The sequence below is a fragment of the Rhinoraja longicauda genome, chromosome 11 (assembly GCF_053455715.1).
Source record: "Rhinoraja longicauda isolate Sanriku21f chromosome 11, sRhiLon1.1, whole genome shotgun sequence".
Taxonomy (NCBI): Eukaryota; Metazoa; Chordata; class Chondrichthyes; order Rajiformes; family Arhynchobatidae; genus Rhinoraja; species Rhinoraja longicauda.
Genome location: NC_135963.1, coordinates 55,811,480 through 55,883,568, shown reverse-complemented (window position 1 = coordinate 55,883,568; position 72,089 = coordinate 55,811,480). Strand labels below are relative to the sequence as shown.

Genomic DNA, 72,089 nt, shown 5'->3' with positions numbered 1-72,089 from the left:
ACAAAGGAAGGATATAGGTGGAGACAGGAAGATAGAGGGAGATCTGGGAAGGAGGAGGGGACGGGAGGGACAGAGGAACTATCTAAAGTTGGAGAAGTCGATGTTCATACCACTGGGCTGCAAGCTGCCCAGGCGAAATATGAGGTGCTGTTCCTCCAATTTCCGGTGGGCCTCACTATGGCACTGGAGGAGGCCCATGACATAAAGGTCAGACTGGGAATGGGAGGGGGAGTTGAAGTGCTCGGCCACCGGGAGATCAGTTTGATTAATGCGGACCGAGCGCAGGTGTTGAGCAACGCGATCGCCGAGCCTGCGCTTGGTTTTGCCGATGTAAATAAGTTGACATCTAGAGCAGCGGATGCAATAGATGAGGTTGGAGGAGGTGCAGGTGAACCTCTGTCTCACCTGGAAAGACTGTTTGGGTCCTTGGATGGAGTTAAGGGGGGAGGTAAAGGGGCAGGTGTTGCATCTCGTGCGGTTGCAGGAGAAAGTGCCTGTGGATGGGGTGGTTTGGGTAGGAAGGGACGAGTGGACCAGGGAGTTACGGTGGGAGCGGTCTCTGCGGAACGCAGAGAGGGGAGGGGATGGGAAGATATGACCAGTGGCGGGGTCCCGTTGTAGGTGACGGAAATGTTGGTGGATGATATGTTGGATCCGCTGGCTGGTGGGGTGGAAGGTGAGAACGAGGGGGATTCTGTCCTTGTTGCGAGTGGGGGGAGGGGGAGCAAGAGCGGAGCTGCGGGATGTAGAAGAGACCCTTGTGAGAGCCTCATCTATAATGGAGGAGGGGAAGCCCCGTTTCCTGAAGAACGAGGACATCTCTGATGCCCTAGTGTGAAACACCTCATCCCGGGCGCAGATGCGGCGTAGACGGAGGAATTGGGAATAGGGGATAGACTTTTTGCAAATCTGAATGTTGTCAGATTAGGAAAAGTGGTGGTGCAACGAGACCTTGGTGTCCTTGTACATCAGTCATTGAAAGTAAGCGTGCAGGTACAGCAGGCAGTGAAGAAAGCTAATGGCATGTTGGCCTTCACAGCGAGAGGATTTGAGTAAAGGACCAAGGAGGTCCTACTGCAGTTGTACGGGGCCCTGGTGAAACCACACCTGGAGTATTGTGTGCTGTTTTGGTCTCCTCATTTGGGGAAGGACATTATTGTTATTGAGGGAGTGCAGCGTAGGTTCACCAGGATAATTCCCGGGATGGCGGGACTGACATACGATGAAAGAATGGATCGACTGGATTTATATTCATTGGAATTTAGGATGAGAGGGGATCTTATAGAAACATATAAAATTCTTAAGGGATTGGACAGGCTGGATGCAGGGAAATGTTCCTGATGTTGGGGGAGTCCAGAACCAGGGGTCGCAGTTTAAGAATAAGGGGTAGGCCATTTAAGACTGAGATGAGGAAAACCTTTTTCACCCAGAGAGTTGTGATTCTGTGAAATTCTCTGCCACAGAAGGCAGCGGCGCCAATGGACTGAATGTTTTCAAGAGAGAGTTAGATTTAGCTCTTAGGGCTAATGGAATCAAGGGATATGGGGAAAAAGCAGGAAAGGGGTACTGATTTTGGATGATCAGCCATGATTATATTGAATGGTGGTGCTGGCTCGAAGGGCCGAATGGCCTACTCCTGCACCTATTTACTATGTTTCTAAGCATGGCTGACCTATCTCTCCTTCCTAACCCCATTCTCCTGTCTTCTCCCCATAACCCCTGACACCTATACTAATCAAGAATCCATCTATCTTTGCTGTAAAAATATTCATTGATGGCCTCCGCAGCCATCTCTGGCAAGAAATTCCACAGATTCACCACCCTCTGACTGAAGAAGATTATTATCTGAATTGTGGCGGATTAGGAAAAGGGGAGATGCAACGAGACCTGGGTGTCGTGGTACACCAGTCATTGAAAGTAGGCATGCAGGTGCAGCAGGCAGTGAAGAAAGCGAATGGTATGCTGGCATTCATAGCGAGGGGATTTGAGTATAGGAGCAGGGAGGTTCTGCTGCAGTTGTACAGGGCATTGGTGAGACCACACCTGGAGTATTTCATACAGTTTTGGTCTCCTAATCTGAGGAAAGACATTCTTGCCATAGAGGGAGTACAGAGAAGGTTCACCAGATTGATTCCTGGGATGGCTGGACTTTCATATGAAGAAAGACTGGATAGACTCGGCTTGTACTCGCTGGAATTTAGAAGATTGAGGGGGGATCTTATAGAAACTTACAAAATTCTTAAGGGGTTGGACAGGCTAGATGCAGGAAGATTGTTCCCGATGTTGGGGAAGTCCAGAACAAGGGGTCACAGTTTAAGGATAAGGGGACGTCTTTTAGGACCGAGATGAGAACGTTTTTTTTCATACAGAGAGTGGTGCATCTGTGGAATTCTCTGCCACAGAAGGTAGTTGAGGCCAGTTCATTGGCTATATTTAAGAGGGAGTTAGATACGGCCCTTGTGGCTAAAGGGATCAGGGGGTATGGAGAGAAGGCAGGTACAGGATACTGAGTTGGATGATCAGCCATGATCATATTGAATGGCGGTGCAGGCTCGAAGGGCCGAAAGGCCTACTCCTGCACCTATTTTCTATGTTTTCTATGTTTCTATGAAATACCTCCTCATCTCCTTCCTAAAGGAAGGTCCTTTTATTCTGAGGCTGTGACCTCTGGTCCTAGACTCTCCCACCAGTGGAAACGTCCTCTCCACATCCACTCTATCCAAGCCATTCATTGGAGATGAGTGTGCTGTAATTAACAATTTCGACAGCAGGGGCATCACGTTGGTTTAGCTGAAATTTAGTTTCGTTTAGATTTCGAGATACAGCCCTTCGGCCCACCAAGTCCGTGCCGACCAGAGATCCCCGTACACTAACATTATCCCACACACACTAGGGACAATTTACAATTTTTACCAAAGCCTATTAACCTACAAACCTGCACGTCTTTGGAGTCTGGGAGGAAACCGGAGCACCCGGAGAAAACCCACATGGTCACAGGGAGAACGTACAAACTCTCTACAGACAACACCTGTAGTCAGAATCGAACCCGGGTCTGTGGCACTATGAGGCAACAACTCAACCAGCTGTGCCACCTCTAAATTATGAGGTTGTTTCTACAGAATTCTTTATTAATCCTGCTGGTCTTTTACATCTACAGAAATAATTTGAAAATTGCCTTATGAAAATAGTCTTTCCTCAAATAAAGTAGACAAATTGCAAATTGCTTGTCGAGATGCAGGTTCAATCATTCAACCGATGAGGAGATAACGTTTTCAGTCAGAGAGTTGTGAATCTGTGGAATTCTCTGCCTCAGAAGGCAGTGGAGGCCAATTCTCTGAATGCATTCAAGAGAGAGCTAGATAGAGCTCTTAAGGATAGCAGAGTCAGGGGGTATGGGGAGAAGGCAGGAACGGGGTACTGATTGAGAATGATCAGCCATGATCACATTGAATGGCGGTGCTGGCTCGAAGGGCCGAATGGCCTCCTCCTGCACCTATTGTCTATTGTCTATTCAGGAGCCTGATGGTTGTTGGGATAACAGTGGTGCTGGCTCAAAGGGCCGAATGGCCTACTCCTGCACCTATTGTCTATTGTCTAAAGCTGTTCTTGAATCTGGATGTCATGGTTTTCAGGCTCCTGTTCCTTCTTCCTGATGGTAGGAGTGAAATGAGAGCGTGGTCTTGATGGTGTTGGCACTCAGCCCTGAGGTGCACCTGTGATGATGGTTATCGAGGGGATAAGGGGGATTGATGGCGCCAATTCACACTGATTGGGATCTGTTGATGATGAGGAAGTTGAGGATCCATTTGTAAAAGGATGAGCAGAGACCCAGTTCCCTGAGTTTGATATGCTGTTAGATTTAGATTTAGAGATACAGCGCGGAAACAGGCCCTTCGGCCCACTGAGTCCGCGCCGCCCAGCGATCCCCACACATTGACACTATCCTACACCCACTAGGGACAATTTTTACATTTACCCAGTCAATTAACCTACATACCTGTACGTCTTTGGAGTGTGGGAGGAACCCGACGATCTCGCAGAAAACCCACGCAGGTCACGGGGAGAACGTACAAACTCCGTACAGACAGCGTCCGTAGTCAGGATCGAACCTGAGTCTCCGGCGCTGCATTCGCTGTGAGGCAGCAACTCTACCGCTGCGCCACCGTGCCGCCCCTTAGGAGGGAGTGATGGTGTTAAACTGAGCTGTAGTCAATACACAAGAGCCTGATATAGGGGATTCAAGGAACTGCAGAAGCTAGTTTACAAAAAAAGACTCAAAGTTCTGGTTTACGGCAGTGCAGTGGCACAGTGGTAGATTTGCTGCCTCACAGTGCCAGAGACTTGGGTTCGATCCTGACTACGGGTGCTGTCTGCACAGAGTTTGTACGTTCTCCATGTGGGTTTTCCCCGGGTACTCTGGTTTGCTTACACACTCCAAAGATGTACAGGTTTGCAGGTTAATCGGCTTCTGTAAATTGCAACTCGACTTTAGGATAGAACTACACACACACTGGGCAGCACGGTGGTGCAGCGGTAGAGTTGCCGCCTTGCAACGCTTACAGCGCCGGAGACCCGGGTTCGATCCCGACTACGGGCGCTGTCTGTACGGAGTTTATACGTTCTCCCTGTGACCTGTGTGGGTTTTCTCCGAGATTTTCAGTTTCCTCCCACACTCCAAAGACATACAGGTTTTGTAGGTTAATTGGCTTGGTATAAATGTAAAATTGTCCATAGTGTGTATAGGATAGTGTTAATGAAAGGTGATCACTAGTCGATGTGGACTCAATGGGCAGAAGGGCCTGTGTCCACAGGGTATCTCTAAAGTCTAAAGTGCTGGAGTAACTCAGTGGGTCAGACAGCATTTCCAAAGAACATGGGTAGGTGACATTTCAGGTCGGATCCCTCTTCAGACATTGTAGTGGAGAAGAGGGGTGGGGTGTGATGCATTTTCCTATTGAATGCTCACTGATATTTTTCACATTGTTCGCTTGAGTAGCAATTGTACAGTACGAGTTAACAACCAATTTAGATTCATGTTTCCTAACTAACAAAGAAAATAACTTAAAGGCTTAACTATCTATTGATCATGATCACATATGGGCCACGACTTCATTACAAAGAGCTATTTGCATTTGATTGGTACTTTTAACTTGGTAAAATGCCCGAAGAAGCATTATCAAGCCTAATTTAACGCTGCAAAATTAAGGAGGAGTGAGGGCAAATGAGCAAGAGGTTAATCAGAATGGGAAGACGAAAAGAGGAAGGAAAGGTCAAAATGTGCAGAGGATTACGGAGAGAAACCCAGAATATAGGAACACAGAATATTGCTTAACTTGCAGTTCAAGAGGTGACAAGTAAAAGGAACTGAGAATAGAGATATAGAGTTTTGGTTAATACAAGTTTCTGGAGTATAGAAAATGGAAGGTCAGACAGCCGTGTGTTGGAGTAGCAACATCTGAAAGTTACAGAGGTTTGGATGGAAGCTTAAGCAGTAGATAAAGTCATAGCGTCATACAGCATGGAAACAGGCCCTTCAGCCCAACTTGCCCACGCCGACTAACATGGCCCATCTACACTAGTCCCACCTGTCTGTGTTTGCCCTATATCCCTCTAAATCTGTCCTATCCACGTACCTGTCCAAATGTTTCTTAACCGTTGCGATAGTCCCTGCCTCAACTACCTTCTCTGGCAGCTTGTTCCATACACTCATCATCCAGAGTTTGAGAGAAAATGCATCTCCGATACTTTACTAGAGAAACCTGGTCCCTTCTCCAAAGCCAACTCGTGAAGCAGGCAGGTTTTTTTATGACAAGCTGTTAGGGCGGCACGGTGGCGCAGCGGTAGAGTTGCTGCCTTACAGCGCCAGAGACCCGGGTTCGATCCTGACCACTGGTGGTGTCTGTACCGAGTCTGTACGTTCTCTCTGTGACCACGTGGATCTTCTCCGGGTGCTCTGATTTCCCCCCACATCCTAAAGGAGTGCAGGTTTGTAGGTTAATTGGCTTTGACAAAATTGTAAATTGTCCCTCGTGTATCGGATAGTGCTGGTGTACGGGGTGATCGCCGGTCGGCGCGGACACGGTGGGCCTCAACTACTTCTTCCGGCAGCTTGTTCCATACACCCACCACGACCCTTTGTGTAAAAAGGTCACCCCTCAGGTTCCTATTAAAACATACCCACCTCACATTAAACCCGTGTCCTCTGGTTCTCGATTCCCCTACTCTGGGCAAAATACTGTGCATTTACCCAAACTATCCCTGATCTATGATTTTCTACACCTCCATTAGATCACCCCTCATCCTCCTGTGCTCCAAGGAATAAAGTCCCAGCCTGCACAACCTCTCCCTGTAGTGCAAGCCCTCGAGTCCTGGCAACATCCTCATAAATCACCACTGCACTCTTTCCAGCTTGAAAATGGAGCAGGTCACAGGAGGATGTGGAGCTCTGAGGGATGTATAGGCAGGCCAGTTTTATTGATCTCTGCAATTCCTCCCTATTATTTTACCAAGATGTCCCAAATGGTATGGCACATCTTTTCATTTCAACCTTCTTGGGTATTATCAAATTCCCAACCAACCGTGTCAGTGATTTTCAATTTTCTTATTTTGTGGCTTTCCGCACAATGGTCACAGGGTGGCACGATGGCACAGCGGTAGAGTTGCTGCCTTACAGCGCCAGAGACCCGGGTTCCATCCTGACCACGGGTGCTGTCTGTATGGAGTTTGTATGCTCTCCCCGTGACTTGCTTGGGCTTTCTCTGGGAGTTCCAGTTTCCTCCCACACTCCAGAAAACGTACAGGTTTGTAGGCTAATTGGCTTGGTAAAATTGTAAACTGTCCCTCGTCTGTGTAGGCTAGTCTTAGTGTGCGGGGATCGCTGGTCGGCGTGGACTCGGTGGGCCGAAGGACCCGTTTCCACGCTGCATCTCCAAACTAAACAAAACCATAACTTGATCCCTCTTAAACTTCTAACTGCTTCACGTTTCCCTCAAAGTGCCCATGGAGGCACTTGTCCTTGCACTTTTTGAGCAACATCTCCCACACCCTCATCTTACTTCCAGTCCAGCCTACCTGAGAGGACCCAACATTGCAAGTCTCCTTACCGTCTAACTCATCTTACCCAAGTGCTCTGACCACACTCCCTGTCTTTGACCATGTCACCTTGGTTCCATGCCTCTCGCCTTGCAGATCGCCATTCTCTACTCCCCATCGTGAATGACACATTACTCTGCGCCAAAATAATGATACTGCTTTCCTCCCTCAGTTCTTACACTGACAGCTTCACATCCTTAGTTTCAATTCATCATGTTCCGCTCTAACGCCTTAATGTCCACTCCTCATAAATTCTCCAAATTTAATGCAAAATTATCCCATTGGTGACTTTACTATCTATGTATTTATTCACAAAATGCTGGAGTAACTCAGCAGGTCAGGCAGCAACTCGGGAGAGAAGGAATGGGTGACGTTTCGGGTCGAGACCCTTCTTCATAACCCAAGTTATGGTTTCGTTTAGTTTAGTTTGGAGATGCAGCGTGGAAACAGGTCCTTCGGCCCACCGAGTCCACGCCGACCAGCGATCCCCGCACACTAACACTAGCCTTACTATCTATGTAGCTTCATTACTCCCAATCTCTGCCTTATAGGAAGTCTGAGTCTGAACAGAGGGTCCCGACCATAAATATTATCCACCGATGCCGCCTGACCCGCTGAGTTCCTCTAGCAGTTTGTGTTTTGCTCCAAGATTCCAGCTTGTGTCTCCACTTTCAACCCTGGCAGCTCGTTCCAGGCACTCATCATTCTCTTTGTAAAAAAACCCTGCTTCTCGCACTTTAAAGCTGTGCCCTCAACAACTTGACAACGACACCCTGGGAAGAAAGATTCTGACCATCTACCCTATCCATGGCTCTCATAACTTTATAATCTTTAATAGCCTCCCCTGAGCCTCCGACACTCCAGAAAAAAACGATCCAAGTTGATCCAACTTCTCCATACAGCTCATACCCTCTAATCCAGGCAACTGCTAGGGGTGGTGGTAGAAGCAGATAAGGTACTGCCATTTAAAAGGCTTTAAATGGATATGCAGGAAATAAAGGAATCACATGCAGACAGAGGGGTAGTACGGCAGCACAGTGCTGGAGTTGCTGCCTTACAGCTCCAGAGACCAGGGTTCGATCCTGACTACGAGTGCTGTCTCTACGGAGTTTGGACGTTCTCCCTGTGACCGCGTGGGTTTTCTCCCGGTGCTCCGGTTTCCTCCCACACTCCAAAGGCGTGCAGGTTTGTAGGTTAATTGGCTTTGGTACAGATTGTAAATTGTTCCTCATGTGTAGAATAGTGTTAGTGTACGGGGATCGCTGGTTGGCATAGACTCGGTGGGCCAAAGGGCTCGTTTCCGTGCTATATCTCTAAACTAAACTAAATTAGTTCAACTTGGCATCATGTTCGGTACAGACATTGGAGGCTGAAGAGTCTTCTCCTGTAGGAACAGGACATGTCTGAAACTAATTTTGCAGATTGGTTGTGTTGGATAGAGGTGTGAACGTAGTAAAATTTCACTTAAATTAAAATATATATATATTTTATCCTTAAATTCAACCCCTTAATGGGTTTGCTTTTCCTTATCTCATATGTTCATAAGTGGGAACAGAATTAGGCTATTCTTCCCATCAAGTCCATTCTGCCCATTCAATCGTGGCTGATCTAACTTTCCCTCTCAGCCCCGTTCTCCTGCCTTTGGCCCACAACCCCTGACACCCGTACTAATCAAGAAAATTGCAATCTCTTACAATCCCTAATTTCTCGAGATAATGACTCTCTCCTATTTCTTTGGCGCCCCAGGTTTTATCATCTCTGCAATAAGTGCAGCGTAGGTTTACTAGATTAATTCCCGGAATGGCGGGACTATCATATGTTGAAAGACTGGAGCGACTAGGCTTGTATACACTGGAATTTAGAAGGATGAGAGGGGATCTTATCGAAACGTATAAGATTATTAAGGGGTTGGACACGTTAGAGGCAGGAAACATGTTCCCAATGTTGGGGGAGTCCAGAACAAGGGACCACAGTTTAAGAATAAGGGGTCGGCCATTTAGAACTGAGATGAGGAAAAACTTTTTCAGTCAGAGAGTTGTGAATCTGTGGAATTCTCTGCCTCAGAAGGCAGTGGAGGCCAATTTTCTGAATGCATTCAAGAGAGAGCTAGATAGAGCTCTTAAGGATAGTGGAGTCAGGGGGTATGGGGCGAAAGCAGGAACGGGGCACTGATTGAGAATGATCAGCCATGATCACATCGAATGGCGGTGCTGGCTCGAAGGGCCGAATGGCCTCCTCCTGCACGTATTGTCTATTGTCTATAAGAGGCATATCACCAAGTGAGTTGCTAAGACCTTAAATTCCTTCCACTAACCGCCCCTACCCCATTTTTCTTTCATTCTTTCAAGTACAGGTCCACCATCGATTTTCAAGCACCTTTGGTTCCAGACCAGAGCTTTGCTGGATTACCCATTTTGCTGGACCGACAGAGTTCATGTAATAACCATCCAACAATACACCTCTGACCCACAAATTATACCCCTCCCGTCGTGCCTCCAAAGCACTATGGATTGCTAGAGATGTAAATAAAGAATTAACAAAAGAAACAATTAACCTTTCAGGACTCGACCCAAGAGTGCGTATCACTTGCAATGCTCTTGTTATTTTGTTCGGATTAAAGGAGGTGCCCGGCCATCAGTTGCCAGAAAACCAATCAGTGGTGGACCTGTACTTCTTAAAGCTACCTCTGAGTGAGATTCTGGCCCATCCTAATCACTCTTTTTATTTTGTGTGTGTGAAGCACCCGAGGATGTTTTAGCTACATTCAGGAACAAGCTTTAAAAAAAAATACAGTATGTCCTGGTTGGAATTTTATTAAGTACTGGATTTTGTGTTGGATACCACTCAGGTGATGGTGACCTTGGAGGTTGCAGCATTGATTTATTTAATAGTATGGCACTGGACTAAAAAAAGATTAAGAGATCAGGTTGCGAAGAGATGACCTGCATTCCCTTGAGTCTTAAAGCCACAGTTCCATTGTCTCCAATTGAACCACTGTACAGATCTGAATGGACTACATTAGCTCCAGTTCTACATCTTTAGCGGCAGCACTGTAAAGACCACAAAGACGTTCATACATATTGGTTAGTTCTGATATCAATGGAAAGTCATGTGCCTGTGCCTGATACTGAAAGAGTATATTCAAATATGATCTGTTATAGAATTACTGGTTAATAGAAACATGGAAAATATTTGTGCAGGAGGAGGCCATTTGGCCCTTCGAGCCAGCACTGCCATTCATTGTGATTGTGGCTGATCATCCACAATCAGTAACCAGTGCCTGCCTTCTCCCCATATCCCTTGATTCCACTAGCCCCTGGAGCTCTATCTAACTAGACAGCTAGTCAAACTAGGGTACTGTCTGGTTCACCACTACCCCATTGCGGACATTTATATATATTTTTTTTTTTTTTAACTCAAAAATATTTATTCAAATATTAAAATAATATATACAATGCAATAAAACCAAAACAGAACCCACCACCAGAATACTATACAAACAAATATACCAATTGAAACTATTATACAATTATGTTACAATCCCCATCCAGGATACATCCAATCCCCCGCGGTGCCCAGCGGTCCCGGAAATCCCCCAGGGTGCGCGTGGACAGCGCGTAGTCCCTCTCCAACACCACCCTGGCACGGATGTAACCCCGGAAAATGGGCAGGCAGCCGGCTCTGGCAGAGCTCTCTTCCGCCTGGCGCCATGAGTCGCGGATGGCCAGTTTGGCCAGGCCCAGGAGCAACCCAACCAGGACATCTTCGGCCACTACCCTCTCCCCTACGCACAGGGGTGTCCAAAGATGAGGATGGTGGGTGAAAAGTGCAGCCAAAAAGCAAGGAGCAGCCCCTTTAGATATTGGAACAGGGGCTGCAACCTCACACACTCCATGTACACGTGGTACACAGAATCTTCCAACCCGCAAAAGTGGCGGGCGGCTGGCGAGTCTGTGAACCACGCGAGGAACAGGTTGCAGGGGACTCCTCGGTCCCCGATGGAGAGGGGCAGAATCCCTGCGTAGAGGGATCCCCACCGCGGGGCCCCCTCGCGACCGGAAGGCAACACCGATCGCCACTCCCATTGCGGACATTGGACTTTGTCTCCAGAACTGTTGCGCTACAATGCTGAGAAAAATATTTTCTGCACTCCGTAATGGCTCAGTGCATAAAGACACAGAGTAGAACCTCTGTATGCTCTTGTTTGCACTGACAGGGTAAATTAAAGAAAGGAAGAGATTGCAAACCTTGAAGAGCAGAGCAACTCCCTTAAATGCCAAATGTTTTAAAGGCAAAGATTACTCGCAAGAAATTTTATAAAATGTCTTTTAGAAATTCCTCAATTGCCTTTCGTAGTTCCCTTCGATAGTAACGTTCCAAAGCCTGCTGTGAGGATAATGAACAAGCTTACAAAATGGTGTTGAGCATTGCATGGGCAACATTTGAAGCAATTTAAAATTTCCAAAAGACCATGAAATATTTAAAATGTTTCATGCTTAAAGACATCTTGCGCACATTGGTTGCTTCAGATGTTCAGGGCTGAAGGAATCAGCTGTGGAACTATGTATGCAGTGTGAAGTGACAGAGTAGATTTTAGAGATACAGTGTAGAAACAGGCCCTTGGTCCAATGAGTGATCACCCCGTACACTAGCACTATCCAACACACTTGACATAGTTTACAATTTTACCAAAGCAATTAACCTAAAAACCTGTTCGTCTTTGGAGTGTGGGAGGAAACCGGAGCACCCGGAGAAAACCCACATGGTCACAGGGGGGACGTGCAAACCCCAGTCAGAATCGAACCTCTGATGCTGTAAGGCAGCAACTCTATTGCCGCACCATAGTTCAGATTTGATGTAGACTGATGTAGACACAAGAGAGATTTTAAACTTGTAAATCTTTCCACTTGCTTACTGAAGTTCCCATGGGAACAAGACCTCTGACCACAATGTTGTTTAGATTTATAATTGTCACGTGAACTGAGGTACAGACAAAAACTTTGCTTTGCATGTTATCAAATTAAAACTAGATAATACTATACACAACTACAATCAGATCAAACTCACACACAATTGGTAAAGCAAAGGGGAAGATAGAGTGCAGATTATAGTTGTCAGCATTCTAGCGCACCAGTTCCAGAGACAAAGTCTAATGTTCGCAATGGGGTAGAGATGAATCAGACAGTACTCTAGCTGATGGAAGAACCATTTGGAAGCCAGAGAGGAAGAGGGGAAAAAGCTGTTCCAGAGTCTGGTGGGACATGCATTCAAGCTTCTGTATCGTTTGCCTGCCGGGAGGGAGAAGGAGGAATGACCAGGGTGGGACAAGCCTTGGATTATCTTGGCTGCTTTCCCGAGGCAGCGTGAAGTGTAGGTTTGTCAATGGTGGGGAGTCTTATGTCCTGAGACACATCCACAGCATTCTAAAATTTCTTGCGGTCTTGGGCAGAGCTGTTCCCAAACCAAGCTATGATTGCATGTCCCTTGCTTCATAGCAGTTAGAACAGTACAATAGTGCAGAGAGGAAAGAAAAATCAATTATAATCATCTTGAAATAATAAAAATGGCTTGAACCCACCTCGCGAATGATAGACTACAAAGAGCTAGATTAACTCAGTGGGTCAGGCAGCATCTCAGAGTCTGAAGGGTTTCAACCCAAAACCTCACCTATTCCTTTTCTGCAGAGATGCTGCCTGACCCAGTTACTCCTGCATTCTGTGTCCATCTCGAGAACATGGCATTTCGGATCAAGACCCTTATTCAGTGATTTTATTTAAGCCGTGGGGGAGGGGGGGGGGGGGGGGGGGGGAGAAGAAGAAAAGGGGAGAGATGGAAGGGAGGTGGGACAGAACAGAGTCTGGCAAGTGATGGATGGATAGGAGTGAAGGGAATTTTTGATTGGCAGATGGTTTAATAAAGGCTAGAGGTGAAAAGCAGGCAAAAAAGGTGACAAAAGGAGACCAAAGTAGACAAATGGATGCTGATAAGGAGAGAAGTGAAAGGCAAAGCCCAAGGGAGGGGTGGGATTAACTGGGTGGCGCCAGCAATGGCGGCCTCACCAAGTCTGTCTGTTCCTTGCTTCTCTGTTGTTTTTTTAGTATGTGTTAAATGTATGTTTTTAGTGTTCTTTAGATTGTTTTATGTGAGGGGTTGGGGGAGGGGGTTGGGGGAAACCTTTTCTAATCTCTTACCTCGATGGAGATGTGCTTTTTTCCCCGTATTGTATCTCCGTCCGCACTGCGGCCCAACATCGTGGAGTTGGCGGCCTTTGCTGGAGGCAGGTTTCGTGAGCTCCACCGCGGGTGCCTGCGGGACTTTAACATCGCAGGGCCCGCGATCCCTTTGCCAGGGATCGACCTCTGAGCTCTACCGTGAGAGCCTGCGGACTTTAACATCGCAGAGCCCGCCGTCTCTGGTCAGAGACAGAATTCAGGAACTCCAAACCGCAGGAGCTTCGATCGTTCCGACGCGGGGGCTTCGACTGCCGGCTGCGGGAGCTTCGATCGCCCCGACGGATGGTTCGACTGCCCCGGCCGCGAGAGAAAAATGAGGGAAGAAGATTGGACTTTATTGCTTTCCATCACAGTGAGGAATCCGCAGCGGTGGCTGTTTATGTTAACTTTTGTGTAGTTGTGTGTCCTGTCGCTTTTTTTGGTATGGCTGTATGGTAATTTGCATATCACTGTGCCTTAATTGGTACACATGACAATAAAAGACCTTTGAAACCTTTGGATAGTGGGGAAAATGAGTGCACATCAGGGTCAGGAAAGAGGGAGGGTGGGGGTATGGAAGAGGAGAAACAAACGGCATACAGGTGCTGCCACCTAATGATATAGGCTGAATATTTCCTCATTTTTCTTTAAAATTACCTGATGGTTTTCTTTGAAACAAGCTTCTTATTGACACTATGAAGTTAATTTGTTCAAATTGAAAATAACATTCATACTTCATTCTCCATAGAAAATTCATATTTTATTAGCGAGTTATCCCTTTAGTTCATGACTTTGTATGGTCATAGACTAACATACGATACATGGAAAACAGTGTGTGGGTGTGAACAAACAAAATTCCATCTTTCTATCCCCAGTTACCTGCACCATTATAAAAAGCAAGAAAGGACTACTTTGGTCAGACAGAACCAGGGGTCAATTAAATTTCCTCTTCAAGTTCAACTCCCCTTGTCTGGAGTAGCCCGTATAAACAAGAAGATGAACGACACTTAGCAAATTGGCCCAAAACAATCTCGCACGTGTCCATCAAGCAACAAAAGTTAAATTTGAGAGAAAATATAAATGGCCTGGCAGGTTGAGGAAGGAGAAAATGAAGGAATTCAAGGGCATTCCCCAGAAGGGCTGCTCTTGTCATCATTTAAATATAAATAGAGTCTAGTTTCATCTAAACTCGCCAGAGGAATTCCAATATTCTCCCTGCTTTCAATTTGCATTCATGCAAGGTTTACAAGTGTGAGGAGCATTGGGGATGGGGTGATTATGCTGCCCAAGCCCCCATCACAAGCATCTATAATTTATATATTTTTTTTAAATCACCCCACTGGCACATCAGGTTCAAAGTTAAAGCCATTCAGTGCAATGAAATACAGAGTGTCTCTTAAATATTGCTGAACAGGCAGATACCGAGCATTATTGGCCTGGATAGAGTGAATGTGGGGAGGATGTTTCCACTGGTGGGAGAGTCTAACACCAGAGGCCATAGTGTCAAGAGTAAAAGGACGTACCTTTAGAAAGGAGAGAAGTAATTTCTTGTCAGAGGGTGGTGAATCTGTGGAATTCATTGCCACAGATGACTGTAGAGGTCGTCAATGGATATTAAGGCGGAAATTGACAGATTCCTGATCATTAAGGGTGTCAGAGCTTATAGAGCAAAGGCAGGGGTTGAGATGGAAAGATCGATCAGCCATGATTAAATGGCAGAGTAGACTTGAAGGGCCGAATGGCCTAATTCTGCTCCTGGAACTTATTTGCAACATTGAAAGTTGTTCCCTATACATTTTGTCAAATCAAAGCCAACATACAAAAGGACAGGATTTGTCACATTTTGTACATTTCCAACTTCACACACAAATGTATTTCTTTTATTGGACTGCATTTTTTTTTTTAATAAGAGACAATTGCTGGAGCACAGACATTTAACATAAAAGGCAAGATGCCATTTTTAAATTACGCAACAAACAAACAAAATAAAAACTTAATTGGCAAAATTAAATACTTTGTGAAGAAATCGGTTTTGGTGCCAAAAGTTAATTTAGCTTTGAATGATGTTAAAGACCGAGGCAGCTTTCCCTTTCCCAACGAGAGTAAATGGTAAAGTCAATGGTAAACTTCACTGCAGGGTTTCCTCTCGTCAGCCTTCAGTCAGTGCGGTCTGCTGTTGGAATCCAAAGTCTCTCTCTTGTATGAAGTACTGTAGCCATTCAAACAGCCATTTTGGCGCTTGCTCAGTCCACCACTGAGAAGGTCTTGGATGTGCTGCACGATCAGATTTATGGCAACTGGCAGGAAGGACAAGAATTTATTATTTAAAAAAAAGAAAAGATATAGCGTGGAAACAGGCCCTTTGACCCACCTGGTCCACATCGACCATCAATCACCTGTTCACCACTAGTTCTATGTTAACCCACTTTCTCGTCCACCCCCGACACACTAGGGTCAATTTACAGCAGTCAATTAACTGACAAACCTACTCGTCTTTGGGATGTGGGAGGAAACGGGAGCACCCGGGAGGAAATCCATGTGAAAACGCCACACAGATAGCACCTGAGGTCAGGATCGAATGAGAACATGAAAATGTATGCAGAATAATATTGTGCAGTTTTCAAAGCTTTGTGGAGGAAGGAACTGCAGATGCTGGTTTATACCAAAGGTAGACACAAAATGCTGGAGTAACTCAGCATCACTTTGTGTCTATCTATTCAAAGGTTTGTAATAATTTCGATAGCAAAAGTAGAAAAGCAGGAAATAAATCTGCAGGGGACCACTGAAAATGCATTAGGCATGATGTTGCAAGTAGATTTGAATTTTGAATTCAAGAACAGTATTATGACTGCTTTCTGAATTGTAATCATTAGAAACCCATTTCTTCAATAACTTTTCTAAACTTGATTTGATTTGATTTAGAGATACAGCGCGGAAACAGGCCCTTCGGCCCACCGAGTCCGCGCTGCCCAGCGATCCCCGCACATTAACACTATCTACACACACTAGGGACAATTTTTACATTTACCCAGTCAATTAACCTACATACCTGTACGTCTTTGGAGTGTGGGAGGAAACCGAAGATCTCGGAGAAAACCCACGCAGGTCACGGAGAGAACGTACAAACTCCGTACAGCCGGCGCCCGTAGCCAGGATCGAACCTGAGTCTCCGGCGCTGCATTCGCTGTAGGGCAGCAACTCTACCGCTGCGCCACCGTGCCACTTATTCCTCTTGTGGAACATTACAATTCTATCTGCAGAACAACTCTATAACAGTCTGTGTATAAAGTGAATGATATTCCCCAGTGGGAGGATAACTAGGTCTCATGTTTAAAATGACACTGGATCCAATGAAATGCATTCAGACGGGAGATGCATGCCAATTCTTTAAGATGTTGAATTTTGCATTTTTATTATCTTGTTACGAGGTACTTTTATTCAATGACACTGCTTCTAAAATAAACTAATTGAAAATCAAACCCAATTTTTTTGCCAGAGGCAGTTGCAAACTGTTACTGCATTCAGCTCTCGAAAATACAGCAAAATGAAGCAAGCTAGCAATTAAACCCTTTCCCAAACACTAGCATGTCAGTCTACCATCTGGAGTTCAGAGGTCTTTCTTCTCAAACTTGTTAATTAAATCTGCATTGTGCAAGAACTCTCTTGATGGATTGTTGATGCAACAGAATCCATTGCTCTCTGTACATATGTTGCCAGCCCTCAAATGCACATGCCATTTGACGGTGGTTTTCAGGATTCCGAACGGTTGACTATTTAGCAATGGTGATGACAAGGACTCGAACAAAGATGGTGTGTTGATTGAAAATAGATGGCCTATGAAGAGTTCAGATAGAACCAATGGAAGAGAGACGAGAGATGCACGAAATGCTGGAGTAACTCAGCGGGTCAGGCAGCAACACGGATGGGTGACGTTTCGGGTCGGGACCCTTCTTCACATTAGATGTGACACATTCTGGTGAGATGTTTAAATTTAATTAAATTAAATTAACATGAAACCAAAGTTATCTTCGTAACAGAGTTCACACGAGAACAAAAGAATGTTTCCCAAGCACATATACCAGCTTCAGAACATGAATTCTAATAATTTTATTTGAGATATGGGCCTTGAGGGTACATTCAATTCTATAAATTTGTAAAAACAGCCTTCATTTAACACTGCAAAAACCTGTCATCATTTCAGGTTTCTGATAATAGATCACACATTGGAGATACTGTAGAGGGGAAATGGGGCGTAAAATAGTTCTCCAATGTAAACTAAAATCAATGTATTTGACCACCTGTGTACTAATTCGGAGAATCAGTTGAATATATAATAGGAATTTGGGGGAGAGAGAGAGATTTTCCAATCATCTTGGCATTCGTCTATTAACCTTGTTATTAATAGTCTAAGGTTTTGTCGAGAGTTCTCTTCTGATGCAGTTGTGAATTGAGACAGGAAACCACTGTGGCCCAGATGGTAAACTAATGCACGTTTGCTTCCATGGCATTATAGCCAATCTCTTCCAGCAGTTACTCATAAATCATAGCAGGATGTTAGTGGGGAGGATAGGAAATATTGAAAAGCTTTAGAGATAAAGTTCATACCCAAGTTTTCTGCTCCTCTTGGAATGATGACATCTGCATACTTTTTGGTCTATTTTGAAGAAAAGCACATGTTTATTTGGTGCCTCAGATAAAAGATGACTCCTGTTTAACATGTGATATACATGCACAGTAACAGATGAAGCAAACAGGAGATTAGCCAAAGCCATTTGTTAAGCTAAGTCTACACATGGAACTGGCAAACTGGACATGAAGCTTTGAATGTACAATCTCACATGACTTTTTACTCTCTAATAAAGCAAATGTATTGAATGATACAATGTACTGTTTGCCATTCTATTTGCTCAATGCATTCAAAATTAAGGTTTACTGAACTAAACGCAAGCACAATGTAAAGTCACTTTCACAGTTGTTTTGACATAAAATCATAAAAAAAATTTGAAGTACTGCATAAATCACATTTACGGTTTGTATTTATAGTCATGTTTGGAAACAAAACACCTTGGAATACAATTGGCAGCACAATGGTGCAGCTGGTAGAGCCGTTGCCTCACAGTGCCAGAGACCCAGCTTCTTCCTGTGAGGAAACACGATCTCCCTGTGACTGAGAGGGTCTCCTCCTGGTGCTCCGGTTTCCTCCCACATCCCAAAGACACACACATAAGGGGTTGTAGGTTAATTGGACTGTGAAATGTCCCTTATGTGTAGTAAGAAGATGGGAAAATGGGATAACATCGAACTAGTGTGAAAGGATGATGGATGGTCAGCGTGGACTCAGTGGGCTGAAGGACATATTTCCAAGCTGTATCTCAAAACTGAACAAAATAAAGTTTGTACGTAATTTTCTATTTCAGTTACATAGAATTTAGCATTTTGTTTCAATCAGGTCTTTTTTCCCTTCTGTATATGCTAACCCCAACAGCAAATCTCTCATGCGACGATTGTGCCCGAAATGCCAGTTCAGCCCCTCGTATGTGCTTCGTCATTCAATGCGATCACGGTGATCCTTGCCTCTGCATCACATTGTTACACACACCCCAACCCTAGATTCCCAAAATATATGAAAATCTATTGACCTCCGCCCCAGTCTGAGGTCCAGAACGCTCTGGAGCAGGTTTTCATCAAGGATCTCTTTGTACTTTGCTCCGTTCATCTTTCCCTCGATCCTGACGAGTCTCCCAGTTCCAGCCACTGAAAAACATTCCTACAACATGATGCTGCCACCACCATGCTTCACCGAAGGTATGGTGTTAGCCAGGTGATGAGCAGAAATTTTAGCCTCCAATGCCTTCTGTGGCAGAGAGTTCCACAAATTCACAACTCTCTGGGTGAAAAAGTTTCTTCTCACCTCAGTTTTAAATGGCCTCCCCTTTATTCTTAGACTGTGTCTCCTGGTTCTGGACTCCCCAACATTGGGAACATTTTTCCTGCATCTAGCTTGTCTAGTCCTTTTATAATTTTATACGTCTCTATAAGATTCCCTCTCATCCTTCTAAACTCCAGTGAATACTAGCCTAGTCTTTCCAATCTTTCCTCATACGACAGTCCCTCCATCCCAAGGATTAACCTCGTGAACCTACGCTGCACTGCCTCAATAGCAAGAACATCCTTCCTCAAATTAGGAGACCAAAACTGCCCACAATACTCCAGATGTGGTCTCACCAAAGCCCTATGCAACTGCAGAAGGTTAGCGATTCATTGGCAGTGTAATATAGACCCATTATAATAGCATTGCAATGTTGTCTGCACGTACATATTCCCATCAAGTCCGTGCCAACCAGAAGGACCATCAACACGAGTTTGCAGGAAACACTGCATGCCAATATAACTGTAGGTACGTAACTAAATCTGTAGGTACGTAACTAAACCAGAGTAACCAAATCTGATGGCAATTCCCCCACACAAAAAAAAGGTGTCTTGCTTTTTACCAAATACTTTATTTTTCTTAATACAATTAGGCAGAATCAATACAATTTTGATAGAATTCTACCAAAACCCCTCTTAAAATAGATTCCACCAACAACTCCTTAAGACACTTATTTTTCTTGGTCATGGAGTTTCGGTGACAAGAATCTAGTTGCCAATGTCAATAGTTGGGATCCTGCTTGCTGCAATATGGTAGAATTTATTGTTCTCAAGAGTTGACATTCGGGACTCCATCCCAAACTATTTCCCCCCTCAACATTATAATTAATGATCCCATTATACTTACAGGGAGGCAGAATTCTTCAAAAGCTGGCTTCACAAATGTTATGTACTGTGTTAAAACTTGCTCTAGATCCCGTTGCCTTTCACTGATGTCTCTTAATACTGAAACAAAACAGGCAGTAGGGGGTACAAAGTGAACATTCAGAGGCATAATGCAAGAGATACATGTTTTCATTATTTCAGTACTGGATACAATTTTATTATCTTATTTCTAAAACTGCAAACGTCGCCAAATGTTTCAATAATTGCCATCTAAAATCAAAAATTCTTCCTTTGAAAATACACTCCAGTGAAGTGCTGTGGCATAAACAGGTTACGAATTTTAAGGAGTGAAGTTTCCAGTCTTAGTCTGTTTACTACAGACACAGCTGTAGAGAGCAAGAGGGGTGGAGAAATACACTTTCCAGTCATAGATACTTGGGTGTTTAGAATGCCACTATCATATAACATTTAAGAGACATTTGGACAGGTACATGGATAGAATAGGTTTAGAGGTTTATGGGCCAAGCACGGGCAGGCGGGACTAGTGTAGATGGGGCACGTTGGTTGGCATGGGCAAGTTGGGCCGGAGGGCATATTTGCACACTGTATGATTCTAAGCATGCAATTAAAAGGCAGGCTGTTACCAGAAGGAACATGGGGGAAAACATGCTCCATTTCTGCCCTGTTGCTTCTCACCTTTCGGCTTCGTGTGTTGTCAAGCCACATGTGGAAATCTAAGTTGTATTTAATCTTTTTTGCAGCTTATGCGGGTGCCAGTGGAGTGGCAAGAACAAAAAAAAAATGCTAGCACTTCACTTTGTGAATGACAATGATGTAATATCACTTAAAAACACTTCTTAGATCAGAAAATGTTTTCATGCTTCCAGAAATAAGCCAAATGAAAACAAGTGCTGCTCAAAGATGAGGCTGTTAAATCTTCACAGGGAAAGTCTTCAAAACATTAGAAAATACGGATCAGTTCAGTGTCAACAACTCTCAAGTAATCTCTGAAAAAGTGAGAGTTCTTGCTTATAAATTGATACCACTTTCACATAAGTTGAACTTACATGTGCAACTAAAAAGTTGGATTTCAATGTCCTTTGCAACTTCTTAAGCCAAGGTATCATTTTGCATGCTTTTCCATGAAGCTTTTCTCTCCTGCACCGCTTTATTGCGCTCATGGTAGTTCAGTCTGCAGTAATCCCCCTTTCTCATCTTTACAAATAAACCCGATCTCAAGCACACCAACACAAACGTACTCTTACAAGCTTTGTAAAGGGATGATGTTTCATAGCTGCCAAACCCAGTGATAGCCAACAGTGTGCGGAGATATGTGAAAGGTTGGGTCCTGCAGCTCACTTCTTTGAGAGAATGCATTGGAAGTTGCTGATACTCGGTGCGCACAGTGCAGGTCCTTTCACAGAGTAATAGCAATGATCATTCATCCGATGAAAGACATAAAGTGCTGGAGGAACTCAGCGGGTCAGGCAGCACCTGTGGAGGGGATGGACAAACGACGTCTTGTGCCGGGACCCATCTTCACACAGATTTTTGCTCAAGCTTTCAGCATCTGCAGTTTCTTGCGCCATCATTCACCCAATGTGCTTTAATGTACAATCCTGAACCCACTCACAGTGCTAAAGACCCGGGTTCTACCTTGACCTCGGGTGCTGTCTGTGTGAAATGTTCACGTTCACCCCATGACTGCGCGGGTTTCCTCCCACATCTCAATGACGGTGGGTTGTAGGTTAATGGTCCTCTGTAAATTGTTCCTAGTGTGCAGGGAGTGGATGAGAAAGTGGGATAACATAGAACTAATGTGAACAGGCGATAGATTGGCGTGGACTCGGTGGGCCAAAGGATCTGTTTCCAAACTGTCTCTCCAATCTAAACTGGCAATAACATCAGGTAGTGCCGTTGACAAAAACTGGCAAGATCTAGTCACCCATATATTTGCAAAACCCTTTCACCCCATCTATTTTGATGAGCCTCCGGCCCAATATCGATCATTTATCCAGCAGTGGTAAACTATTCAGCAAGTTCAGTTGGAGGCGTGACAGATTAACGTTTACAACAGACTTTTGATCATGTCAAACCAGTTCCTTCAAAATACAAAATTTGGTCCATCCTGTTATGGTCCAGGTTGAATTGAATATCTGCTGAGGAACCTTTGTATGCCAGCTAGTCTGCGACCAAATTTATTTTTAAAATGGCATCTTAATTTATCCCTCATATCAACAAGTATTTTGAGAAAATAACTGCAGATGCTGGTACAAATCGAAGGTATTTATTCACAAAATGCTGGAGTAACTCAGCAGGTCAGGCAGCATCTCGGGAGAGAAGGAATGGGTGACGTTTCGGGTCGAGACCCTTCTTCAGACAAGTATAATAACAAGTATTTTGAAATAGTTCATGAGGGGACCTCAGCAAGTCTTGAAATAAACACAAATCAGAGAGAGAAAGCAAACTTGCTTTCTGAAGATAGACCCAAAATGTTGGAGTAACTCAATGGGACAAACAGCATCTCTTGAGAAAAGGAATACGTGACGTTTCAGGTCGGAACCCTCTTCATTCCTGGATTTCTGGAGAAATCCAAATCAAGACTCATGACTTTAAACTGAGAATAATGGACACACTGCTGGACCTCATGAAAGATGGCATAAGCATTCATTGAACGCTGATATGAAATACCCAGCGAGTGCAACAGTTGAATGAAAAAACTGAATTTTTCTCAAAGTGGGTATTATATGAGAACGAATAGCAAGGGCTAATGTGGACTGTGCGAATGTGGTGACAGGGATGAGATGGCAGGCAAAGCCTAAACCTAGAGACATGGAATCCAGCAGTGACGACACCCAGGTTTCAAGAACTTCATTGATGTTATACGTGCACCCATCATTGTAACAAAAAATTGGATCTACTTTCATTGAAGTTAGACTTGTGGATAATCATTTTATTCTGTTTGTTCCCTAATTAAGTATTTCAGTAAGCTCCATTCGGTAATCAAGACCTAGTTTTAGTCAATCAAGTTTCTGTGTAATCTTGTCGTCGGAGAATATAAAAACCGTACCAAAGTCGCACTCGGTAGATCAGCTTTGACCAGTCTCCTGGTGCGCACCAGCTTTAATAAATCGCCTGTAACTTCGAACACTAACTCCGCATGGCCTTTCCATTTTGCTCCAAAAGTGGGCAATACAAATTTTAGTAGCAAACGTTATATGAAAGCAATTTATCAATTATGCCCTCCAAAAACTTTTGATGTTTCTGTAAGACAAGTCACATTTATACAGACAGCTTAATAGCAAAGCACCACACCATATTAGTTTCTATCTGCCCTGTACCTCTGCGTGATAGTCGTGTGTCTGCGTCAGTGTCCACAAAGAGTTTCATCTGAAACATGTCCCGGATATCTTGCACGTAAAAGGCCAAGATGCCTTCAAATAGCACCACGTCTGCTGGATAGACTGTTACAGTCTCAGATTTTCTGGAAAGATAGCAGAAATAAATATCAGGAACATATTATTCATTTGGAATGGAAATTGACTATGCCATCTTTACCAAGGAGACAATCTCAGACAATCGGGTACAAAATAATCTGCCGGAAATAGCAGGGGACCGGGGGTCAAATGAGATGGAGGAACTGAGTGAAATCCAGGTTAGTCAGGAAGTGGTGTTAGGTAAATTGAATGGATTAAAGGCCGATAAATCCCTAGGGCCAGTACATAACATCCCAGAGTGCTTAAGGAAGTAGCCTCAGAAATAGTGGATGCATTAGTGATAATTTTTCAAAACTCTTTAGATTCTGGAGTAGTTCCTGAGGACTGGAGGGTAGCTAATGTAACCCCACTTTTTCAAAAGGGAGGGAGAGAGAAAACAGGGAATTATAGACCAGTTAGCCTAACATCGGTAGTGGGGAAAATGCTAGAGTCAGTTATTAAAGATGGGATAGCAGCACATTTGGAAAGTGGTGAAATCATTGGACAAAGTCAGCATGGATTTATGAAAGGTAAATCATGTTTGACGAATCTTATAGAATTTTTCGAGGATGTAACTAACTAGTAGAGTGGATAAAGGAAAACCAGTGGATGTGTTATATCTGGACTTCCAGAAGGCTTTCGACAAGGTCACACATAAGAGATTAGTATGCAAACTTAAAGCACACGGTATTGTGGGTTCAGTGTTGATGTGGATAGAGATCTGGTTGGCAGACAGGAAGCAAAGAGTAGGAATAAACGGGTCCTTTTCAGAATGGCAGGCAGCGACTAATGGGGTACCGCAAGGCTCAGTGCTGGGACCCCAGCTATTTACAATATATATTAATGATTTGGACGAGGGAATTGAATGCAACATCTCCAAGTTTACCGATGACAGGAAGCTGGGGGGCAGTGTTAGACAATAGACAATAGGTGCAGGAGTAGGCCATTCAGCCCTGTTAGCTGTGAGGAGGATGCTAGGAGGCTGCAAGGTGACTTGGATAGGTTAGGTGAGTGGGCAAATGCATGGCAGGTGCAGTATAATGTGGATAAATGTGAGGTTATCCACTTTGGTGGCAAGAACAGGAAAGCAGACTATTATCTGAATGGTGGCCGATTAGGAAAAGGGGAGATGCAACGAGACGTGGTACACCAGTCATTGAAAGTAGGCATGCAGGTGCAGCAGGCAGTGAAGAAAGCGAATGGTATGTTGGCATTCATAGCGAGGGGATTTGAGCATAGGAGCAGGGAGGTTCTGCTGCAGTTGTACAGGGCATTGGTGAGACCACACCTGGAGTATTGCGTACAGTTTTGGTCTCCTAATCTGAGGAAAGACATTCTTGCCATAGAGGGAGTACAGAGAAGGTTCACCAGATTGATTCCTGGGATGGCAGAACTTTCATATGAAGAAAGACTGGATAGACTCGGCTTGTACTCGCTGGAATTTAGAAGATTGAGGGGGGATCTTATAGAAACGTACAAAATTCTTAAGGGGTTGGACAGGCTAGATGCAGGAAGATTGATCCCGATGTTGGGGAAGTCCAGAACAAGGGGTCACAGTTTAAGGATAAGGGGGAAGTCTTTTAGGACCGAGATGAGAACGGTTTTTTTCCACACAGAGTGGTGAATCTGTGGAATTCTCTGCCAGAGGGTAGTTGAGGCCAGTTCATTGGCTATATTTAAGAGGGAGTTAGATGTGGCCCTTGTGGCTAAAGGGATCGGGGGTGTGGAGAGAAGGCAGGTACAGGATACTGAGTTAGATGATCAGCCATGATCATATTGAATGGCGGTGCAGGCTCGAAGGGCCGAATGGCCTACTCCTGCACCTATTTTCTATGTTTCTATGTCTATTCCATGGACTGAGGCTCTATAAGGCGCTGGTCAGGCCACATTTGCAATATTGTAAGCAATTTTGGGCAGCATATCTGAGGAAGGATGTGCTGGCTCTGGAGAGGGTCCAGAGGAGGTTTACAACATTGATTCCAGAAATGATTCGGTTAACCTATGATGAGCGTTTGTCGGCACTGGGGCTGTACCCGCTGGAGTTTAGAAGAATGAGGGGGGACCTCTGAAACATGCAGAATAATGAAAGGCTTGGATAGAGTGGTTCTGGAGAGGATGTTTCCACTATTGGGAGAGGCTAGGACTAGAGGTCGTATCTTCAGAATTAAAGGACGTTCTTTTAGGAAGACGAGGGGCAATTTCTGTAGTCAGAGGGTGGTGAATCTGTGGAATTCTTTGCCACAGAGGGCTGTGGAGGCCGTCAGTGGATGTTTTTAAGGCAGAGATAGATAGATTCTTGATTAGTACAGGCGTAAGAGGCTATGGGAAGAAGGCAGGGGAATGGGGTTAGGAGGGAGAGATAGATCAGCCATGATTGAATGGCGGAGTAGACTTGATGGACCGAATCGCCTAATTCTACTCCTATCACATGACTGATTGAACGTGCAGTTTAAGCTTTTCCCTGACCTCACCCTCCCCTGCATTCCTGGCTGTAAACTCCTTTCATAGTATCTACGTCACCTTCGTCATCGGTTGCATGTCAGGCCATAAACTGTGCCAATTTATAAATCACTATATCGAAACAATGGAGGCAGATGCTGGTTTACTAAAAAAAAAAAGTGCTGGAGTAACTTAGTGGGTCAGGCATCATCTCTGCAGAACATGGATAGATGACGTTTCTGGTCGGGACCTTTTTTCAGACTGATTTTGGGGGGGGGGGGGGGGGGAGAGGGGGAAAGAGGCCAAAGCCTGGCAAATGATAGGAAGACACTGGCGATGGAGGAGGTTTATGGGCGGATGGTTGGACAAAGGCCAGAGATGAAAAGATAAGGAATAAAAAGTTGCAAATTGTGAAGATGGAGAAAGGAACGGAGGTTGAAAGGTGCGGGGGGGGGGGGGGGGGGAGGGAGGCATCGGTGTGCGTCCAAGTGGCACACAGGGTTTTGATTAAATTCTCCAAAATTGGAGAATTTAATGTTCATACCACTGAATTGTGAGCTACACAAGCAGAATATGAGCTGCTGTCGAGGACTACGAAATGGTTGGATTTGTAACTGATGAACAGGCTCAGAAATGAAAGAAATGTTCTTGCTTTGTCCAGGATGCTGAAATACTCATAGTCACTCAACCTTGATAATGACTGCTTTATGATAGTTAGTTCCATTTATTAAAATTCGACTTGAAATTTATCAAGTGGCATTATTGGCCACTTCCATTTCAATGGGGTAAGCCTACCGCCAAGTAAACTTTCATTTGACCTGCATAGAATACAGCAGATGGACACAGTAGGAACAGGGGGAAAATTCATGTCTACTCATGCCCAGCATTCAAGGCCATGACAATTTAGAAGAAAAAATGTTAAGCCAAAATTGTGGTTCTTATCCAAATGTTGCACTCCCACACGATCTTTTAATCTAGCAAACACCAAGTGGATGACACAAAGCTGGGTGGCAGTGTGAGCTGCGAGGAGGATGCTATGAGGCTGCAGGGTGTTTTGGATAGTTTGGGCGAGTGGGCAGATGCATGGCAGATGCAGTATAATGTGGATAAATGTTAGGTTATCCACTTTGGTGGCAAGAACAAGAAGGCACATTATTATCTGAACGGTGTCAGATTAAGAAAAGGGGAGGTGCAACATGAACTGGGTGTCCTTGTATAGGAAAAAAATCAGACTGAACGGTATCAGATTACGAAAAGTGTGGGGAGGGGGAGGGTTCTACGTGACCTGGGGGTCCTTATACAGTCACTGAAAATAAGCTTGCAGGTACAGCAGGCAGTGAAGAAAGCAAATGGCATGTTGGCCTTCATAGCGAGGGGATTTGAGTATAGGAGCAAGGAGGTCCTACTGTAGTTGTACAGGGCCCTTGGGAGACCGCACCTGGAATATTGTGTGCAGTTTTGGTCTCCTAATTTGAGGAAGGACATTTGTTGCTATTGAGGGAATGCAGCGTAGGTTCACCAGGTTAATTCCCGGGATTGCGGGACAGACAAATGATGAAAGAATGGATCGACTGGGTTTATATTCACTTGAATTTAGAAGGATGAGAGGGGACACATATAGATTTCTTAAGGGACTGGACAGGCTAAATGCAGGAAAAATGTTCCCGTTGTTGGGGGAGGCCTGAACCAGGAGTAACAGTTTAAGAATAAGGGGTAGTCCATTTAGGACTGACAGGAGAAAAAAACGTTTTCACCCAGAGAGTTGTGAATCTGTGGAAATCTCTGCCACAGAAGGCAGTGGAGGCCAATTCACTGGATGTATTCAAGAGAGAGTTGGATGTACCTCTTAAGGCTAACGGAATCAAGGGATTTGGGGAAAAAGCAGGAACAGGGTACTGATTCGGGATGATCAGCCACGATCATATTGTATGGCGATGCTGGCTCGAAGGGCCGAATGGCCTACTTTCTATGTTTAATGTATGGGTGATCGTTAGTGGACATGGAATCCATGGGCCATAGGGCCTGTTTCCATGTGGTTTCTTTAAATTTACCTATGTCTGCTGTGGTCCAGGGATGGAAGGGAGAAAGGTGATGTTGGGACCCACATTTGCAAGAGATAATTGTTCACTGCCTTATCCACCCATATTTCTAATGTCAGGCTGAGCTTTGCATATTCTTTTGCATTAATAAAATAAAACAAATGTGCTGTCTATAAAGTGTGAATTACCTGGAATGGGAAACAAAGTCATACACAGGAATCTCAACTATTTTTCCTTCAACGATATCCCTGAGCGTATTGAATATTAATTCATTATCAAAGGCATCTGCAAGAAAAAAAAGTTGGGAGGAAATAAGGTGTCCCAATAGTTGCGCTACCAGTAAGCTTCAATTGAAAGCTTATTTACGATTTACATACCTGGGTGATCAAAGTTAAATTGGCCCTTCATTGCTTTTCCTTTCTGTTCGGGTGTCAAGACTCTATAAAAGCTATCTTGGCTCACAATAACCACTTGTCGTTTGCGATGGTCGATCTCATTTTGACCAAGTAGCTGGACTATTTTCGTACAAACTGAGGACTACCTCAGAGAGAGAAAATGTGATAAGTGAGGCGGAGATAACAATATTGGGCCTTTCCCTAACCCCTGTAAAAAGCGTACATCTCCAGTCCAAAATCCATGGAATTAAACAGCATTTAGATTACATAAAATTTGGAAATAAGTCAATGGTTATGCATATGACGTGATTTTTGAATGTAATTTATTAGTCGAGTAAAAATACTAGGAAACTGCAATATTTTAAAAGGTGCAAGATTGTTTTGACTTGTCAGATTTGTTAACATTTGCAAATATTTCATGGAGCCAATTGCTTCATAAAATTAGGATTTCAGAAATTTCAGAATGGAGATTTTCTGTTGCATTTCCCAGACATATAATTAAACTTTGGTGATGCCAAATGAAAACAATTCTTCGCATTTTCCACTACATGAAATTGAAACCAACTATACACAGACAAAAACCACAGCCCTAAACTAGAACTGCTCTTCGCTGGTTCTGTACATTCGGTTACCATCCAAGGCAGTGTGGAGCTGTTATCAGCTGTAGGCATAATAATACAAGGCCAATCTCTGCCACCACTAAGTTATGTCTATTAGAAAGTTAAGCAAAGTTTTGTTTTAAGAAATGCAATTGAACAATTTCCAGTCACCAGGATTTTAAGAAAGCACGGTGATCGCGTAATATTTTCCCAGCCATGAATGGCAACCATTGTTAGGTCAACTTTCCATGCTGGAGACTGCACCAAGATAAAATATTTGCGAGTGCAGTTCAGCTGTAAGCACTGAAGTCTTTCCTACAAATCTGAGGACAAGGAAAACGGTGCAATACACTTCATAGATGAATGGCTGGGCAAGGAAATAATACCGCAGCTGACTTCCACGAACACTTCTAACATAAATTATTGGATAGTGATATGCAAGAACCCTGCTACCCTGAGTGACCATCCTGCTACGAAGCCTCGGGCACAATGTCTAAACATTCATCCCAAGTTTTACTTGGATCCAGGGAAACACAACAGGATAAAATGTTCTCTATTTTGAGGTACACCAGTTTCCTCAGTGATTGTGGTTTTAAGCAAGGCAATATTCAAAAGAATTATCCAACATTAGGTCAAGTGTAAGTGATTCTGTACCCATCCCCTGCCTCCACCGTCTACTAGTTATAGAGATACACAAGGAAAACAGGCCCTCAATGCCGCACTGACCACCTGGCACCCATTTTGAACACTCGTACTTTAGTCCCCATTTTATTATTTGCCTTAACTTCCTCGATTCTACCACTCCCTAAAACCAGAGTTATTTACAATGGCCAATTAACCCATCAACCTACATGTCTTTGGAATGCGAGAGGAAACTCAAGTGGTCACAAGGAGGGCATGCAAATGCCTCCAACAGCACTGGAGGTCAGGATTGAACCCAGGCCCCTGGCGCTGTGAGGCAGAGGCATGGTTTAGATTTATTATTATCACATTTACAGAAAAACATTGCTTTCCATGCAATCCAAACAGATCAGATATACCATATATGGACAATCAGCAAAGGGAAAAATACAGAGTGCAGAATAAAATTCTCAGCATGGTAGCACATCAGTTCCATAGACCAAGTCCAATGTCCTTAATAGAGGCAAATTGAACAGTACCCTAGTTTATGGAAGGATTGTTCAAAAGCCTGATAACAGAGGGGAAGAGGCTGTTCGAGTCTGATGGGGCATGCTTTCAAGCTTCTATACCTTCTGCAGTATGATAGCAGGAGGAATGACTGGGGTAGGACAAATCTTTGAATATGTTGGCTGCTTTTCTTAGGCAGTGTTAAGCGTAGATGGGATCAATGGTGGGGAGTCTGGTCTGTATGATGCACTGGGCTACATCGACAACTCTGCAATTTATTGCAGTCTTGGACAGAGCTGTTCCCAAACCAAGTCATGATGCCACCTACATGGTGCGTCTGTAGATGTTTGGAAGCATCACTGGAGACATGCGGAATTTAGGCATTGGTGTGCCTTCTTGGCTGCCGCATCAATATACAGGCTACACCACTGTTACTAGGCCAGATCACTCTCACAAAATGGGACTGACCAAAATGGGCTTTGCATTTCACATCAAACTGGCTGCATTATTTACAATGCAAAATTGTGATTTCTGCAAATACTCAGTGTTAAAGGGAAGCTGTAGAACACAGTGGGTTTTAAAACACTGCAATTAGAAGCTGGCTTTACAGAGCAAATCAAAATGATTACAGATGTATTTCTGGAGGAAAGTACTAATGACATGCTTTATCACCACTGCATTGATTTGTCCGACAACTACCGCAATGTCCTTTCTCTTTCCTATAGGACTTTCCCCATGCAGCCGCACTGCTTTAATAAATCACAAGCTGCTGACACGCCAAACTCTTATTGCATTTCATACTGGGCCCTTTCACAAAGAAAAATCATGAAATTGGTCAATGATGTTTTGAAAGAGGGTTAAGGTGAGTTACATGCAGAGAAATTGCACTAAAACAGCTCCTGATGACTTCATCGTTTCTCTTCAGTCGGGCATCAGTCCTTACAGGAATGCTTAGGAAGGAACTGCAGATGCTGATTTACACAAAATGCTGGAGTGACTCAGCGGGACAGGCAGCATCTCTGGAGAAAAGGGGTGCCATTTCGGGTTGAGATCCTTCTTCAGACAGTCTGAAAAAGGGTCTCAAACCTAAACATTACCCATTCCTTTTCTCCAGAGACGCTACCTGTCCCGTTGAGTTACTCCAGCATTTTGTGTCCATCTTACAGGAACGTTCCTCATTGTAGTCAGTACCAGCAGCACAGAGGTCCCTAGAGCAGAGGGACAAAGCAGGGGTGTGGAGAATGTGGTACTCACACAAAAAAACACTCTTCTGGTACAGAAGATGGGGGTCTGGAGGGACATATTGTGCAAATGGGGGCAGAGGGTGCTGGATGGTGAAGAGGGAATAATAAGGGGGTGGTGCAGGGCAGTAGATTTGGCAGGGATACCATTAGAAGTAGCTGGCAAGACATGATTGGGATAGTGACAGCTTTGGGTTAAACATCCAAGGAAGGATGTGTTGGCATTGGAGAGGATCCAGAGGATGTTTATGAGAATTATCCCAGTGATGTTTGGGTTAACGTATGATGAGCGTTTGACGGCACTGGGCCTGTACTCGCTGGCTTTTAGGATGAGGGGGGACCTCATTGAAACTTACCGAATAGTGAAAGGCCTGGAAAGAATGGATGTGGAGACGATGTTTCCATGAGTGGGAGAGTCTAGGACCAGAGGGGATAGCCTCAGAATAAAATGACGCACCTTTAGAAAGATGAGGAGGAATTTCTCTCATCAGAGGGTGATGAATCTGTGGAATTCATTGCCACTGATACTGTGAGGCCAAGTCATTGGGTATTGTAAGTGGAGATTGACAGAGTTTTGATTAGGAAGGGTGTCAAGGGTTGTGGGAAGAAGGCAGGAGAATGGGGTTGAGAGGGAAAGTTAGATCAGCCACGATTGCATGGCAGAGTAGACACGATGGGCCGAATGGCGTACTTAGACAATAGACAATAGGTGTAGGAGTAGGCCATTCAGCCCTTCGAGCCAGCACCGCCATTCAATGCGATCATGGCTGATCACTCTCAATCAGTACCCCGTTCCTGCCTTCTCCCCATACCCCCTCACTCCGCTATCCTTAAGAGCTCTATCCAGCTCTCTCTTGAAAGCATCCAACGAACTGGCCTCCACTGCCTTCTGAGGCAGAGAATTCCACACCTTCACCACTCTCTGACTGAAAAAGTTCTTCCTCATCTCCGTTCTAAATGGCCTACCCCTGATTCTTAAACTGTGGCCCCTTGTTCTGGACTCCCCCAACATTGGGAACATGTTTCCTGCCTCTAATGTGTCCAATCCCCTAATTATCTTATATGTTTCAATAAGATCCCCCCTCATCCTTCTAAATTCCAGTGTATACAAGCCTAATTGCTCCAGCCTTTCAACATACGACAGTCCCGCCATTCCGGGAATTAACCTAGTGAACCTACGCTGCACGCCCTCAATAGCAAGAATATCCTTCCTCTGCTCCTTTGACTTATGGTTAGGCCACAATAGAGTTAAATGTGAAGCCACAACCATGTGCTAGCTCCTTGCACTTAACTGGTCTTCCATACAAACTCTAGAACTCTATACAAATAGGGAGGCTGGATTTAGCAGACCATATGCAAAGATTTATAACCTCGGTAGGAAAGAATGAGAAAAAAAGTGAATAGAAACTTTGTTTCCCAGAGAAAACTGATCCATCAGATAAATTGGGACAAATGATCTGGCTCTGTTCTGCAAATCCAGTTTAATGTAAAGATGCAAAGGTATGAGGCTGTGATATAAAAGCATTGTTATAGACATCTACAGAGGCTGCAAATGGACCAGATTACGGCAATTTAAGATATTGGGTTTGTCACTGGAGCAGTCAACTGTCAGTGTTTTCGAGAAGTCAGCAATAGCCATCTTACTCTCATTAGCGAGAGGAATTCAACCTGTTCAATGAAGCCAACAACCATTTTCCTCTTCAGCACAAATGTCACTATTTAGCACAGATGCTCCTGCTGCAACTGGAAACCACCATTCTCTACAAGAAAGGCAATGTTTCTAAAGAACCAAGAACACACCAGCATATAGATGAATAATATATACTCAATATTAAATCTGTAGATAAACAAACCAGCTGCTGTTTCAAACTGTCTGAAGAGTACCTTGGAAGCCAGCGAACATGCCATGCCAGGTATTCACCTCATTTACAGCCATACACGTGATGCAAACTTTCCCTTGAAAGTAACTTGCATGCATTGTTAAAATTATATTCCACGATCCAACAATTTAGGGTGTTTCACTTTTTCATCAGTGGGTGGCATGGTGGCGCAGTGGTCGAGTTGCTGCCTTACATCGCCAAAGACCAGAGTTCAATCCTGACTACGGATGCTGTCTGTACAGAGTTTATACGTTCTCCCTTTGACGCGTGGGTTTTCTCTGGGTGCTCGTTTCCAAAGACGTGCAGGTTTGTAGGTTAATTGGCTTCTATAAATTGTCCCTAGTCTGTAGAATAGAACTAGTGTATGGGGTCGGCGTGGACTCGGTGGCCTGTTCACATGGGAAACCTATAGATATTTCCCACATTCCCAATTCTCATAAGCAAAAAAACTATTATGCAGAGAAAAGAAACATGCGCATTTAAGTTGCAGAATATAGAAAAATGCAGAATTACTGGCAAAACGACAGAAGGCATGTTTCAAAAGTGGAAGTCCACTGATCTTATAATCTTTTGTAAAACTCCTTAGAGACCATGGATACAAATTGAAAACAAACGTCAGTGACAGCATAATACTTGCATCCTACAATTAGCCAATCTGTTCCAGTAAAGTTACAACACTGATATCTAACCAAAAATGTGGAAAATTGCTCATCTTCGTAATGTTCGCAAGTAAAAAGCAAATCCAATTTGGCTAACTGCCATCCAGTCCACTCTCGATCATCACCAAAATGACAGAAGATGCAATCAACAATATTATCAATTGGCATATATTCATGGATGACCAATTTGGGGTTAGCCAAAACTGTTCAACTTCAGGCCTCAATACAGCCTTGATCCAAACATGGATCAGAGCCGGAAATGACAAGGGGAGGGAGGAAAGCAGCCATGCTGCCTTGACACAAATACTCCAAAGGCAACCTAACCCCAAAGTCTTATAAAACTGCAACATCGCTTCCTGACTCATACTCAATGCCCCGACTGGCGAAGGAAAGTATACCACATGCCCTCTTTACCATTCTATCTACTTGTGTTGCCACTTTAAGGGAACTATAGACTTGGACCCCAAGATCCCTCTGTACATCAATGCTGTTAGGGGTCTTGCCATTAAGTGTATACTTTCCACTTAAATTCGACACCAAACTGCAACATGTTACATTTGCTCGGATGAAACTCCAATGATGGCATTGTAAGATGTCGATAGGCTGTTGCTTTAGGCTACCATGTACGGGTTTGGTTCCTAGTACTTTGCTGGACAATTGATTCAGATATCCAGAAACAACTCATTCCTGGAACTTCCTGTAACACTGCTTTACATTGTGCTCACCTCTCATGTCAACGTTTAGACCAAAAATCAACAGCAATCTAAACACCTTTTCAAGGTAGAGAAAGATTTATTATTTAAAAAACAGAAAGTCAGTATCTAAGTCAAATTAACTCATCCAGAAACACTACAAATACATACAACAGCAACATTGATGTTAATCAAGGCAACAGTGCACCGAACCAAGTAAATTGTTAAGAGATTCAAAATCTGGGTCAGAAAAGAATTGCAAAGATCAGGCTGCAGCTACAGAAGGTAAAGACAAAGTTTAATTAAAAATTCAACAAACATGGATCCTTTGTTTAATGTAGTTTACAACTGAAACATTACCTGGGAGCTTTCTCCTGACTCTGGCTCACCTGCAAGGTATTTTCAGCATTTTCCACTATTCTTTCTCAAGTGGTGCTATTTTAGCTTCAAAGTTTCAAAACCAAACTAGACTTCATAAATTCCAATACTTCACTGATAACTCTTGGAATTACATGGAGAATATTTTAATCTCAGACATTAAGGTAGACGCAAAGTGCTGGAGCATCTCAGGGGGTCAGGCAGCATCTCTGGAGAAAAGAAACAGGTGATGTTTTGGGTCAGAACCTTTCTTCAGGCACAGATGGAACCCTTCGGCCTGAAGAAAGCTTCTGACCCAAAACATCACCTAATCCTTTTCTCCAGAGATGCAGCCTGAACCACTCTAGTACTTTGTGTCTATCTTCGGTATAAACGAGCAAAAAGCAGTTCCTTCCTAGACATTAATGTCATTAGTCAACTGTCTCCTTAAAAAGTCTACCTTTCTGCATGAAAATTGGAAATGTTGTCGAGTTTATTTTAACAATTATAAGTTTAACTTGGAATAATCCTAATTGCAATTGCAAAAGCAATTTATAAGATTTACATTTATCACCAACAAACATCAATGCGAGTCAAAATGGCAAACCAGTACTTCCACTTTCAAGGAGTCCTGTCATTTACCATAACCACTTCCAGAGATACAAACCATAGTAGTTATTGATTAGCAAGGACATTTCTTGATTAGTAAGGGTGTCAGCGGTTATGGGGCAAAGGCAGGAGAATGAAGATGAGAAGGAAAGATCGATCAGCCATGATTGAATGGCAGAGTAGACTTGTTTGACCGAATGGCCTAATTCTGCTCCTAGAACCTATGAGTACACGACAAAAGGGCAAAATCTGAATTTTCTTTTGAGTGGCAGAGAAAAAAACCCTCCTCCCACTTGTTTTTGGAACAAGGTGACATTAAAAATCAAAAACATGCACCCACATAAAGCAGCTGAAGCGTGGCCAGCTGAAACAAAAATTCATGTATTTATTTATGAAAGAATTGCTTCAAGGATTACAGACTGGCAAATGGATTTAAGATGCACATTAGACAAAAACTAACTGAAGCAAAACGCAGGGTGCTGGAATAACTCGGCAAGTCAGGCAGCCTCTGTGGAGGGAATGAATAGACAACGTTTCGGGTTTGAGGAAGGGTCCCAACCTGAAATGTCGCCTTTCCATTCCCTCCATAGATGCTGCCTAACCCATTGGGTTCCTCTAGCACTCTGTGCTTTGCTTAAGATTCCAGCAGTTACAGTTCCTTGTATCTCTAAAAACAAACCGAATATTGCACCTTGTCTTCATCTTCTCTTTTTGTACTGGGAAAAATAAATACACACCTACGCAAGTCACATTTTACAGCAACATTTGCTGAGTTGAAATCAGTTTCTGCTGATCTGGCACTTGCATAATTTAGTCTAAAATCGATTGAACTAACAGTTCCAACTTGAAACACAAAAGTCATAGAAAAGCCTCACAGACCATTAAGATGAATGGACAACATGGATGCTAATGAGAGAGTTAATTCTAGACAAGATTCAGCTATATATTTTTTTGTAACTGGAATCTCCAATGGTTCAAACTGCCAAACAGAACATTCAGCAGATCAATGAAGTACAAGATGCTGAACAGACTGAATTACCTATTGCAGTCAATATATCCTGGCGATTAGACTGCATCCCTCAGCACAATGCAGTCTGGCATTAAGCAGAGACACAATTATGCATGAGTGGCAGGGTTGTGCGGCAAGAGTATTTTATGCTAATCCTACATTTGAACATCCAATCTCAACCTCAAGAAACAAATGAAGTGCAGACAGGTACAAAAATTAAGTTAGACACAAAGTGCTGGAGTAACACAGCAGGTCGGGCAGCAACTGCAGTGAAAAAAGATGGGTGATATTTCAGGTCGGGATCCTTCTTCATACTGCCCGACCCAACCCGAAAGGTCACCCATTCTTTTTCTCCAGAGATGCTGCCTGATGCGCTGAGTTATTCCAACACTTTGCATCTATCTTTGGTATATACCAGCATCTGCAGTTCCTCTCTATACAAAAATTAACTGTCACGCTACAAAGTCGCAGGCATTAAGGAACAAAACCAAATATCCGATCCAGTCCCCACATATTATTAAAGATGTAGAATCCCCTAAAAAGGTCAATTTAAAGGGGTTATAGATTGTATTAAATATACATTCAGAAAGTGAAAGTTTGTTAATAGACACATTGCATACTTTGTGCCCTCCAAACATCCCACTTCCACTGCCTTAAAAAGGGACAAAGATAGCAAGCCAAGGGTAATGCCACAATCTCTCCTCCATTATTCTGCCCTCAGCCACAGGGTCCAATTCTCTGAAACACTCTGCCCAACAGCATCGTGGATCTACTCTCGCCACAGCCCTTGCCAGTAAGTGGTGCGCTGTTCACTGAGATTTACGGGGCTTTCACATTCCAAGATTATAAGTTCAGTTCCCACCCACCTCTCAATTTAATATAAATTTTCAGTCTTGAAAAGAGTGTTTTGGGCATTTTCACACCATTAAACAACAATTAGCAGGAGCTTCGATATTGCCACACTTGTTCCCAAAGCACATTATAACCTGTGGAGACACTCTGTAACAGTGAGCTGCTGAATGTCGGGGAAAGGTGTTGCAATCATTTACTTGTCACTCAATAAACCAGAATATATTAGATACATACGTAGAAAATAGGTGCAGGAGGCCATTCAGCCCTGCGAGCCAGCACCACCATTCAATCTGATCATGGCTGATCATCCACAATCAGTAGGCCATTTAGAACTGAGATGAGGAAAAACCTTTTCAGTCAGAGGGTTGTGAATCTGTGGAATTCTCTGCCTCAGAAGGCAGTGGAGGCCAATTCTCTGAATGCATTCACGAGATAGCTAGATAGAGCTCTTAAGGATAGCGGACGGAGTCAGGGGGTATGGGGAGAGCAGGAACGGGGTACTGATTGAGAATGATCAGCCATGATCACATTGAATGGTGGTGCTGGCTCGAAGGGCCGAATGGCCTCCTCCTGCACCTATTGTCTATTGTCAGTCTTAAATGGCCTACCCCTTATTCTTCAACTGTGGCCCCTGATTCTGAACTCCCCCAACATCGGGAACATGTTTTCTGCATCAAGCGTGTCCAATCCCCCTTAATATTTTTTATATGTTTCTATCAGGTCCCCTCTCATCCTTCTAAATTCCAGTGAATACAAGCCCAGTCGTTCCATTATTTCATCGTATGACAGTCCCGCCATCCCGGAAATTAACCTCATGAACCTACGCTGTACTCCCTCAATAGCAAGAATGTCCTTCCTCAACTTAGGAGACAAAAACTGCACACAATACTCCTCCTGTGGTCTCACCAGGTCCATGTACAACTGCAGAAGGACCTCTTTGCTCCTATACCCAAATCCTCTTGTTATGAAGGCCAATATGCTCTAATTGTGCCCACTAATCTCCTGTGTGGAACCCTATCAAAGGCTTTCTGAAAGTCCAGATGCACTACATCCACTGGTTCTCCCTTATCCATTTTACTTGTTACATCCTCAAAAAATTCCAGAAGATTAGTCAAGCAGGATTTCCCCTTCGTAAATCCATGCTGACCTGGACCAATCCTGTTACTGCTATCCAAATGCAACGCTATTATATCTTTAATAATCGACTCCAGCATCCCCACCACCGATTTCAGGGTAACTGGTCTATAATTTCTCTCTCCCTCCTTTCCGAAAAAGTGGGATGACATTAGCTACCCTCCAATCCACAGGAACTGATCCAGTATCTATAGAACATTGGAAAATGATCACCAATGCATCCATAATTTCTAGAGCCACCTCCTTGAGTACCCTGGGATGCAGACCGTCATGCCCTGGGGATTTATCAGCCTTCAGTCCCATCAGTCTACCCAACACCAGAACCAAAGTACCTGTTCAACTCATCTGCCATTTCCTTGTTCCCCATAATAAATTCACCTATTTCAAGGGACCCAGTCTACCTACATATTGAAATCTCCAATATTGAAGCCTCGTTTTTAAATCTGTCAAAGATTCCAAATGAGCTAAATAGCTCTGCAACTCAAAACCCGGCATCCACACCGTGGTGCAGACCATTAGCAACAGCAGAATTTTACCCTGTCTTCGTTGCCTTGTAAAAATTATTTCAGTGATTACATGCAGCCAATAATATCTTCATTTTTTTGGCAACATTGGCTTGAAATCTAACTATTATACCTTGAATGAAAATCATAATCATTTCAAAAGCTGGAAAACTAAAATACAGCAAAACTCTGGTAAATGCTATCCTATTGCCCGGATATCCTATTTGTTCGGTATGTGGCACACCTGGTTCTGTTTTCTGTGCCGCCTTATCATATCATATCATACATATACAGCCGGAAACAGGCCTTTTCGGCCCACCAAGTCCGTGCCGCCCAACGATCCCCGTACATTAACACTATCCTACACCCACTAGGGACAATTTTTACATTTACCCAGCCAATTAACCTACATACCTCTACGTCTTTGGAGTGTGGGAGGAAACCGAAGATCTCGGAGAAAACCCACGCAGGTCACGGGGAGAACGTACAAACTCCTTACAGTGCAGCACCCGTAGTCAGGATCGAACCTGAGTCTCCGGCGCTGCATTCGCTGTAAAACAGCAACTCTACCGCTGCGCTACCGTACCTTAATTTTCCTTTCTCTCTATAAATTCTCCAGGCCTCGTTTTTCCCTTTAAATTCACCAGGGCTTCATTCCCATGCACCCTTTAAACTTTCTGGGCCCCTGTTTCTATGCTCCCTTTCAACTCATTTGTACCCTATTGATTGAGAATGATCAGCCATGATCACATTGAATGGCGGTGCTGGCTCGAAGGGCCGAATGGCCTCCTCCTGCACCTATTGTCTATTATTCTCTTTCTCTTCACAAATTTTCTTTCTCTTCACAAATACACAATTGGAGACTGCCCTTCAGACAGAATTAGTACGTGCACTTCTCAATGGGAGCTACATTGTAAACATGATTATTTTTCCAACCAGGCCGGAAACAAAACATAGAATTCTGTTCTGAATATGTTCAATCACACTGGCAAATAGACTTTGCCAACAGTTGGACATGCTGTTCTGACATGCGTGAACGAACAAAAATGACTGCCGCTTTGTCTTTAAGGGAAATCGTCATACAGGTGGTTATTTTCTATGTATATATTTTTTAAATTTTCAATTACAAATACCAGCATTTTTGTCGTCCCAACTTTTTAAGAGAACGTTGTGTTTATCCTACGGTTTTAAACTGGGTGAAAATTGCAATAATTAAATTGTTCAAACTGCGCTGTTACTTTTTACACGTGGAGTTTTACACTCAAGCTAGGCATCTCGGTAGCAATAATCGGTCACTTTTTAAAAACCATAAAACTATTTAACACAAGGAGTTTCCAGCCGTTGAAACACACCGACTTAGAACACTGGAAGCTTTTTTTAAAAAATAAATCCTTCGGAAAACAAGTTATATGAATAACCGTGGGTAGATTGTAACGATCGAACCCAATGGGAGGTTAACACATGGCGGGAATCTGGACACAACGTGCTGGCGAAACTTGGGAACACGGAAAGAAACTTAATTTGTTCTGGGAGAAACCAAGTGCTAAAAACACTTGACAGCAATCAGAGTTAACGGCAGCAATTTCCCATTTTTTTAAGTTTACATTTCCGGAATTGTAGGGACTTTTTGCTTTGGGGGGAATGTGGCATATGACACTAGATTAATATTCAAAGCAACTAGGTTCAAATGTGATTTCCTGTGGTGTGTATTTTTCGGTCTCTCTCTCGTCTCTCTCTCTCTCTCTCTCTCTTCTTCTTCTTCTTCTTCTTCTTCGCCTCCTCCTCCTCCCCTTGCACATTTGTAACAGTCAGAGTACAGAAATATGCTCATAATAAACACGAAGGCCATTACTCTTAACTCCGCAATAAACCCGACCAATCACCTGCTTCCGCCTAGCTCAATTCCTCGTGTGACACCACGTTTTAACACAGCGCTGGTCTTGAAATCCCCACAAAGACAAAGGATGCAGATGCAGTGTCGGACCGGCTTCCCTACACGCCCCGGACTGCACAATTACTAAGCCCCCACCACAGGCGGCTAAAACAGCCTGATAGATAACAAATCTTTTGATACACAATGTTTTTAACCATCTATTCCTCGATATAAATCACTGCATATTCCTGCTGCATCGAACAATACAACTCTTATGCGGGCGAAGTCTACCACATTCATTATCCCCTCCCCTGCCCGTTTTCTCTCTTCCCCTATACCGCTATAAATCACACCGAGGAGGATGGGACCAAGCAGTGCGGACAGCAGCTGGAAGCCCGGAGTAACCACGCAGCGCCGCCGCTACCACTCCCGCGCACCAATTTTCACTGGAACGCGTCAATCGGATACATAAGCCATACTTTCCCGCTGGCGGTGCCCCCTCCGACCCCAATTAGAAAGGGTTTGCGGTTCTGGACCGTCTGATCGCTGTCTCCTGCCATGATGCACACCAGGTCTTGATGTTTCCCCTTCCCCCCCATCACCCTTTCGAATCCGGTCTTGCCTGGCCCCAATGAAAAAAGGGCTATCTCGATTGAAAATCTCTTAGCATTTCTGAAGAATGCTTGAATTTTAACACTGCACTCTACTGTAAATTCCCTGCTACATTTCCTCGGGAAAGCCAGACTACTGATTCAGACAAGCGCCATTCTCATGAACCCTGCCTGTGCTGCCCAACTTTATACCGAGAGACATGGGCGGAGCTGTGTCTCAGCGATGCAGAAACAGCTCATATTATTCAGCATAACCAATCAATGACATCTAAAGTAGCGTGTCATATATAAAAACTTCTGACAGATTTGTAAAGAATATATTTTTGTAGAATATTAGAACTTTATTGTAGAACTTTAGAAATATTTAATGAATTTTAGGAAAAAAATCAAAGTTATTAACTTTTATCTATTTATTGTAATTGTGATTGATCATAGTTTAACTCGAAATCTCTTTTTTCCATAATTTAGACCCAGCAAAATATCCTTAAAGTCAATATCCTTGTACTCTTAAGTATTCAGAAGTAGTAAAAAGTATTAGGGCGCCTACCATGTTCTATAAGTCTACTCATCTCGTCTAATCTCTGGTATGAACGTCTAACTATGAGTGGATTGTAAAGGTAATATATATTTGATTGTGGAACAACCATGCATAGGTCTAGTTTTTTCCCCTAAAGGTCAGCCAAAATATTTATATGAAAATATGAGGATACAATTACAGGAGCGATGCTGAAAACTATAACATTTATATGTGAAAGACCAAATACATATTTACCTTTATGTAATTAAAATGCATAAAAACTATGCATAGCATTTTTTTTGTGTTATGACCTCAGGAATACTGTAAACCTATACCAGCTTTCCTTCAACAATATGCTGTAACCTTAACCTCAGATTATTTAATACACAATTTTCCACCTGGCACTTTCTTCTATAATATGGTTGGTGAAATGACTGTGTTAACTAGGAAAATAACTGCAGATGCTGGTACAAATCGAAGGTATCATAAAATGCTGGAGTAACTCAGTAGGTCAGGCAGCATCTAGGAGAGAGGGAATGGGTGACGTTTCAGGCTGAGACCCATCTGAAGACCCAGTCTGAAGAAGGGTCTCGACCCGAAACATCACCCATTCCTTCTCTCGACCCGAAACGTCACCCATTCCCTCTCTCCTAGATGCTGCCTGACCTGCTGAGTTACTCCAGCATTTTGTGATACCTTCGTGTTAACTATACTGTTACTTTACTGGCAATGTTGTTCTATGCAAGAACTGAGTTGAGTGCAGAGGTTTCAGATTCCTGTCAAAGTTAACATATATTTTCCTTAAATTATCTAGTATGAGCTTGAACATATCCTTGCAAAAACCTTACAAAGCAGGCATGGTACTAAACTCAACCAAGAAAGGAAAGACCTGAAGAAAACTGATGAGGAAAAATATTAATAGTCAGGATAAGTGAAAATGAAAATCATACAAAATAGAAAATCCTATATAGTGTCCTTCGAAACCTTATATATTAAAAAGTATTGTGTGGTTACACACTTGATGCAATATATTTTTTAATGTTTGTTGTAGAATATATATTCTGCAATTGATATGGCCTAGACAATTTGACCTTGAGATTAAGCTCTATGAAATTAAACAGGGAGTGGGGAAAGAAGGCATTTTATCTTTTGCTTCTCTTCAAAGTAGATGGCTGAAGAAGGGTTCCGATCTGAAACATCATCCATCCTTTTGCTCCAGATTCTGCCTGACCCACTGAGTTACTCCAAGTACTTTGTGTCAATCTTCGGTATAAACAGCATCTGTAGTTCCTTCCAACACATTAATTGGCTAGCAGATCACATTGCCCAAAAAACATGCTCCACATGTAATGTTCTTACATCCCACCATACAAAAATAAGATTGATTTTTATTGTTTATTGTTTATATTCAGGGCCTTTTTTCTTAATACTACCTATCAAAGAAACACATTGATGAAATCCTTTCAGTGGTGATGCAAATCAAATAATTTCTGTGGAGAAGCTTTATAAAGAGTCAAACTTGGCCTAATGTCATTGCTCATATGTTAAACGCTTGTAGTTAACAAAATCAAATTTTCTTGGCAGTATCATTTGTCAACAGAAAGATTTCTCTCAGCCAAATATACAGTCATTTCTCACATAAGAGTTCTGCAATTCTGGATGGCGGACGGTATTATTACATTGGAGCTTTAAGTAATAGGAGGAAGTTATTCAGCTCCTTGGGCTTACCCTGCCATCAATTACATCACAGCTAATAATCAGAAAGTCCCTAGTCATCTGTACAAAGGCCTCATGCACTGCACCATGACAAAAAAAATGGACAAATATTTCATACAATGTGTCACTTTCAATCCCGGAGATACGGTTATGTGAAGACAGACATAGCTGAATAGCTCACAGAAAGAAAATTAGAATGGAAATAACTGGATAACCCAACGGAATGTACATTGAATTCTCCAATTTTAGGTAACATCTAGCAACCCCCCCTTCCTTTCTGCCCCTCCCCCTTTCTGCCCCCACTCCCTTGTGCCCCACCTGGACTTGTACCTATTTATCCCTTCCCCTCAATGCACCTATTTATCCCATCTCCCCGTATTCCCTCCTCTAGCTTCACAATTTGCAACTCTTCAATCCTTCTGCTTTAATCCTTGGCCTTTGTTCCAACCATCTGCCTATCAACCCCAGCCCCCCCCCCCCCCCCCTCCCCCCTCCTGTGTCCACCTATTACCTGGCATGCTTTGTCCTGCCTCTCCTCTCTCCCAACTTTCTTTCCCCCCACACCCCCTATAATCAGTCTGACGAAGGAACCCTACCTGAAACGTCACCTATTCCTTTTCTCCAGAGATGCTGCCTGACCTGCTGAGTTACTCCAACTTTATGTGTCTATATTTGGCATAAACCAGCATCTGCGGTTCCTTCCTACATATGAAAATTAATATGCAAGTTGGGTATCTTCTCCCATCGTACAGAAGCTTCAATGCATGCACCAGCAGACTCAGGAACAGCTTTGTTATCTTCGATCCCCTCTGTTATCAGGCTCCTGATCAGTCTTCCATAAACAGGGGTTTAGTTTAGAGATACAGGGCAGAAACAAGCCCTTCAGCCCACCGAGTCGGCACCGACCAGCGAACCCTGCACATTAATACTATCCTACACGCACGAGGGACAATTTTACATTTTATACCAAGCCAATTAACCTACAAACCTGTACATCTTTGGAGTGGGGGAGGAAACTGAAGATCTCGGAGAAAACGCACGGGGAGAATGTACAAACTCCGTACAGACAGCACCCGTAGTCATGATCGAACCCGGGTCTCTGGCGCTGTAAGGTAGTAGCTCTACCGCTACACCACTGTGCCGCTATCGTCCCGATTCTCCAACCTACCTCACTGCAGACATTGGGCTTACATGGATCTGTTATGCTACAATACTGAGAAATTATATTCTGCACTGGCATCTTTCACTCACTCTTCCTTTTGTATTAGTGTTTGACATAATTGTATTTGTGTATAGTATTATCTAATCTGTTTGGATAGCATGAAGAACAAAGCTTTCCATTGTACCTTGGTACATGTTACAATAACAAACTTAAACCATCAGCTGAATGGCCCTGGTGGAAGGCAAGAGTTTAACCCATTGACCTTTGGGTTGATAGTCAATAGACAATAGGTGCAGGAGGAGGCCATTCGGCCCTTTGAGCCAGCACCGCCATTCAATGTGATCATGGCTGATCATTCTCAATCAGTACCCCGTTCCTGATTCTCCCCATACCCCCTGACTCCGCTATCCTTAAGAGCTCTATCTAGCTATCTAGGGTTTGAAATATTTTGAGTAGTTTTGGGCTCCATATTTGAGGAAGGATGTGAGGTTAATGAGAATCATCCTGGGAATGACTTGGTTAACCTATGAAGAGCATTTGATGGCTCTTAACTCTCTGAAGTTAAGATGGATGTGGGGGGGGGGGGCATTCATTGAAACCTACCACATTGTGAAAGGCCAAGATAGTGTGGACGTGGAGAGGGTGTTTCCAGTAGTGGGGGAGTGTAGGACCAGTGGGTGTAGCCTCAGAATAAAAAAAGGAGTGTCTTTAGCCAGAGGGTAGTGAATCTGTGCATTCATTGCCACAGGCAGCTGTGGAGGCCAAGTCATTAGGCTTGTTTTTAACGCGGAGATTGAGAAGGGTCACGACCTGAAACATCACCTATCCATGTTCTCCAGAGAAGCTGCCTGACCCCACTGAGTTACTCCAGCACTCTGTGAAACATCACCTATCCATGTTCTCCAGAGAAGCTGCCTGACCCCACTGTTACTCCAGCACTCTGTGAAACGTCACCTATCCATGTTCTCCAGAGATGCTGCCTGACCCCACTGAGTTACTCCAGCACTTTGCGTCTTTTTAAAAAAATAGGTTCTTGGCGAATAAAAGGGCGTCACAGGGAGAAGGCAGGAGAATGGGGTTGAGAGGGAAAGATGGATCAGCCACGATTGAATGGCCTAATTCTGATCTTTATGTCTCATGGTTCAGCCAGGGGAGGGGGCCGCCAGTCGACCCAAATCACTGACTGTTATTCCCTCGTCAACAAACACTGCCTGGCCCGCTGAATATTCGCAGGGATTCGTGCTTGAATTACCCAAACCGACGAGGGTGACAGAGGAGGAGGACGCCGCCGCCGCCATCGCTGCCGTTCGTCCGCTCGACGTGGAGGGAGGGCCGGCGGGCGGCGCACGCCGTCACCACGGAGAGAGGAAAAAAAGGTCAACCGGCCGCTAACCCTCACCAAGAATAACCCGTCATTTTTTCCCCTGTCCGCACGGGAATGCACGGTTTGGTATCCAATGTAAAAAAAAAGTGCGGGGAAATGGGCGTGATTTATCGTCCGGCTCCGGCTCCCATGGGCCGCTGCGCGCTCGGCGGTTGATGGCGGTTGGAGGAGGGTCGGCGGGCGGCGTCACGGAGCCGCTGCTCACTCCCCGGGCCCGGTCCGCGGTCGTCATGAGCACCATGTGTGCCGACACCATCCTCATCGTCTTCATCTCCGTCTGCACCGCGCTCCTGGCCGAAGGTGAGGGGAGTTTGGATGTGTGTAGGGGAGAGGGGGGGGGGGAGTTTAGATGTGGAGGGGAGTTTGGATGTGTGTAGGGGAGGTGGAGGGGAGTTTAGATGTGTGTAGGGAGGGGAGTTTAGATGTGGAGGGGAGTTTGGATGTGTGTAGGGGAGGGGGAGGGGAGTTTAGATGTGGAGGGAAGTTTAGACGTGGAGGGGAGTTTGGATGTGTGTAGGGGAGGGGGAGGGGAGTTTAGATGTGGAGGGGAGTTTAGACGTGTGAGGGGGAGGGGAGTTTAGATGTGAGGGGGAGGGGAGTTTAGATGGGGAAGGGTAGTTTAGATGGGGAGGGGAGTTTAGATGGGGAGGGGAGTTTAGATGGGGAGGGGAGTTTAGACGTGTGAGGGGGAGGGGAGTTTAGATGTGTGAGGGGGAGGGGAGTTTAGATGTGTGAGGGGGAGGGGAGTTTAGATGTGAGGGGGAGGGGAGTTTAGATGGGGAAGGGTAGTTTAGATGGGGAGGGGAGTTTAGATGGGGAGGGGAGTTTAGACGTGTGAGGGGGAGGGGAGTTTAGATGTGTGAGGGGGAGGGGAGTTTAGATGTGAGGGGGAGGGGAGTTTAGATGGGGAAGGGTAGTTTATTGGGGAGGGGAGTTTAGATGGGGAAGGAGAGTTTAGATGGTGGAAGGGGAGTTTAGATGTGTGGGGGAGGGGAGTTTAGATGGGGGGAAGGGAGATTAGATGGGGGAGGGGAGTTTAGATGTGTGTGGGGGAGGGGGAGTTTAGATGTGGGGAGGGGGGTTTGGATGGGGGAGGGGAGTTTGGATGGGGAAGGGAGTTTAGATGGGGAGGGGGGTTTAGATGGGGAGTTTAAATGGGGAGGGAGGGTTTAGATGGGGAGGGGAGTTTAGATGTGTGGGGGAGGGGAGTTTGGATGGGGGAGGGAGTTTAGATGGGGAGGGGAGTTTAGATGTGTGTAGGGGAGGGGGAGGGGAGTTTAGATGTGTGTAGGGGAGGGGGAGGGGAGTTTGGATGGGGGGTTAGATGGGGAGGGGGAGGGGAGTTTAGATGTGTGTAGGGGCGGGGGGGAGTTTAGATGTGTGTAGGGGAGGGGGGTGTTTAGATGTGTGTAGGGGAGGGGGGTGTTTAGATGTGTGTAGGGGAGGGGAGTTTAGATGTGTGTAGGGGAGGGGGAGAGTTTAGATGTGTGTAGGGGGGAGTTTAGATGTGTGTAGGGGAGGGGAGTTTAGATGTGTGTAGGGGAGGGGAGTTTAGATGTGTGATGGGGAGGGGAGTTTAGATGTGGGGAGGGGAGATTAGATGTGTGATGGGGAGGGGAGTTTAGATGTGTATAGGGGAGGGGGAGGGGAGTTTAGATATGGGGGAGGGAAGTTTAGATGGGGAAGGGGAGTTTAGATGGGGGAGGGGAGTTTAGATGGTGAGGGGAGTTTAGATGGGGGTTATTAGATGGGGAAGGGGAGTTTAGATGGGGAGGGGAGTTTAGATGTGGGAGGGGAGTTTAGATGGTGAGGGGAGTTTAGATGGGGAGGGGAATTTAGATGTGTGTAGGGAAGGGGGAGGGGAGTTTAGATGGTGAGGGGAGTTTAGATGGGGTAGGGGACTAGATGGGGGTGGGGAGTTTAGATGGGGGGGGGAAGGGGTTTAGGTGGGGAGCCTGGGCCCGTTGTGTCCCCCCCCCCCCCCCCCCCCCCCGCTATAAATAGACACAAAATGATGGAATAACTCAGCGGGGCAGGCAGCATCTCTGGAGAGAAGGAATGGGAGATGTTTTGGGTCGCCATCCCTGGATCTTGGGCCCCGGTCCCTTTTCCCCGTCCCCGCCACCTGCTCCGCTTTGGGGGTGGGCAGACATTAGAGCTAAACAACTTTTACTCGTGGGGACTATGAACTGTAGATCTGGTTTCTGAAGAAGGGTCTTGACCCAAAACGTCACCTGTACCTTTTCTCCACAGATGCTGTCTGATCCGCTGAGTTACTCCAGCTTTTTGTGTCTCTTCTTTACTAAAAGACACAGCTTTCTGCAGTGTTGCCCTGCGGTTAATGTACTTATAAAGAGGGAGGGTGTCTTGTTTTTAGTTTATTATTGTCATATGTACCAAGGTACAGCAAAAAGCTGTACTCCCCGCTTCCAATCAAAGACTTGCATGATTACAGTCGAGCTGTCCATAGTGTACAGATACAGGATAAAAGGAATAATGGTTAGTGGAAGATAAGGTCTGATAAAGATAGCAAGAAGGACAGATAGAGGGTCTCCAATGAGGTAGATGGTAGGCCAGGACCTCTAGTTAGTGACTATACACAATTACAATCGGGCTGTCCACAATGTACAAATAAAGGGTACAACATTCAGTGCAAGATATAACATTGAAGTCTGATTAAACTTAGTTCAATGGTCTCCAACGAGGTAGATGGGAGTTCAGGACTGTACTCTAGCTAGTGAGAGGACTTGCCAGAGAGGTCTGTTTAGTTGCCTGATAATAGCTGGGAAGAAACTGTCCATGAATCTGTAGGTATGTGTTTTGTTTTTACCCTTCAATAGCTCTTGCCTTAATTAAGAGGGGAGCCACCAAGAGGTAGATCGGTGCTTTTAAGGCAAATTTCTCCAATTGCATTAGCAGGATTGAGTGATTACATGTGTAGGAAAGAACTGCAGATGCTGGTTTAAATCGAAGGTAGACAAAATGCTGGAGTATCTCAGCTTTCGGGTCGAGACGAAGGTCTCAAGAAGGGTGTCGACCCGAAACGTCACCCATTCCTTCTTGCCAGAGATGCTGCCTGTCCCATTGAGCTACTCTAGCATTTTGTGTCTACCTTTGAGTGATTACATGATACAGCCTGGAAACGGGCCCTTCGGCCCACAAGTCTACGCTGACCATCAATTATCCATTCACACTAGTTCTATGTTATCCTACTTTCGCATCTACTCCTTACATACTAGGGGCAATTTACAGAGGCCATTTAACCTACAAACCCACAATTTTTTGCGATGCGGGGGGGAAGCAGGAGCACTCAGAGGAAACCCGTGGGGTCATGGGAAACATGCAAACTCCACAAACTGTACCCATGGCCAGGATCGAACCCAGGTCTCTGGCAATGTGCCGCCCTCAAATATCCTCCTTGGCTGGGAATTAAACCCCAGTCTTCCATATGACAGGCGGGGATACTTATGATTATACTACTAAGGGCCATCCTACCGAGGATAAAAGCTTTCAAGGTCAGCGTTCTCTCCTAGGCTAGTATTCCAGGGTAGCATTGAGCTCTAATTTCACTGGGCTGTCATTTGCTTTCCTGAAACCAAACTCCTGAAATGAACACTATACTCTGAGCTCAGCCACGGAAAGAGATACGGAGAGAGGAAATGCATAAAAGTTTGCTCTCAGAATGTCCTTTAAAAAATTGTAATGTACGCATTGACTTGTGGGAATCTCAGTTGAGGATTGCTCAAAATGGAGAGCCGGAGAATAGACATTTGTCTCGCATGTCTTTAAGAGCATGTGGAACCTCGGTGAAAAGGGCAAAAGTAGAGCTCCCTTTCTAATATAGCCACCCCTCTCCTCGTGAGCCCATACAGCGTGGAAACAGGCCCTTTGGCCCAACTTGCCCACACCAGCCAACAAGCCCCAGCTACACTAGTCCCACCTTCATGTGTGTACCCGTATCCCCCGCCCCCTCCCAAAACTGCCGTAAGATAGACACAAAATGCTGGGACAGGCATCATCTCTGGAGAGAAGGAATGGGTGATGTTTCGGGTCAAGATCCTTCTTCAGACTATCCATCCTATCCATGTACCTGTTTATTTGTTTCTTAAATATTGGCATAGTCCCTGCCTCAACTACCTCCTCTGGCAGTTTGTACAGAGCTTGTACCCCACCACTCTTTGTGTGGAAAAAGGTACCCCTCAGATTCCTATTAAATATTTCACCTTAAACCTACGTCTTGTCCTCTATTCGCCTATTCTGGGCAAGAGACTACCCGATCTATTCCTCATGATTTTATACCTCGAAAAGATCATCCTCCTGCGCTCCAAGGAAAAGAGTCCCAGTCTACTCGACCTCTCCCTATAGCTCAGACCCTCTAGTCTTGGCAATATCCTCGTAAATCTTCTCTGTACCCTTTCCAGCTTGACAATATCTTTCCTATAACGTGGTGCCCAGAACTGAAGGCAATACTCTAAATGTAGCTTCACCAACGTCTTATACAACTGCAATATGATCTCTCAACTTCTATATGTAACACTCTGACTGATAAAAGCCAATGTGCCAAATGCCCTTTTGACCACCCTATCTACCTGCAATTCTACCTTCAATGAACTATGTACCTGCACTCCTAGATCTCCCTCTTTATAAGTACATTAACCGTGGGGCAACACTGCAGAAAGTTGTGTCTTTTAGTAAAGAAGAGACACAAGAAGCTAAGGAAGCTTTGCACTTATGCGTTTATAAAATCTCTTGGGATTGTCCTTAATGCTATCTGGCAGAGCTATCTCCTGGCCCTTTTTTGCCCTTCTGATCTCCTTTTTGTTCTTTGCTCCTTGTTCCTGAAACTACTCCAGGGATACACATGATCCCAGCTGCCTATACCTGTCTCATGCGTCCTTATTCTTGACCAATGCCTCAATTTCCCTTTGAAGAAGGGTCTCGACTCGAAACGTCACCCATTCCTCTCCAGAGCTGCTGCCTGTCCTGCTGAGTTACTCCAGCATTTTGTGTCTGTCCTCAATTTCCCTCGTCAGCAAAGCTTCTTTACGCTAGCCTGCTTTGCCCTTCACTCTAACAGGGACATGCATATCCTGAGCTCTTGTCGGCACACTTTTAAAACCATCCCACTTGCATGATGTTCCTTTCCCTTCAAACAACCTGCTCCAATCAACTTGAGTGAGACTTTCTCTCATACCCTCAAAGTTGGCCTTGCCCCACTTTAGCATTTTAACACGTGGGCCCTCTCTATCCCTATCTTAAACCTAATCGAACATCCTGCCATACCCATGTCAGAATCTGTGGGTCTCCTTTTGCATCTGCCACCCTTAAACCCTGGATGAAGTAGAAGCAAGACATTCTTGACTTTGTGTGAACACTTACGGAGAAGAGTCAGGAGTTTTTTGTTGTCATAACTAATGTGCTTATAAAGCTGCAGCAAACAAGAATTCATTGTTGCACTACAGTCTGCAGATGCTGGAATTATGAGGAAAAAACAAAGCGCTCGAGGAAATCAGCGGATTAGGCAACATTTGTGCAGATAAATGTGATTTTTTAAATGAGACCTTTAAAAGAGGAAATATGAAACATTTGGGTGATGTGGGGTGACTATTGTCTGATTTTTTTTAATTGGCATTTTAGCTGATGTGCAAAAAAAAACAGTTTACAAAGTTTAATTTGGTAGGCAGGCCCTCATCCACTGTGCAATTATCCTAACTTTAAATGAAAGGTTAAGTTGCTAAGTGGTTATTTGAGCTTTTAATAGGAGATTCTAAATTTGAATATGGAAGATAGGCATTCAAGTCTTATTTGCTTCGTGTCGAGATGAGAGCATGGGCGAGAGAATAGGCCATAGGGTAATAAATGGTGTTAATGGGAGTGCTTTGAGAAGTGGCATGATTTAAAGGGTGAAAGGCCTTCCTCCTCTCTTGTAAGGAAAAATGGAAATATTTGTAAATATTTTAGCTTCCAATGTTCGAGCTCGGCTAAACAGATCAGCTGGGCATATGATATCAACGATGAGGATTTCTGAATTGTGCATTCCAAGAAGTTACCATTATAGATGCAAAAGGAAATTATGTTAATGACCTTTTATTAGAGCAGAAGGAAGGGTTTGGAAAGGATCTCCTGAAGCAGGGTAATCAAAAGTGAAGCAGGAGCATATAACCTCCTTCCTTCCAGTAGCTTCACAATTTGCAACTCTTTAATCCGTTCATCTCACCTTTGGTTTTAATTTCTGGCCTTTGTTCCAATCATCTGCCTGTCAAATGTACCCTCGCCAGTGTCTACCTATCACTTTATCCTTCCTCTCTCCCAATTTTGCTTCACCACCACCCCACCGATCTGAAACTTAACCTATCCCCGTCTCCTGCGATGTTGCCTGACCTATTGATTTACTCCAGCATTTTGTGTCTTGTGCTTTTAACCATGCACAATATTATGCCAGTGGCAAGGGTATTAAGAGAATTATTTTTTCCTAAGTAAAGGTAAATGGATAAATGGTTGGATAAAGCAAATGTGAGGATTTATGTGTTGATATCAGAGCTATTCACTGAAGCTTTGGAAACATTTTGGCAACTTGAATGAACCAGTAGCCTCCACCTGCTCCAAAATTCAGTGATTCTGTAAATTATTTCGTCCAGCAAAATGAATTACTTCCTGGTGCTTATTCTTGGGTCTTCAGTTTACACTGGTTTTGAATAGTCCTTGATGTGCCCCACTGAAAGGTATAGAATTGTTCCTTTTTTTATTAACAGGTATCACATGGGTACTGGTGTACAGAACTGATAAATATAAACGTTTAAAGGCCGAGGTGGAAAAACAGAGCAAGAAGTGTAAGTATTAAATGGGAAATAAAAATAGAAAATGCTGCAAATACTCAGCAAAGACAGTATTTGTTGGAGAGAGAAACAGTTAATGTTTAAAGTTGCCCTTTATTGAGAGCTAGGAAAAGTTAGAAGACAAAAATGTTTTAAATTGCAGAGAAGTGGGTGGGGGGGGGGAGTGGAGTTAAAGGGGATGTCTATAATAGGGTAATCTCTCCAGATTGTGATGCAAATAATTGTGGCGCTGATGGTTGAAAGAGGCGGTGATGGTCATTGATTGCAAAGGATCTGTTGGAAAGTGATGTAAATCGGAGATGGATGACAGATGGATGGAGATTAATGACAGAGGTGGAGAGCTTGAACACCATTGGCCTTCCCTATGTATCCAGTGTGCTTTTGCAGCAGGTCATTTTGTCTGGAAAGATAAGCAAAAATCACTCCCTGTTGGTAACCATACCTCTACAGTATTGTAATGAATGGCATCGAAAGCATGTATGATCGACCAAAAAAGAACAATTACTGAAAAATGGGGAGGAAGAGGAAACTAGTTCTGCCGTTCTTGATAATGAACATAGGTACTTCAGGCTTTTGAATTTAGTAAAGTTATGGGAGCTTGATCGCATGTAGGGGTGTCCATAAGTTGGACAATTGCAATCCATTTAGTACTGAGATAAGGAAAAACGTTTTCAGTCAGAGAGTTGTGAATCTGTGGAATTCTCTGCCTCAGAAGGCAGTGGAGGCCAATTCTCTGAATGCATTCAAGAGAGAGCTAGATAGAGCTCTTAAGGATAGCGGAGTCAGGGGGTATGGGGAGAAGGCAGGAACGGGGTACTGATTGAGAATGATCAGCCATGATCACATTGAATGGCGGTGCTGGCTCGAAGGGCCGAATGGCCTCCTCCTGCACCTATTGTCTATAACCCAGGACAACCTGTACAGTTGCTGAAAATTGGAAATTAAAGAGAATGCTGGGAATTCCCAGCAATTCAGATGATGTCTGCAGAGAGAAAACTGAGTTAATTTTATAGATTTGTGATCTTTTCTCAAAAAAGCTAGTTTGGATTCAAATATGCTACACAGTGAAACAGCGGACGGGGGGGGGGGGGGGGGGGGGAGAGGGGATTGTCTGAGAGGCATAGCAACTGAACTTATTGAAATTGGTATTGAGTCTTGACAATTGTTATGCCTATTTGAAAAATGAGATGCTTTTCCTTGAGCTTGTGTTCGGCGTTGTGTGGGAAGGAACTGCAGATGTCGGTTTACACCGAAGATAGACATAAAATGCTGGAGTTACTCTGGGTCAGGAGGCATTTTGGAGAAAAGGAGTAGGTTGGAACAGTGTAAGGCAGAGAAGCCTATTGAATGGGACTCATTAAAATGTTCCAAGTATCTGGATGAGATTTGCTTTGTACATATTGACTTGTAAATAGTTTTCATAAATTTATAGCAGGCTTTTGAGTGAAGGATTAATAATAATAATAATATTCCTTTATTTGTCCCACTCTGGGGAAATTTACATTTCCTGAATCTTGCACCTCATGCCCTTTATCCAGCATTTTCTCTGTTGTAACCTTGTTGGCAATCTTTGCTTTGTGCTAAGAAGTGCTTTGGTGTCCCCATCACAGGAGACAGACTATTGACTGACATCTATTATAAACCCACTGACTCCCACAGCTATCTAGACTGCACATCCCACCCAGCTTCCTGTAAAGACTCTAACCCCTACTCCCAATTCCTCCGTCTATGCCCAAGATGAGGTGTTCCATACCAGGTCATCAGAGATGTCCTCATTCTTTAGGGAACGGGGGTTCCCCTCTTCCATTATAGATGACACCCTCACTGGGGTCTCCTCGATATCCCGCAGCTCCGCTCTTGCTCCCCCTCCCCCGATACGTAACAAGGACAGAGTTCCCCTTGTCCTCGCCTTCCACCCCATCAGCCATCGCATACAGCACATAATCCTCCAACGGGATCCCACTACTAGCCACATTCTCCCAGCTCCACAACTTTCCGCTTTCCGCAGAGACCGTTCCCTCCGCAACTCCCTGGTCAACCCGACCCTTCCCAGCCAACCACCCCATCCCTTGGTACTTTCCCCTGCAACCGCAGAAGATGCAACACATGTCCCTATACCTCCCCCCTCGACTCCGTCCAAGGACCCCAACAGTCTTTTCAGGTGAGGCAGAAGTTCACTTGCACTTCCTCCAACCTCATCTACTCTATTCGCTGTTCCAGGTGTGGACTCCTGTGTATAGGCGAGACTGAGCGTAGGCTTGTCATTCGTTTCGCTGAATACCTCCGCTCAGTCCGCCTAAACCAACCTGATCTCCCCGTTGCTCATCATTTTAACTCCCCTTCCCATTCCCACATTGGCCATTCTGTCCTGGGCCTCCTCCATTGTCAGAGTGAGGCCCAGCGCAAATTGGAGGAACAGCACCTCATATTTCGCTTGGATAGCTTACACCCCAGTGGTATGAATATTGACTTCCCTAACTTCAAGTAGCCCTTGCTTTCCCTCTCTCTCCATCCCCACCCCTTCCCAGTTCTCCGTTCAGTCTTACTGTCTCCGACTACATTTTATCTCTGTACCGGTCAGTCCCCTGACATCAGTCTGAAGAAGGGACTCGACCCGAAACGTCACCCATTCCTTCTCTCCAGAGATGCCTGTCCCGCCCGCTGAGTTACTCCAGCATTTTGCGTCAATTTTCAATTTAAACCAGCATCTGCAGTTCTTTCCTACCTAATGGCAGACATTGGACAATGTCTCGAACTGTTACACTACAATGCTGTCAAACTATATTCTGCACTCTTCACTCTCGCTTTTGTACCTGTCTTTGGTGTGATTATTTTCATGTATAGTGTTATCTGCTTTAACTGGATAGCACACAAACAAAAACTTTTTACTGTACCTTGGTGTATGTGACAATAATAAATCAAAAGTATTATGGATGCGATTAGAGTTCTCAGATTGCAATGCCTATCCAAGCAAAAGACAAGCCACTGCATGGTGTAGAGATTGCCAAATATGAGTTTTCACTCTCAACCTAGCTCTTGTTGAAATAGTGAATTTAATCCCTTTTTTTTTTGCGTGTGATCCTAAAAATGTTGGTGAGGGACTTGACAACAGGTGTTTCTTTGAAAGTGATGGGAAGACAACTCCTCAGTTTTGCACTTGTGCAACACAAATATTACCTATCAATTGTTGATCCAGCATATCAGTGATTGACTCTGCACAGATTCGGCTGAACACTCCCATGGACTGTTTTGTGTTTGGAAAAGTTGTGAATGGTGTAAAGTACGAGAGTAATGGGGATATTGGTTGGATAGCTTAATGTCCACTTAATTCATCTTTGGCTAATTTTGATTTCTCATTATTTTTCCCTTTTAACAGTAGAAAAGAAGAAAGAATCCATTACGGAATCCGCAGGGAAGCAACAAAAGAAGAAAATAGGTCATTATCAGCATTGTGTCTCATGACATTATATACTTTGAGGGAATTCTCCTGTAATATATTAGCAAAGAGTGCCTTTCACATAAACTCAAGGCTACCTTTTGGGTTTAGTAAATATAATGACCGCCAAGCTCCCTCAACTTGATACTTGTCAGCCCTTGAACCATATTGTTTCTTCCAGCACAGTCTTGGTTGCAGTCTTCTATGGTGGCTGCATCCCAGCTGACTGTCAGAAACCAACAGAGGCCTTTGCAGAGCATAAGTGACTGGATATCCTCCCAGAAAGGATTTGACAGTGATGAGGAGATGGTGGCCAAACCATCACAGAGTTTGAATGTTTGGAACGTGTATGAAACGTTAATTGCTTCATACACAAAGAGGTACCTGGGCGTGATTAAAAACAAACTTAAAATAAAGTAAGATCGACACAAAATTCTGTAGTAACTCATTGGGTCTCTGGAGAAAAGGAGTAGATGACGCATCGGGTCAAAACCCTTCGTCAGACTTCAGAAAATAAGTGAAATGATTTTAAACAAAGGTGCTCGTGAGCATTTTACATTCTGGTATTTTTAGCCTGTAGTAACAAATATAACAGCTATTAAAAAGACCTTTATTTTGGAAAATCCTGCAGGGAAAAAATGTCATTACGAATCTGAAACTCGAGACCCTAACCCTCTTTCCCATTGTTTTTATAATGCTTTTATTTTTTCTCTCTAACATGATGTTTCTGAAGAACCCTTTAATTGAGTTTTGGAGAAACTATCTGAAATGAGAATGATTTGAATGATTTCAAATTAGACGTCTGCTTATTATTCACTGGGCACCTGTCTCTTCACAATCTTTTCAGCGGGGTTGTATTACACGTCAGGTTTGGGCTCCGTATACAGTCTAAGGATGTCTGTGCTGCACAATACAGATGTCTTCAGGTGATCTGGAATAGAGTGAATGCACAAAAATCTTGGCTTCTGCCCACGTAAGTGTGCATGAGATAGCGAATATAAGTGGGTCTGCTGGTTCTACAGTGGGAGATCTACCCCATGATTGACCTCTTTGTGTGATGCTACCACTTGACAGTCTTATGAGTATTGCAATTATGAAATAGTAAGGAACAACAAATGCACAATCCTTGCTCGTTTTCATCTGGATATCCTTAGCCCATGTCACTTCTCCAGTTTTTGAAATCTGATTTCATTTCCTCCAGTCTGTTCTTTTTTTCCCTTTTGCAACGGTGTGGAATTTGGAATTGTTTGTTTTTTCTTAAGGCGCCAGTAAAAAATAATGGCATGCTCAGACAGCCTGGTGACAATGGGCAGATTTGTATTCTTCAAGATTTTTTTGAGATACAATTTCATAAAGCCAAAGGGTCAGGAAGTAGTGAGTGTTAACTGTTAATTCTGATACCAAGGTAGAGCTAATTTTTGAAGCATAAATCTGTTACTGAAACATAATTTATATGTTTGTTTTTGGGGATTAACGTAGACATATTTCAATTTATGTCCACTATCTAGCCAACTGTGTATGGTCTGTAATTTGAACAAAGATGACGATAAGACAAAATGTTAAAAGAAGATATAAAGGAAACAAGAAACCAAGTGTAAAGTTTTGACAATGGGACGAGCTGAAGTGATTAAGTTCAGAGCAAGATGCTCGTTATCAAAACTTCATATGGGAATTTGTTTGTTGGGGGAAAGGGAGTTGTGGCTTTTTAAATACAGGAGAAAGTCGCAGAAAGATTTGTTTAGGTACAATTACTGGAATTGTGCTTGCACATATTGGGAAAGATTTAAGAAGTGTGGATTCTTGTATTTATTTGGGGGGGTGATTGGCTGATAATGTGAAGAAGAGATATGAGGGAAGTCTCAAACTATGAAAGGCTTTGATAAAGTTGATCTGGAGAAACTGGTGCAGCAAGGATCCTGGACAAGATGGGGTAAATATAAGATGGCCATTTCGAGGGAGCTGGAGAATTTAGGAGGTATTACTTTTGTTCGTACTTTTTAAAATACATTATATCCTGTTACATAGAGCTGTTGAATATTGCTGTGATGCGTTATAGGGATGACTTACAAGAGTAAATGAGAGAGGATTGGGTTTAAAGGGCAATTACCAAATGTTGTGAACGTACAGTCTGCTCTAAACGTTATTCCCTTATGTATCCATACACTAAATGGCTCGATTGTAACCATGTATTGTCTTTCTGCTGACTGGATAGCATGCAACAAAAGCTTTTCACTGTCCCTCGGTGCACTTGACAATAAATTAAACTGAACTGTTTCTGAGCTAAAGATGTTATATAATGTATGATTATAAGATTATTGTTTATGTAAGATTGGAGCTTGATAATAAAGTAAATTAGCAAAGCAGAGATTTAGATTCCTACTGCAGGATATTGACCCGAAACATCGACAATTCCTTTCCCTCCACAGATGCTGCCCCACTTTTGAGTTCCACCAGCAGATTTGTGCTCCAGATTCCAGCCTCTGCTTTCTCTTGCTTCCCACAAATTTTAGATTGGTTTTGCAGTTCTGAGTTTGAGTTCAGTTTATTGTCACCTGTACTGAGGTACGGTGAGAAGCTTTTGTTGTGTGCTAACCAGTCAGCCGAAAGACAATATACAATTATAATTGAGCCATCCACAGTGTTCAAATTCATGATAAAAAGAATAACGTGTTAATATATGATATGGAGCTAAATATTAATTTACAGGAACCTATACAAGCTTTTTAACATTATTTTCAGAGCGACAAGAAGAAAAATTGAAAAATAATAATCGGGATCTTTCAATGGTAAGTTGAATTCTCTTTCATATTGCAAACATCAAAATGCAATGGTTTCCTTTTAGTGAAAGTCCTTCACAACAGTTCTGCTAATTTGTGAATTTTAGTGGGTTACTTCTGCTTTCCTGATACTGGAAGATATAACATGAGTCATAATGAGAAAAATCACAGGAACGGTTCTTTCAGATATTGCGTTTTAAAATTGTAATTTAGCATGAATCACCCTCCATGTAAAAGCCTGCGGTGAATCTAGGCGCGTATATGTGGGCCTCTTGTAAAGTGGGGACTACTTGTAGGGTGGCACGGTGGCATAGCAGTAGAGCTAGTGCCTTAGAGCGCCAAACACTAGGGTTCTACCCTGACTATGGGTGCTGTCTGTACGGAGTTTGAAAGTTCTTAAATTCCATATGGAACAAATTTAACTAATCTGACCAAGGTGCAAACAGTCTCCAACCCGATATACGGCTGTTCTTCTGAAATTAATTGTTCATTAACAGTTTTCATGTTTCTTGTGCCAGGTGCGAATGAAGTCAATGTTTGCTATTGGATTCTGTTTCACGGCTTTGATGGGCATGTTTAATTCCATGTGAGTGTTCCTAAAGCAATAGTCTGCTTTTAGATTTTAATTTTAACTTCAAATCTGTATACGAAGAATGAAAATGATTGTATATTTTTTCCAAACTGACAGTACTGGCATTGCTGAGTAGAAAGGCAATTAATTTTTTTAAATCTTTTTATTGATCAATATTATTTTTGCAAAGTTAACTTCAGTAAACTATGTAACAAAATATCAATTAATGGTATTTTACCTTGATTTGATAATTAAGTGGACTACTTGTAAAGTGGACAACTTGTAGGGCGGCATGGTAGCATAGCGGCAGAGCTACTGCCTTACAGCGCAAGAGGCCTGGGTTCGATCCTGCCTGTCTGTACGAAGTTTGTACGTTCTCCCCGTGACCTGCGTGGGTTTTCTCTGAGATCTTCGGTTCCCTCCCACTCTCCAGAGACCTACGGATTTGTAGGTTAATTGGCTTGGTATCAATGTAAAATTGTCCCAAATGTGTGTAGAATAGTGTTAAGGTGGTCAGTGCAGGCTCGGTGGGCCGATGGGCTGTTTCCACGCTGTAGCTCTAAACTAAATATGACGAGAGGCCATCTAATCTAATTAATAATAATCCTGATTATTTTTCAAATTTAAAAAATGTTCAAACACATTGCTGCTAACATTAGTATTATAATCAAAATGGAATTGTGTTGCTGTCACTGAAGGCATCAGGCACATCTGGGCAATTTCTTTTCCCTAACGGCGGGCAAGCTGAAATACAGGTTTGCCTGTAAAGTCCAGTGATGCAGGTTTGAAACTCTAGAACCGTGAGATATTTCCCAGCCACATGACATATTTGACATATTTAACAATAGAACAAAAGTTCTGCATATGTAACTATCAAGTACTACAACAGTTAGTTTGCAAACCTGCCTTTCAAACAGTTATTGGATGTGTTGAATCGTACTAATTACTGTGTAATTGCTGATAACAATTCGTTCCTAACGGTTAAATCTGCTTCAGTGATCTGATTTAAGCTAATTGTTTGCACTGTATCTTTAAGACTGCAGAATTGAAAAGTGAGCAAAAACAACCATCCCTAACCAGTCTGAAGAAGGGTCTCGACCTGAAACATCACCCATTCCTTCTCTCCATAGATGCTGCCTGTCCCGCTGAGTTACTCCAGCTTTTTGTTTTTATATTCAGTCTCAACCAGCATCTGCAGTTCCTTCTTACACAAATATCTTGTAGTTGGATTCATGGATGGAAAATACATGGCTGGCACTGCATGATGTAGGATGCTGCGAGTTCTGAAATTGCCTGTGACAATCATGCTTTGTTAATTATTGCACAGGGAGGACCTTCCTTTCAGCTCCTGGTTTTTGTTTACTGAACCGTGAAGCGTCTTCCAATGGGTGTCAAGGTGTAACTCTAGTAGACACAAAATACTGGAGTAAATCAGTGGGTCAGACAACATTTCTGGAGAAAATGGATAGGTGTCGCTTCAGGTCGGGACCCTTTTTCAGACATTTTCGTTCAGTTCCGACCTGAAACATCATATGTCCATATATAATATAACAACTACAGCATGGAAACAGGCCTGTCCGGCCCTACCAGTCCACGCCGACCATTCTCCCTGACCTAGTCTCATCTACTTGCACTCAGACCATAACCCTCCAATCCCCTCCTATCCATATACCTATTCAATTTACTCTTAAATAATAAAATCGAGCCTGCCTCCACCACTTCCACCGGAAGCCCATTCCATACAGCCACAACCCTCTGAGTAAAGAAGATCCCCCTCATGTTACCCCTAAACCTTTGTCCCTCAATTCTGAAGCTATGTCCCCGTGTTGGAATCTTCCCCACTCTCAAAGGGAAAAGCTTACCCACGTCAACTCTGTCCGTCCCTCTCAAAATTTTAAAAACCTCTATCAAGTCCCCCCTCAACCTTCTACGCTCCAAAGAATAAAGACCCAACCTGTTCAACCTCTCTCTGTAGCCTAAGTGCTGAAACCCAGGCAACATTCTAGTAAATCTCCTCTGTACCCTCTCCATTTTGTCGACATCCTTCCTATAATTTGGCGACCAGAACTGCACACCATACTCCAGATTCGGCCTCACCAATGCCCTGTACAATTTCAACATTACATCCCAACTTCTATACTCGATGCTCTGATTTATAAAGGCAAGCATACCAAACGCCTTCTTCACCACCCTATCCACATGAGATTCCACCTTCAGGGAACAATGCACAGTTATTCCCAGATCCCTCTGTTCCATTGCATTCCTCAATTCCCTACCATTTACCCTGTACGTCCTATTTTGATTTGTCCTACCAAAATGCAGCACCTCACACTTATCAGCATTAAACTCCATCTGCCATCTTTCAGCCCACCCTTCCATGTTCCCCAAAATTGTTGCCTGACCTTCTGAGTTACTTTGGCATTTTTTGTCTACAGTGTAAACCAGCATCTGCAGTTCCTTGGTATTATAAGATGTAAAGTCTGGCTGCTTGATTAGCATCATCAACCAATCTAAACTTTTATTCCTCCCTCTATGTTTGCTTGTATGTCATCTTCAAAATGAACTGCGGCCATTAGCGCTATCTTTTCTGCCGACACTTCCAAAGACCAAGGAGGACTAGGGACAGGAACACCACCATCTGTAGGTCCACTTCAAGTTGCGCACTGTTCTGATTTGGAAATAAATTGTCCTTTTTTATGTCGCTGGATATAAATCCTGAAACTCTTTAGTTTTTACCTTTTAGCATTCCACCTTCCCCAGGGGTGATGTCATGATTCACGTTGGCAGCTAATCACCATCTTAAGTGCAATTAGGGTTGGGCGATAAACGCCCAATTTTACGTAGGCACAGATTTGAAAACAATTAAAAATGAAGGGTGCGGTCAAGAATCAGTACGTGTGCTGTCTTTCTTTAGTAGTCTTTTGAGATATTTGTATTTAGAATGAGAAATTACTCCGTAAGCTGGCATTTTAGGATGATCCCTTTTGTTCAGGATTTACTTTATTTTGCTGTGATGTTCTTTTAACTGTTTGAATTCTTATGAGATGATATTTTTAAACCATGTTAAAAGTGGAATAATATCTGCCCATTTGAGAACTAATATTTGCCTTGATGTTTTGTCAGTTTTGAATTCATTTATAATTTAATGTTCTGTATAACTACAGAAGATAAATTAGCTTGCTATTTAGGGATAAGTCACGATATCCAAATGTTTACATTAGTTGAACATTCCAGTCAATTACTTTAAATGACATTTATATGTCAGTAGCCACTCCCTGTTGGGGAACATACATATTGTCACGCAGTGAGTTTTTAGGGTAATTAATGCTTCAGGACAAATGAAAGAGCAATGAATAATTATGACTGCCAGCCTTCACGTTTTGTGTTTATTGTAGAACGTATGGGGTCAGTTAGTGGCAAATCTGGGCCACTGCTGAAACTCGGCACATGAGGTGCCACATGCAGCCGACTGAACTGTTGTCTGTCCGTAACTGAGTCTTTTCTTAATGCAGAGCAGGCTTCATGTGGTGACCGGACTCCAGTCGTAGGTTCTGCGGGCAAAGACCTGGGAATCATTTTAAATATCTCTGACAGTTATGGATATTTCAAATTGACATCAATAATTAAATATAAAATTATTATTTAAAAACGTAATAAAATAGAAGCGCCAAGTCCTAGCAGTTCGGAACACTTAGAAAAATAAACAATTTGCTTACCATTTTAAAATGAGTGACCTCATCCAAATAAATGGGGTCGTACTGTAGCTGTTGTAAAGTTGACAGTCCTGCTGTATGCCCCGGCTAGAGCAAGAGGAAAGATGTGCTCTCATCTGACCCCCTGCTTGTTTCTGACTTCCAAGATTCAATGCGCAGGAATTTACCAGAGAGGGTGGACATAACTGGCAGTTTTGTACAGAGGAACAGGTATAGATGTAAAGGGGCGGCATACTGGCGCAGCAGTAGAGTTGCTGCCTTACAGTGCCTGAGACCAGGGTTCCATCTTCACTATGTGTGCTTGTCTGTACGGAGTTTGTATGTTCTCCCCTAACCTGCGTGGGTTTTCTCTGGGATCTCCGGTTTCCTCCCACACTCCAAAGGTGTACAGGTTTATAGGTTATATTGGCTTGGTACAAATTGCTGGTCGGTGTGGACTCAGTGGGCTGAAGGGCCTGTTTCCACACTGTATCTCTAAACTAAATATGATGTGGCTCATTCAGCAAATGTTCTTGTGAATACATTCTGTGAACCATAGTTCTTGATTTTCTTGCCACGGACAGATGCGTAAGTTGCCACAATCATGCATTTTTTTAAACCTATTTTAGAATGCTCTTATTTTAAAAGAGAATGACTTATAGAACATAGAACAGTGCAGCACAAGAACAGTCCCATTGGCCTACAATGTCTGCCGAATATGTTACTGAGATCATCTCTTATCTATCTACACATAAACCATATCCCTCCATTTCCTCCGTATTAATATGCTTATCCAAAAGCCTCTTAAATGCCACTATTGTATCTTGTCTCAACCACTAACCCTGGCAATGTGTTCCTGGCACTCGTCATCTGTGTGTTTAAAATAAATAACTAAAAGTTAAAAAATACTTGCCCTGCATATCTCCTTTAAACTGTCCCTCTCACCTTAATGCTGTGCCCTCTAGTATTTGATTTTTCCATCCTGGGAAGAAAAGGTCTGATTGTCCACCCTATGCCTCTCATAAGACCTTCCATCAAGTCTTCCTGCAACCTCCAGCATTCCAGAGAATGCAATCAAATTCTGTCCCACATGTAGAATAATTTAGTAGAATAAGTTTGAGTGGAGAAGATTTTCTCTTTAATTTACCTGTTCTTGGTAGTGTTGCTCTTTCAGCTGCTTAGTGATCTGAAATTGAATTTATCTGAATCATTTTGGAAATTATTTACCAATTCTCACAATATTAGACATGGCACTTCCAGTTGAGTTTAATGTCACCACGTCTGACGTTTTCGGAGCTTCAGAATCTTATCTGATAACGTCATACTTATCCTTGCACATGTTTGAGTACCTGCCAATGTAAAACAGATTCCAGGCAATCACTGACCTAGAACAATCAGAGTTATGTTAAATGTCACTGTTGGAATGGGAACAGTGCAGTTCCGTTGGCCAGTTAAAGTCCACAAAGTGTGCTTAAGCTAGCTGGCAGGCTAGAAACCGGAACTGGAGATGCTGGTCTATAAAAGAAGCAAAGTGCTGGAGTAACTCAGTGGGTCAGGCAGAATTCTGGAGAATATGGTAGAGGCAAAATGCTGGAGTAACTCAGCAGGTCAGGCAGCATCTCGGGAGAGAAGGAATGGGTGACTTTACAGGTCGAGACCCTTCTTCTCGACCTGAAACATCACCCATTCCTTCTCTCCCAAGATGGTGCCTGACCCGCTGAGTTACTTCAGCATTTTGTGTCTCCCTTGGATTTAAACCAGCATCTGCAGTTTTTTTTCCTGGAGAATATGGATAGGCTATGTTTCAGGTTCGGGGACCCTTCCTGACCCAAAAGGTCACCTATCCATGTTCTCCAGAGATGTTGCCTCACCCGTTGCTCCCAGCACTCTGTGTCCTAACTGAGTTAGGCATTAATTGATACCTTGTAGTATCACTGCTGCCTTTATTTCTTTGCTAGAGGTTTTGGGAGAGATTTTGCAGGTGATTTACCTAATGTTTTTCAGCGGTTTTATTTGTCTTCAGTTCTTCTCAACAGAAATACCAATCTCATGTATTTTAGTCGTATGTTCTTCAATCTTTTTATTTTATGCAGCTGATAAGGAATTAATTATGGCCAATAATTGTAAATCTCTGCAGTCTCAAGTTGAATGAAGTGGTGTCCTAAGATTAAATCTACTAATAGTACTTTCTTGCCATGATGTTGCTTTCAGAGTTATGCATTTGCCCCCTTTTCTCAGAAATTGATAAATGATAACAGTACATATTTGCTCGTAATGTATTTATCACTTTATGTGCATTAACTACAACTTCCAGCATTTATGATCATGTATAAACTAATTGTTTTCCTCTAGATTTGATGGCCGAGTGGTGGCAAAGCTCCCGTTTCTTCCCTTGTCATACATCCAAGGACTGTCCCATCGCAACCTCCTTGGAGAAGATTACACCGACTGTTCTTTCATTTTCTTGTACATTTTATGTACAATGTCAATCCGACAGGTAAGCATTGTTAGGTGTAGGACTGGAAGTTACACAGAAGCAATGAAAAGAAATATAGGAATTAAAGTCCACATTTGCACCCAGCCAAGTGTGCAGGAAAGTAAAACTTGACTAGGTATTAATCTCTAAACTCAGTTTTACATAGGGCAAAGTTGATTTTTTTTTAAAGCTATTTCTGAGTTTGAGAGACCATTTTGCCAATGATTGACTTGTGATAAAATCTAACTGCAAGGAAAATAATTATCTGAATTTAGATCACAATCATTCATTGAAAATGAATGTAATGCTAGTCTGGTACCATCCTGTGTAAATTATATCATGTGTAACATCTGCCCACATTGCTTCCATACAAAGGATTGTCATTTGGAAATTAACTGTCAACATTTTCTCTGAATTTGCCTGTTTTCAACTAACTTAAATTGTTGAACGTTATACTTCATTTCAGGGTCTTTCTAAATCATTTCTGCATTCTCATAGTTCAACAGTTTCACTTAAATATGATTTGTTCTTAGACTTTTCAGCGGTTTTACTTTGCCTAGCCTAGCAACCCACCTTGCCTAGCAACTACACACCTATTTCCAAACTGCCATTCCTGTCAAAAGTCCTTGAAAAGGTAATTCTGAATCAACTACTGCCTTACCTACACCAAAATACCATCCTGGAAAGTTTCCAGTCAGGTTTCAGAGCCCACCACAGCACAGAGTCTGCCTTGTTGAAGGTACACAACGGCCTTCTTCTCGCCATCGACACCGGCGACTGTGCAATCTTGCTCCTTCTCGACCTCAGCGCAGCGTTCGATACAGTGCACCACACTATCCTTATTGACCGTCTCCGGTACAGGGTTGGCGTTGATGGCACTGCCCTGAGCTGGTTCGTTTCCTACCTCAAAAATAAGAGTTTCTCCATCAACATAGGCAATTATTCCTCTTCCCCAGCTAGCCTCTCCTGCGGGCTTCCACAGGCCCCATTCTCTTCTCTCTATACATGCTCCCCCTCGGCCAAATCATTCAAAGGCACGGCATTTCTTTCCACTGCTATGCGGATGACACACAGCTTTATCTCCCCCTGAAACCCAACAACCGGTCAAATTTAATCAGCCTCATGCACTGCCTTGAGGACATAAAATGTTGGATGGCACAGAACTTCCTTCAACTAAGCGAGAGCAAGTCTGAGGTTATCCTATTCGCCCCCCCCCCCCCGACTCCATCAAAACGATAACAGGCAGCCTTGGAAGCCTACCCTCCCTAGTCAAGCCGCATGTCAAAAACCTTGGTGTGATATTTGACTCTACATTAAAGTTTGACAAGCAAGTCAACGCTGTAGTAAAAGCCAGCTTCGTACCATAGCTAAAATCAAACCATTCCTCCAATTTGACGACCTTGAAAAAATCATCCATGCATTCATTTCCTCCCGCCTAGACTACTGCAACTCCCTATACACTGGGATCAGCCAATCATCCCTGTCCCGCCTGCAATTGGTCCAAAACGCCGCAGCGAGACTCCTGACGGGTACCCGTAAAAGGGACCACATCACCCCGATTCTGGCCTCTCTCCACTGCCTCCCAGTACAGTACATAATCAACTTCAAGCTCCTCCTATTCACATACAAAGCCCTAAACGGGCTTGCACCCCCCCATATCAAAAATCATCTAACCCACCACTCTATCTCCAGGTCCCTCAGGTTGGCCGACTTGGAGCTACTGACTATCCCGCGGTCTAGGCTTAAGCTCAGGGGTGACTGCGCTTTTGCGGTTGCAGCACCTAGACTGTGGAACAGCATCCCTCTCCCCATCAGAACTGCCCCCTCCATCGACTCCTTTAAGTCCAGGCTCAAAGCCTATTTCTACTCCCTAGCGTTTGAGGCCCTCTAAGGGGGCGCTGTGAACTGTTTATGTATGTGCTGTTATGTTTGTGTGCCATTGTATGTTATTTTTTAGTACCTGCACTGATGTACAGCACTTTGGTCATTATGGGTTGTTTTTAAATGTGCTACACAAATAAAATTGACTTGACTTGACTTTTATTTTTTTTAGTATTTTCAGTATTTAACATTTCAAAGTTTAAGTTAAAAATCTGTGCTCATATTTTGCTCCTTTTCATTTTCGATTTTGTACCTTTGAGTGGAATTATTTGTGTGTGTGCTTGCTCAGAGTATGACTTGGTTTGTTCAATTTTGTTTTTATATTTCAAAAGTATTAAAGGCACTTAAGTACTTTTCAGCACCTTGGAAAAATGTCTAAATGCTGCTTACCTTGTACCAAGTATTTCTGGTGTCTTGAGGAAACTACTTTAGACTTAAACTGAGGATGACTAAATTTTCCATATCGTTTGGTGATGGTTATATTTTTTTTAATGTGCCTTGCTTTATAGCTTGAATCTAATTTAGTATTTGACAACCATAAATGTTTTAAAACAAAAAATATGTCATTTCATAACATCTTTTCCAATTTTAGTATGTCCTACATGCCCTTTGAAGCCTAGCATTGTGGTACTGTATATGTGGCAGCCAATTTGCACAAAATTAGATGCCATAAATAGCTATACAATAATGAGTCTTCATTCAGTGATGTTTATTGGGAAATAATATTGCCTTGGAAGTGAGGCAGAACTTTCCTGGTCTTCCAAGTATGGCCAACGAATATTTGATGTTCCCCAAAAAAGGCATATGAAGCCATCGTTTAGCATCTCTACTGAAAAAGCTGCAATGGTGCATCGGCCCTTGTATAATGCACTGTCATACCAACCTAGTGAAGGCTTTAATGTGGGACTTGTAACTTTCACAGGCAAAGGCGCTGTAAACTAAGCTGGTATAAACAAATGGTCACTTTGCAATATTTTAGAGATGAGCTTAATTTGTGTGTTTATTATTTTCCTTTTTGTGCTTCTCAGAATATTCAGAAGCTGCTGGGTCTGGCTCCTTCCCGTGCCGCTACCAAACAGGCCGGAGGATTCCTGGGACCCCCACCTCAAACAAGCAAATTCTCATGATGGAATTGTAAGATGGTATTGAATATCAGCTATCAGTATAGAGAGACACAAAGAGCTGCAATAACTCAGGGGTCAGGCAGCATCTCTGGTCCTGACCCGAAATGTCACCCATCCCTTGGTGTCTATCTTTGGTATAAACCAGCACATGCAGTTCTTTGTTTCTACAACTATAGTTCCGATTTTTTATTTTTAGAGGTAAAAATGCAATTAGAACTTTTTTTCCAGTAATAAGTGAAATATCTCTTGGATGCTAAGATATTGAAATGCTGCTGTGTAAACTTTAAGTTTTACAACGGACTGGAAACATAAAAAGTACAATACACAGTTTGCTATCTGAAAGTTGTTTGCGTTGTTAGGCAGATTATGTTTAAGGTAGAAAAAAAAATTCTAAGGCATACGGATTCAGTAAAATGCATAACTTCAACAAAACCATGTTTTATCTGAAACAATACTTATTGATGTATGGAGCTGTGAAATAGAAGATTAATTTTTTTCAGGAATTAATAAAAGTATCAATGTTAAAATTCCAGTTGTGGTCACTTTCTTCGGTGTCGCTACAACAAAACAAGAAGCAAGTTTTCCCTCACAATTCACATTTTAACCAGCGTGTGATCTCTAGCTATCTGATGGGAGGAAGGTAATGGAAATGAGAAAATAAAATTAAATGGAAACGGCCTACTTACGATGTTGGTGAATATTGAGAGATTTAGCATCTTTCAAATAAAGCAAAACAAAGTGCCCGAGGAATTTTGCATCTGTGGAGGGAATGGACAGGTGATGTTCAGGTTGGGACACGAATAGTAAATATTGGTTATCGAGGTGATGGACACTTGTTCTAATGAATGGAATGTTTTCCTAGTTTCCACATGTAGAAGAGGCTAAACATATGTGTCAGTTGCAAAGTTGGTATTATCCTTACTTAATATGGTGCATCTCAAATGTATGTGACTTTAGGCTTCAGTATCTCCTCGGATGGTAGCAGTGTGAAGAGGGCATGTCTCAAATGGTGGCAATCCTTGGTGATAGATGTTGCCTTCTCAAGGCAGCATCTTGTGTTCACCTTGATGGTGGGGAAGACTAATTCTGTGATGGATCGGGCTGAGTCCACTATTCTCTGCAACCTTTTGTGTCCCTATTGCATTGAAATTGCAACCAGTCCGTACATTTTCTACAGTGTAACTGTAGAAGTTCAGTTGAGTATTTGGTGACATGCCAAATGTCTTTAAACTTCTAAGAGAGTAGAGGCACTGGCATATACTGCCTTTGTGATTAAATCTATTACAGGTCAACTGAGCAGGTAACACCTGGGAATTTGAAGTTGTTAACTTGTACATCGGCGCCCCACTCATGAAAATTGTCACATAGTCTCCTGACTTCCCCTTCCTTGGTCTTGTTGACATTGAGCGAGAGGTCATTGTTGTGGCACCAGTCAACCAGGAGTTCTATCTCCTGTACACTGACTCATCACCAACCATGATTTGGCCAACAACAATGATGACATTGGCAAATTGATAGATGGCATTGGAGCTCTGCACAGCCACACAGACATGGTGTGAAGAGAACAGAGCAGGGGGCTAAGCACACGGCCTTGAGGTGCACCTTTGATGGTCAGTGAGGTGGAGATGTTACCGATCTGAACTGATTGAGGTCTGCTGATGGGGAAGTCAAGGATCCCGTTGCAACAGAAGATATAAAGTCCTGTGTCTTTCAGCATGGCTATGAGTTTGGAGGGGATGATTGCCATAAAGTCATGTGATAGGAGCAGAATTAGGCTATTTGGCCCATCGTCTACTCTGCCATTCAAACATGGCTAGTCAATCTCTCCCTCCTAACCCCAATCGCCTGCCTCTCCCCTGACATCCGTCATTGCCATATGTCATAGAGTTATACAGCATGAAAACATGATTTTCGGCCTGACTTGCCCATGTTCACCAAGATACCCTAGCTACACTCGTCCCAGCTGCCTGTGTTTGGCCCACATCCCTCTAAACCTTTCCCATGCATAGACCTATCCAAATGTCTTTTAAATGATGTTATACTACCTGCCGTGGCTACATTCTCTGGCAGCACGTTCCATATACCCACCACCTATTGTGTGGAAAATGTTGCCCCATGGTTCTTGTTAAATCTTTCACTTCTTGCCTTAAACCAATGTCATTTGGTTCTTGATTCCCCTACTCTGGGTATAAGACTGGATCTACCTTTCAATTCCCCTCGTGATCTTGTACATGTCAATATGATTGCACCTCATCCTCCTGTGCTCCAAGAAGTAAAGTCCTAGCATGCCCATCCTCTCCCTGTAGCTTAGGCCTTAAGTCCTGGCAACATCCTTGTAAATCTCCTCACGCTTTCCAGCTTAACAATATCTTACCTGCAGCAGGGTGACCAAAACAAAGTTCATAAGTTATAGGAGCAGAATTAGCCCATTCGGCCCATTAATACTCCACCATTCAATCATATGTATCTTTCCCTCTCAACCTCATTCTCCTGCCTGCTCCCTATAACCCCAGACGAATCAAGAATCTGTCAATTTGCACCTTAAAAATACCCAATGACTTGGGCTCCACAGCTGCGTGCGGCAATGAGTTCCACAGAATCACCACCCTCTGACTATAGAAATTCTTCCCCATCTCCTTTGTAAAGGTACGTACTTTTATTCTGAGCCTATGGCCTCTGGTCCTAGACAGTCCCACTCGTGTCATCCTCATCCTTTACAATATCCAGGCCTTTAACTATTCGGTAAGTTTTAACGAGGTCCCTCCTCGTCCTTCTAAACCCCAGTGAGTTTGGGCCCAGTGCCGTTAAAAGCTCATCATTCCTGTCTAAATGTTTCTTAAACATTGTCCTTGCTGGCATTTAGAAGATTGAGGGGGGATCTTATAGAAACTTACAACATTCTTAAGGGGTTGGACAGGCTCGATGCAGGAAGATTGTTCCCGATGTTGGGGAAGTCCAGAACAA

At 43.5% G+C, this 72,089-nt stretch overlaps 2 protein-coding genes across 3 annotated transcripts; one reads left to right on the top strand and one right to left on the bottom strand.

The window, feature by feature from the left end:
* Positions 1–14,055: 14,055 nt before the first annotated feature.
* On the bottom strand, positions 14,056–41,725 carry uck2a (uridine-cytidine kinase 2a). Its single transcript, XM_078407775.1, has 7 exons — positions 41,422–41,725; positions 28,389–28,548; positions 28,200–28,296; positions 23,399–23,541; positions 20,080–20,177; positions 17,910–17,958; positions 14,056–15,601 (listed from the first exon to the last, which is right to left on the bottom strand). Exons 1-7 carry the CDS (start codon positions 41,539–41,541, stop codon positions 15,465–15,467), a joined length of 804 nt encoding a protein of 267 aa, XP_078263901.1. The 5' UTR covers positions 41,542–41,725; the 3' UTR covers positions 14,056–15,464.
* Positions 41,726–46,445: 4,720 nt separating this feature from the next.
* Positions 46,446–69,652, top strand: tmco1 (transmembrane and coiled-coil domains 1). 2 transcript variants are annotated; one of them, XM_078407776.1, is made up of 7 exons: positions 46,450–46,632; positions 53,085–53,162; positions 56,545–56,604; positions 59,344–59,390; positions 59,900–59,967; positions 65,997–66,141; positions 69,030–69,652. In XM_078407776.1, exons 1-7 carry the CDS (start codon positions 46,488–46,490, stop codon positions 69,126–69,128), a joined length of 642 nt encoding a protein of 213 aa, XP_078263902.1. In that variant the 5' UTR covers positions 46,450–46,487; the 3' UTR covers positions 69,129–69,652. The 2 variants fall into 2 exon arrangements, with proteins under 2 accessions (XP_078263903.1, XP_078263902.1); XM_078407777.1 differs by lacking the exon at positions 53,085–53,162 and having other exon boundaries at positions 46,446–46,632.
* The last annotated feature ends 2,437 nt before the right edge of the window (positions 69,653–72,089 follow it).

Bases quoted from the DNA above. Each gene is read 5' to 3' on its own strand.
- uck2a (XM_078407775.1), bottom strand. From the start codon at position 41,541: ATGGGGGGGAAGGGGAAACATCAAGACCTGGTGTGCATCATGGCAGGA. The intron at 20,178-23,398 runs GTACAGGGCAGA...GTTTTGTTTCAG, and splicing joins CACACGACTATCACGCAGAG to TATTAAGAGACATCAGTGAA. The intron at 15,602-17,909 runs GTATGAACTTTA...CCTTCCTGCCAG, and splicing joins AAGAGGAGCAGAAAACTTGG to TTGCCATAAATCTGATCGTG.
- tmco1 (XM_078407776.1), top strand. From the start codon at position 46,488: ATGGCGGTTGGAGGAGGGTCGGCGGGCGGCGTCACGGAGCCGCTGCTC. The intron at 46,633-53,084 runs GTGAGGGGAGTT...TTTTATTAACAG, and splicing joins CACCGCGCTCCTGGCCGAAG to GTATCACATGGGTACTGGTG. The intron at 59,968-65,996 runs GTGAGTGTTCCT...GTTTTCCTCTAG, and splicing joins ATGGGCATGTTTAATTCCAT to ATTTGATGGCCGAGTGGTGG.